Source organism: Ammodytes marinus (genome assembly GCF_949987685.1).
Source record: "Ammodytes marinus genome assembly, chromosome: 24".
NCBI classification, from domain to species: Eukaryota; Metazoa; Chordata; class Actinopteri; order Uranoscopiformes; family Ammodytidae; genus Ammodytes; species Ammodytes marinus.
The window spans coordinates 1,066,238-1,124,011 of NC_137228.1; the positions used below are offsets into that span (position 1 = coordinate 1,066,238).

Here is a 57,774-nt window from a genome sequence, read left to right on the forward strand (position 1 = left end):
ATTATAAATCATCTTTGAATTGGCTGTACAGCATATCACATGCTATTCATTCAGGGGTGCGATGGCCACCCCACTCTAGCTCTGTGGCCCACCTTGGCCACCCCACTCTAGCTCTATGGCCCACCTTGGCCACCCCACTCTAGCTCTGTGGCCCACCTTGGCCACCCCACTCTAGCTCTGTGGCCCACCTTGGCCACCCCCAGTCAAAATTTCCTGGAATCGCCACTGAGACACACACAACTCCGCGTTCAGGCTGCACAGCACATTAATCGCAGGTAGCATTTTGAGCTAAAGCTGGCCACTTTCCAAATATTAAAGACAACCTTCTTCCCAAAACGGACAAAAATGAAAGTGTAAGGGCTGGGAAGATTTCTTATCTGAAACTATAGGCTATATTTCCCAACTATTTCAGACTCAAGAGTTTGATGGTAAAAAAAAAAAATCTGTGAGAGGACAGTGCTTAATGTGTTCTCAATGTTAAATGTAAATGGTCCCTTTTTTAAAGTTAATATCTTGATTGACTCAATAGTTGAAACATTCTCTGAACTGGGTTGTCAGACAGCAGTGTTTCCCATTAATCATAGACTTTGTTTTGTGAAGCTTTTTCATAACAGGTATACCTATTGTAGAATTTTTTCTGTGTATTTTCTATTTAGGCTACTATTTTCTTCTCTTCTAAGGAGATTTAAAAAAAAAACATTTCCTCAGTGTCTCATTGATACGATCTCATAATTAGCTTTTAAAGTGCACCAGAATGATGCATTTAACGTTAAAATATAAGAAATTTCCGGACCCCAACCCTAAACCCAATGTTCAACTCAAAGGTGCGCCACTGGCCTAGCCCTTGTGATAATAACAATAATAGATTATCTATCTATCTATCTATCTATCTATCTATCTATCTATCTATCTATCTATCTATCCATCTATCTATCTATCTATCTATCTATCTATCTATCTATCTATCTATCTATCTATCTATCTATCTATCTATCTGTGTAGGGTGGTGTGTGTGTGTGTGTGTGTGGGGGGGGGGGTGTTGTCAGGGGCGGTGGGGGGGCCCAACTGCAGAAGGTTGAGAACCCCTGACTTAGACCATATAAAATTGACAGCAAAGTGCATAATATGTGAGCTTTAAAAACAGTGTACTGTTCAGACCTGTGTGCCCAAATCTCAGTCTTGATAGAACCGACTCCTCTCTTCTGCTCTTACCTCCACATCTCATTTCTCCCACTTTCCTTTGCACTCTGTAGAACCATCTTCCTTTCCTCTCTTCCTCCCACTGCTTTTGCCATCTCCTATTCAGTATTTGCTTAATAATGCCTTTATTTTCAGTTTTACCTATATTTATACTTATATCAATAATGCTGTTTTTGGTAACATCTTTTGCAAGCTTATCTGCCATTTCATTTCCTCTTATCCCAATATATAAAGCCTATAAGCCCCATCATTTGAATACGGTAAATAAATATTTGGTCTGCTTTCGGAACGGTTGTACTGGCGAACACACCACACTGACCCCCTGCGGTGGTTTTCCGCGTGAACGCAAGTTGCTCGCCGCTTGATCATATTGGGCCATATATTCCTGACACCGACACCGTTTCTGAGATCAGACCCGACACACTTACGGTGCAACAACAACAACAACATGGTCCAGCTGTGCCAAAAAATACAGATGTATGTACACTGTGTAACCAGCGGCAGTCATGTCACAAATAGCATTAAAACAGCATGAAGACGCACCCCGATCGCGAATACACACACATACTAAACACAATAACAACAGCAGTGTGTGCTCAGCGGCAAAAATAAAGGCAGACATCAGCCTACCTGAAATGAAAGTGTGCCGGGTCTGGCGGAGGACAACACCGGTGCTTCGCTGTACTATATTGGAATTCCACACGGACACTGCCGTCAAGTTTGGGTTCATATTATCCTCCGGAACAGCACACAGCTGGGTGAGTTTCACTATGCTAACCGGCGCTACCTTGGCTAAAGTACAACCAACAGCTAAACAGATGCAAAATACACATATTTGCAGAATGTATTGGAAGCACAATGTCCTCACTCCACACGCCCACCTCGTCTTGCAGACCACTGGGCAATCTCAACGCTGATTGGCTATCGTGGCGCGGCGACGGCATATGTTGGCCGCGCCGCAAATGGTAGCGCCTTCGATTCACGAGCTTCGATGAGGAGCGGCCACGCGCCGCAGAAACGCCCGCCTATTCTTGGGTGGACGCGGGGCCACGCGCTAGTACATTGACTTTCTATGTAATCTCGCCGCGCGGCCAGTGCGGTGTGTTCGCAGCTTTAGCGATCAGTTGATGGTTCTTCCTGTGTCCAAAGAAAGAAAAAACAGAAAAAGCTTCAACTCCAAGTCCTAACAAAACATGTCAAATAAAACATGTCTTTCTGTTATATTTTCTACATTCCAGGAAAACATGCTTCACTGTTTCAGCAATCCCACACTGACATAAACCCGACACATGTTTTCCAATAATAAATCAAAAGTGATTTAGCCCACAGTGACCCAGCCTTAATCTACACAGTTTTACTGAGTCCCTACGGGACTGAAATGTGCAGGTACATATTTTCCTAACTTGAGGTTGTAAAGAGAAATAGTGTCTACCCCTGTTTTCTTTTTCCCACCCACTCTGCCATTCCTTCATTACTTCCTCTTTAATTCTCTCTCTCAACTCCACTCTCCCCTTTGATATATAAACATCTACTTCTCTACTCAAACTCTGTTTCGCAATCTGATCCACCTGCTCATTCCCCCAACCCCAGCATGTCCAGGAACCCAGCAAAAGGTGATGTTAGATCTAAACCTAATTCTAAAAAACACGGTTAAAATGTCACTAATAATAATATCAGGTCGAGCCTTAGATTTCCCCCCTCTTAAGGCTTCCAGAGCAGCTGCAGAGTCAGAACAGATGATAACCTCTCTAGGTCTGGTTTCCTCAATCCACCATAGAGCCCATAGGATTGTCATTAACTCAGATGTGAAAACAGAGCTCCCATCAGAGATGCGGCTGCCAATCTTCACCCCAAGCTGCTCCACATACATCCCAAACCCAGCTCTCCCACTAACAAGATCTCTAGACCCATCTGTAAAAATAATTCAAAGTTTTGTCACTAATTGAATTAAGATGTTCTGCTATTTTCGGAATTACCAGCTTCTTAACTTTTTCCTGAAGAAAACCAAGATCAATACTCAGCAGCACCCGATATGGAATAGATAGACAGCTTGTATGTTCCGCTACACTTACCTGTTCCATACCCAGCCTCCCAGCCCACTGATTTATATTTACAAAAAAAATATATACTTATTGCCTTAGTCAGACTCTTGCAACAGGCTCCTTGCTGGAAAAGTTTCATGACACCCCTTTAGTTTTACCCAGTACTGAAGCCCTGACTTAATGCGCCTTAACCATAAGGGCATTTCTCCCATTTCAATAAACAGGGCAGGGTCTGGGGACGTTCTAAAGGCCCCACAGCAAAGCATCAAAGCCCTGGGCTGCAGCACATCTAGCCTTGCCAGAACAGATTTAGACGCAGAGCCATACACACAACACCCATATTCAAGAGAAAACCTAATCATAGCCTGGGTAATTAGAAGCATTGTCTCCCAGTCAGACCCCCACTCACACCCAGCTAGACTTCTGATAACATTCACAACTTTTTCAAACTTCCACAACATTTTACTGACATGCACAGCCCAAGTCATCCGCTCTTCAAACCAAACGCCCAAACAATTTGAAGCTTTTACCTTCTCCAGTGGAGATACATACATATATACAAACCAATATTAGGCAACTTCCTTTAAAAGCCAAATACCTTTTATAGAGGCAGATATGTTGATGCCCCATGTGTTCCCCCATTCCTCTACTGACACTAATGCTCTTTGAATCTGCTCATGGCTGCCAAGTCTCACTCTTTGGCCGTGAGACACACGCAAATCAACCAGTTCACACTCTCACACGCCACACCTCAAATTTCTCATGCGGAGAAATTAATCCCCAAAATAACATTTGTTTTGCGGGACTTTTATTTTCAATTTCTTATTTTGAAAAGCTAACAGACATGAGTGCCGTGACTTCCTCTTTCTGAACGCGTATTAACCATAGATAGTATAATAAGGTATTAACGTTATGCTTTGATGTGCACTGTGCATTCGAAGCGGGAGGCGAGCCAAACTTTTTGTGAAACTTGGCAGCCCTGAATCTGCTTTAAAATAAACTCAGCATTGCGCCCTCTGTTCCAGATAGCCCCATCATCGACACACAAAGACAACCCAAATCCTCTCTCAACTTTGCAGAAAATATCATCAATCATTAATATATGGGCCATTCTACAGAATTGGTGCAAAGTCGCAGTTGGAAACATCTTAAAATAAATGTGTCTTTTCCCCCTAACTTTTCAGGTATGTTAGTTGTATAATATCCAAGGTACACATTTCTAGTAGTTGTACAATTAATTCTCATTTTGTATTTTCAGACAGTTTTGGAACATTTTTCCTCTTCCAAAATTTGTCACTACCGAAACACAATGAAATATCACATAAAATTAAGAGTTTTATTGATTTGTTTATTTTTTTTTTACATCCACCTTGTAAATATATTTTTCTTAAATAGTATTTTTCAAAATTCATAGGTAAATTAAAAAGTATATAATTTTAACAAAGCGTTTAAGCGTGATTTATCAGAATCGATGGATTTTGAATCCAAATTTACTTTGTAAAGTGCACAAAGTTTATCATAATGATTACAAACTTAAGGATTCATTAGTTTTAATACACACTGAACCAAACACCATCACAATATCTAAGTTGATAATTCAATATACTTTATTTTTGACAAAACATTCATGTTTCGGTAGTGACGGCACAGTTGACAAAACATTCATGTTTCGGTAGTGACGGCACAGTTTCGGTAGTGACATGACCTTTACCATGACCAGCTATACCAAAACGTCATCACATGTTTCGGTAGTGACTGTTTCGGTAGTGACAATTTTAGCCTAACTTTGAACCTAGCTTAAAGATGATAATCAGCACATGGTTAGCTAGCACTTTTCTGAACTATTGCACACACATAAAAACTATTTTTTCTGCAATAAAACCAAAAAAAGTTTGTTTAAGTGCAGAAAATAGGTGTTCGGTAGTGACGTCTTTTAAAGTTACACACTGATTTTCAGACTTTTGAACAACTTTTCTTCAAAATGATGAGACCTAGCTACTCACCATGCACCCACAACATGAGGGGGACAGAGGAATGCTTACTGATAAAAAAAATTAGAGGTGTGGCTTAAATCAGTCTCAGTCTATGGACTAAAACCTACAAAGTTTTGGTAGTGACAAAAAAATGAGGGACAACATTTTTTACATGCATTTTCATGATTTACAAAAAAAATATAAAATCAATGTACTTTTTTACATTTCACTTTCAAAAAAATCAAAAAGATCTTTATAAAAACACCAAAAGAAAAATTTATAAAAATCATTTCAGTATCATTTTCATGAATTGAAATTTAGAAGTCGGGGTTGGGGACAGCCACCTCCCAATGTTAAGTACCCTATAAATGAGGATTTTAAATATATTTAGAATACTTATTTTTTAAATATTATTTTGGGTTTCAATAGATAATTGCAGGATCTTAGTAAACATTTAAAATTTGCATACTTAAATGCTTTTTAAATTATTATTTTTTTGTTTGGGGACAGCGTTTTGCACCAATTTTGTAGAATGGCCCATATATTGAATAAAACTGGACTAATAACATTGTGCTTCACTGTGGACATCCCCGACTTTTATTTTGAAGGTTTTCGCCCTGTTACCCCGGAACCGGATGTCCCTCTCTTTGCATTCGGGTCGTTACCAAAACAGCACAGTCCCGTTGTTTTGTTGAGAGAGGAGATTTGATACTGATGAAGAGTTTGTGACGGAGTTTGTGGAGACAGAGTCGTTGTGACTGTGGGGAAACATGTCTAAAGTGGATATGGTGAGAGCCTAGGTGAAGCAGCGACTGAATGCGGCCGCTGAAGAGATATTTGGGCTGTTTGAAAGAACCATATCAGAGCACGAGGAGGAGCGTTGTCGTTTAAAGAAGGAGAACGAGCGACAACAAAAACTACTGGACGCTGTTTGGAAGCCTGAAGTCCGGTTTTACTTAGCAGGTATGTTAATCAGGGGAATCACTGGCTAACACATATGAGCCACAGTGAAAAGGCTAACTGATGCTAAACTATGCTAACTAATGCTAAACATGTAGCCCTCCTGTAGTCTATTGGTAAATGGAAAACGGGCCACCGTCGTTTTAGCTACTAGATTTTATTTGATATTATTGGATACTTTTTTTTAACTTTAATATATACTTTAGATAGATTGAGGGATGACCCTCATTTGCAATGACGTCAAGTCAATCAAATGCAAAGCAAAAACAACAATACATACACAAACAATGCAAATACATCAAATACACAACTGATAAAGAGACAAAACAATTTAGACAGTGATGTAGAATGACTGCAATTAAAATGAAATGAGTGAAAGTACAATATAGCCTCATTAAAACAGTTACAGGTAGAGTTTGGCAGATTTAAGATAATATGTCTACATTTGTTAAAGGATATGAAGGTATTTATCTTAAATTGTTGCTGTAAGTTGTTCCCGGGGCCTATTGCATAAAAGTGGAATAAAGACTTCCAGGATGATTGATAAAGCCAGCCTTGACAAAGTCTAGCCTGGGCATTTTGAATTAGTCAGTTGCATAAACGCCAATCCAGGATGTAAAGGGACTGCTTTGTCAAGCCAGGTGTAAGTAATTATGTTAAGTGCCAGCCCACAGCTTTCAGAAGTAGACCCAAAGATCGAACACAGATTTACTGATGGAAAAATGGAAAAGATGGCCCATTTTCCCACAATGCCTTGCTAGTTTAAACCGTAAGTGAGGGGGCAGTTCATTTCATACAGGACATGTATTCTCTGCCAACTGTTCTTGATGTCCCTGCATTGTTTTATGATAAAATAGTTGACAGTGAGCAGTCTGCTGCAGGTGCATCTAAAAAATTGAATATCATGGAAAGTCCATTCAAAAAGTGACACTTTCATAGATTCATTACACAAAGTGAAATATGTCAGGCCTTTTTTTGGATGATTGATTGATCATGGAATAAAAAATGCAGTATCTCAAAATATTAGAATGTTACATACAACCAATCAGAAAAAGGATTTATAATACAGAAATGTCGACCTTCTGAAAAGTATGTTTATTATAGATTAATTTCACTCCATGTGTAATGAATTTCTAGAATATATTTAAGTTTCACTTTTTGAATTCAATTACAGAAAAAAGGAATTTTTCATTGATATTGAATTTTGTTTTAGATGCACCTCGATATAGTGATAAGTACAAAGTGAATTTATTTGACCCACACTTGCAACGTCATCTGCCATCGATAATCAATTGTATAAATATAGCCTGCAATATTGAACATCAATTATTATAATTTATATCATTGCATCTTAATCTAATTATAATTAAGTTAATTATAAATGGTTCAGGTTAAATAAATAAAAAAGAAGAACTATTTAACCAGGGTTCAACATAACTTTTTTTTCCTACTGGCCCGCCGGGCCAGTGGATCCGAGTTTTACTGGCCCCTTGTATATTTTCACTGGCCCTGCACACACTTTTTTTTCTTCATAATTTAGTGTCAATAATTATAATACCTGTATTAGAAAAATAAAGAAAGATAACCAGATCTAAAGGGAATATCTATACTGTAACAGTATATATATTCCCTTTAGATTTGGTAATTTTTCTTATAGTTAATTATATGAAATGTTGATATTGCTCATACACATAATATAAAACCAGGCAAACATATTGAATTTGAAGCCTACAACTGAAAGTATGTTGAAAGAGTCGGCCAGTATTTTAAAGTCCAGTAGTTTGATGGTTGTTTTTATTCTTGAATTTGGGCAGTTTAATGAATAGTTCACCTGCAGAAGTCATGTTCAAACATAAAAAAAAAAATAAGATATGAAGGTCTGATCATTCTTTGTGGTGTGGTAGGCTGTTTTTATTACTTTCTCTATATGAATTAGGGATGTGAATGTGTCGACCGAATGACCGGTTTTCCACTTGCACTCAAGTTGACTTTAAAAATAGAATAGAAATCCGAAAATCAGTGGGTTATGCCGTTTTTTTAAATGGGAGATTTCACCGTGTATGTGAGTTCACGTCTGGTCGTGAGCACGCTGCAGGAGTGTCACTTCTCCATGAAGTGTCAGCTTCACATAAGAGTCCGGTGTGGGACCATTTTTTCAAACTATTGATAAAAAACAATGCAGTGCAAAATATGCAGCATAAGTTAAACGCTCGTCTAAGACTATGACGTTAAATCACCTTAGAAACACACAATGCCTTCGTCCGATCACAGCAGCGTTTCACCGTGTGATCTCGGCAGCGAGTGAGCCGCTGCGCAGATGAACTGTGGTTTGTGGCTAAAATAATAACCGGGGATATTCTCCCCGTTAGCGATTTCAATGGGAAAGACTTCCGCGATCTGATTGAATGTCTCGAGCCTGAAAACACAGTGCCAAACTGCGCGACTATAGGAACTGTACAGTGAGCGGAGTCCCTCCGTTCGTTTCTGTCTACAACCGACACAATCACCGGAGACGCATTCACAGCGTTTAAATAACGCCTCTCATTTGTATTACCATTGGAGCTTGGATGCAAATACTGTAACATTACGGCGGCATATTGGAAAAGCGCAGTTATCATTTTCTGCACACCTCTGCTGTGGGAAGAAAGGGGGCAAAGCAAGTCGACTCGCAGGCGGACGGTAGGCAGCTCTGCCAACGGAGCGAGAGTGCACCCGCTTGTTGCTCTGCCTGTCAAAACGCCCACGCATCGGTTGTCCACTGGCCTTTCATTAAAAAATATATTTTATATTAGGTTTATTATATTGAGTCTTAAATAAACACTGCTTTCATTCCGGCTCTCAACGCGCATTTCAATGAACCATGATGTAGTCTACAAAAAGATACTGAACTGTGATTGGCCAGTCACTGGCCCGGGCGGGACAGTGACTGGCCAATCAACTTGCCCTGCATATGATTTTACTGGCCCCGGGCCATCGGGCTATACGTTATGTCGAACCCTGTTTAACTAAATGACAATGCAGTCTTTTATGTGGTACACTGTAAACAATTGCTGTAAATTTACAGCAGGATTTCAACAGCATTAACTTGTTATTTATAAAAACAGCATTTAACTGTTAATATAAAAGGCAGTCTGTTAAATGACAGTCCTTTGCTGTTATGTTACGGAACGGTAATGTTTTTCAAAAATACTGAACTTTCCTGTTGATTTACCATCAAACTTAGAAGGGACAACTTGACATGAGCTGCCTGCACATGTGAAGCTTATACAATTTTCTTCATTAATCCTCATCCATCCACATCTTAACTAATAAGTGTTGTTTACTTTATATCCTCTGGTTAAGTTTACTTAAAGTTGAGTTATATTTACTTGGAAATGGAAAGTGCAGTTAACGTAATTAAAGCAAGTTAGTCTGAAGTAGGGCTGTACGGTATGGCCTAAAATGTATATCACGGTATAATTTGAAGCATAGACGGTAACGGTATTATATCACGGTATTTTCATTTATCTTTAAATGAATGCTTGTGAAGAGGTAAAATACTTGCTATTACTATAGGCCTATACTCTTGTATTAATAGGACATCTATTGCTTATAAAATAAATACAATTTGTATTAACTAGTAGAGCACAGTAACACAACACAGAATAAATTATCCAAATTGTACAAGATGTTTTTGACTAATCAAAAAACAAGTGTTACACTTGCCCCCGGTCTCCCATACAGAGGGATTTAAACAACATTAATTGTGCAATCTGCAATGTTCTGCTCTGTGGATGGGTATGGGAGGGGGTCAATATGTTTTTATATGTAAAGCACTCTATGCTGACTCTATATAGTAAGTTTGATTTGACTATGACTAACTGGGGATGCTGCTGATGCTCTGGTGGCTGCCTTTTCTTTTACAATCTGTTTATGGTTCTATCATCTCTTAACTTTCATTTCAGTTTAAACTCCTTGTGTGGTGCTTATTTTTTATAAAAACTGACATGAAAACCACGCGCGCACAGAACAGTTTCCGCGAGTGGACAAGCTTCATCGCGAGGACGCATTTCTCACCAGGCTGTGAGTGAGGAGCGCAGCCTGGCCCTCTCTAGGCGCGCGTAAGTGTTGTTCAACATTCGCTTACGTTTGTAGTTTGTCAGACTGGTCGCTCTTTATGTCATGACTGGATGAAGCTTTTCCCCTCGCGGATGCAATTCTTTGTACACCGCGAGGAGCATTTCTCAGCAGGCTGTGAGTGACGAGAACGAGCCCGACCATCTTGAGGCGCGCGTAAACCAGTGTTCAACACGCTCACGGTCGCAGTATGAAAAACTGATCGCTCTTTATAGGTCACAGTGTTTGTTATTTTTGTATAGTGTTTTAAGATGTGAGTTGTTCAGTGCGGATGACATTATAGCTGTCAGTCAGCGGCTGTGACGTTAGTCAGCCGGAGCGTCTGTTAGGTGAAGTTTCCTTTTCCTTGTCCCTCCCTTCTCCCCTCGCGTGCAAGTTGGCGCAGTAAACTATCATTCCACGGTTGAAACGTGCTTCCCCTGAGTTTGTTTTGCATCACCTGTTTGAGTAAGTGCAGCATGGGGTTTCCCGATCGCTGTATAAGTTATAATTTTTGCACGTTATTAAACGGTCGCGATTCGCCGTTCGCAGCAGCTGTTTAATGTCTCATCACGAGCGTATTGCTATAATGTTCTTTTCCCGGGATCTGTATGCTGCTGTGCATGTTAAAGAAGGAAATAAACGGCGGATACATCCTTAAGGTGCGAACACACTAGGCACTTTACACGCGTACAGACGCGTATGAAATCGGCCGTTTTTCCATAGGGAACCATTAGTTTACGCGCGTACATGGCGCGTAAATGCGTCACTCGCGCTAAAGCAAAATTTTTACGCGCGTATATATTACGTGCGTATATATTACGCAGCTACGCGAGGAGTTCAAAAAATTGAACTTTTGTTGCTCCTACGCGAGACGATTAGCTGCGTTGGCCAATCAGCGTTGAGCTTGACCCGACGTCACATACATTGGCAGGGTCGGAGAACAGTGTACTGTACACAGAGGCTGATGAGAGACACCGAGGAGAAAAATGTATTGCGGGCGGCCGGTGCTGTATGAAGCCGCTCGGGGTTAGAAGACGTGGGGAAAGTAAACCAGGAGAATGGACTTCCTGGCTAATTCAGTGAATATGTGCGGCTGTGCTTTAGCCGATAAACAAAGTTAGCGCCGTATAGCATTAGTTAACTCACCCTGTTGTGTGCGGGCGGCTAGCGCCTCATATTATGAACCCAAACATGACGACTGTCCGCGGGACTTTCACGACAAGTAGAGCGAAGCACCGGTGTTGATCTATGCCAGCCACGGTCCCCTGTCACAGCCAGGTAGGGTAATTTTGGCTACTTGCCTTTATGTTGTGCCGCCGTGCACCGATGCTGCTGTAACTGTGTTTGTTATCTGCCGTGAATATGCAATGCTGTTTTAATGCTAGGCTATTTGTGCTGTTCAGTTTGTCTTTTGGCACAGTTGTTGGCCGTGTTGTTGTTGTTTTTGTGCGGACATGCACGCTGTTGTGTCGGGTCTGATCAGCCATGGTTGATAAATACAATATCGGGAGGGAGACTAGGCACGTTACGCGTGTATAACCATTTTTCACACAAAATGATCAAGCAACATTTTAGCTGCGTTACGCACGTAAATCTTACGCGTGTAAAATGCCTAGTGTGTTCGCACCTTTACTCCTCGTTGTTACTAGAATTATTTCATCAAACTACCCAAGTGTTTGAATAATTGAAACTGAGTCAGGCCTTCTTGGAAGCAGGTGAATTTACTTGCAAACAGCATACAAGGGAATCAACAATGTACCTGGCTTGATACATGGTTGAATACATCGAATGAACAGTGTACAGAGATTATATGTAGTGAAATGTGTAGGCGTATACACTCGGTTTGTGTGTCCAGCCCGTTTTGCTGGCGAAAGCAGAAACATTTTAATTAGGCAGATATTCCCAGAAATTCATCTCAGCTGGTGTTATCCTTCATACAATGTCTGATAACAGAATATGGGGAGTGAAACTACTGTGCACATGAATGCGTCATACCTCTGTATGTGCCAAAATCTTATTAGGCAGTTTCTTCTTCAAGGCTAAACAACAACTTGTAGCAAAACACTTTGGAGTTCTTTAAGTTTAGTTCAACAGCCAGAAAGCATGTATTGTGCATTAAAATATTATACAATAAAGCAAATTAAATTCTGTTAACATTCCACCCTTTTTATAATATTTAATGCAACTTTTTGCAACACTTCAAAGCAAAAGGGCAAAGCATATGAGTAAATATATTTCAGTCAAGCAGAATAATATCAAGTACATCAACATCACAGTTGTGAAAATGCAAGTGTGTGTACTGGTGCAACAGTCTATGTACAGTTTCAGAGAGGACAGTCTTTGTAGAAGCCAGGGAACAGGAACCAAGATCGTCTTGATGGTCAACAAGTCCTTTTGTGGCATTCTGACGCAAAGTGTCCTTCATATCACAGTCACTGGGGGAATGGTTAGGTATTACCATAACCTATTCAGATTGTTCCTCAGTGTCCAATTGTCCTTATTGAAGAATGGTCAGCTTCGTCTTCTCCTTGCATCTGAAACAGAATGAATTTGAGCAGTAACATGTTCTCAAAAGAAATGCTCATCATTCTGCCAGGGTTGTTTCTAAAATATCATCCTATCCATTTTGCTTGCTCTAGATGTCACAATTAACGCACAACAACATTTTAGGATAGGTTTGATTTCATTCTTCAGTTCACATTTTTTGTCTGTGTTTGGGCAGCATTCAAGCACACACAGGCAGGCAGGCCCTCCCTTTTCTGAATGGGACTGAATCACACACACACATTTTCCTTCAGATACTCCCATTTTTCACCTCACAGAGACTGCGTCTCCCACACACATTTTTTACATGTGCTCTCTCCTTCTCTCTTTTCAAATATGCATTTCATCTATCACATAACACATTATGATCACATTGTTCAGCACACAAATCCCTTTTAACTTGTAGTTCAAATCAAAAGCATTGAACAATTCTTTTTAGTGAACATTTTCATAAAAAGAACACAAAAGGACGCTTTTTGTAAGTTTATGCTGGGACTTTAAATGATTGACTGTACCTTTAATCTTTAAGGTTCACTATGGGGCTTGGATTGGCAAGATATTCAGCTCTAAACTTTAAAGCGTTTAGCAATTTAGTCAGAACTCTGGTCATCTTTAGGAGACGAGCATTTTATAACCCATCATAACAGCATAACAATTGTATGCACACTTACTAAAACCTTTTATCTCCCTTCCCCTACATACTTTTTCTTTCTTTATAACATCCATAAACAATCAGTTCCAAACAATCTTTTTCCTCTTACACTTTCAACAACATTCTCTTATTCATCTCTTTGGCCACCACCTTTCTCTTTACTGTTCTTTATCTGATTCTCTGGACCTGCCAGCAGAAGAGCAGCTGAGGAGCCGGGGTTTTGGGTCTCAATGGAAAGAGACACAGGAAGGGGTGGAGGAGACTTTTCTTCACCAGTCTCTTTTTTTTTTCTAATGTCTATCTTATCATTATCCATATTATGTAATTACATTTTTAAAATGTAAAATCTAATATCAAATTACCCAGTAATCTATTTAAACAGGGTGAACACCCTTATTCCCTCCAATTGATTAACAAAATTCACCAATTTAAAACTAGAACACCCTATGTGATGTATTCTAAACAAAACTAATAAGTCTACTCTGCAGTTGTAGACTATTGACAAACATAACAAAACAAAACAAAATCAGCTGTTAATATTCACCTGATTTCAAGAAAGCCTCGACTCGCTCAGGCTCTGGATTCCGTCACCCCTCCTCCGTCCAAGTCGAGTCTGCTGACGGCCTCTCCCTGTAGCAACGGGCTGGAGGTCTTCTGTGGAGAGTCCCAGACTCCCCCGTCTTCACGTGCAGGCTCTTCTTGTCCAGAGAAGAAGATGTTGGATCCGGCAACTCGAAGGACCATTGTACAGAGATTATATGTAGTGAAATGTGTAGGCGTATACACTCGGTTTGTGTGTCCAGCCCGTTTTGCTGGCGAAAGCAGAAACATTTTAATTAGGCAGATATTCCCAGAAATTCATCTCAGCTGGTGTTATCCTTCATACAATGTCTGATAACAGAATATGGGGAGTGAAACTACTGTGCACATGAATGCGTCATACCTCTGTATGTGCCAAAATCTTATTAGGCAGTTTCTTCTTCAAGGCTAAACAACAACTTGTAGCAAAACACTTTGGAGTTCTTTAAGTTTAGTTCAACAGCCAGAAAGCATGTATTGTGCATTAAAATATTATACAATAAAGCAAATTAAATTCTGTTAACACTCGTGTCATCGTCTCATGCTTCATATTCTGACATTTTGGGCGGTGTATTGGCTGTGTTTTGGCCGACACTTCTGAAGTAAAACAAGTGATATTAGCCGATCAGCACTGTAACATAGCCTACATCCACCAGTTTCCTCTACTACAATTTATTTTTGTGAATGACACGGGATCTAGCAGCATTGTCATGGATGTATTGTGCACGTGCGACGCAGCGGCCGCCTGCATTCATTGTGTGGCAGCGCTCATCACTGCTTTATAACTGCTATACCGGTGACAAGGTAGCGTCAAAATCCATATCATAGCACAACTTCATACCGGTTTACCTTCTGTACCGTTTATACCGTACACCCCTAGACTGAAGTTATGTTTACTCAGTAGAATGAAGGAAACGGATTGCCTTCGATAAATCAAGTAAGCACAACAAAGTGTATTGTAGAGACGCCCCCTTTCCCACAATGACTTGCACTGGACTAAACGTTTGTTATGTTGCTATTTGCACCCTCAGTAAAGGGGATGTTGCATTCCATTACCTCACTATGCATTTTGTTTAAATAAAGCATTTCTGTGTGAACTAATCGTTATTTTTGGTTATAACAAACGGTTTGTGGAAATCTTAAGCAAGATCCCGAGTTCAACTCAGGAGACAATTTACAATAGAAATTAATCATTCCATTGAACTTGATATATTATGACAAGTGTCTTGAAGTAACAAAGAGAAGCTCCTCTCTGTGTTTAGCATTTGAACAAATAGGGGACATAGTAAACTTACATATGGAATGAAACACATCTGCCCAATGAAATATAACATCCCCTTCGCTCACGGTGCAAACAGCAACATAACAAACATTTAGTCCAGGTTCATCCCTTTTTTCATTAACAGTATAATCTAGGGCTGCAACAACGAATCGATAAAATCGATTAAAATCGATTACTAAAAGCGTTGGCAACGAATTTAGTCATCGATTCGTTGAGTCGCGCGATTAATAAGTCACTTGCAGGCGCGGCACTGTTTACATCCGGACACCGACAGGTTCATGCACGCCCACAGCGAGCCTTCCGCACGTGGAGGCTCGCTTCACGTGCGGGAAAGCTATAGTGTGAGCGGCCACAGCTTGTATTTTGGTCATATCTAACACTGGACTGCAGGCCTATATAAAAGTGTTGTACCTTTGCTTTCTTTTGGGTTAAAAAAAACTCCTTCAACTCAGTATCCGTCTAGTCCAAAAACTCAGTCAGCTGCTGCTGCTGCAGACTGTGTGCAGACGGGCTCGGAGAGTCGGCATTGGCGCATCAACAGTCATTCAAAGCAGCGGCAGTAATCACACAACCGAACGGTTCAGAAAGTCCTGTCAGTTAAAAATAGTAATCCAGATTTTAAATCCATGTTAAAATCGGAAGGATATAGAGCTAGTTAGCTTAAAGAAAGTAGCAAACATGTCAACTGTGATGTGTTCAGGCCGGCTCAGTAATATGATTGATGTGTTCAAATGCAACACAAAAAAAAAAGAAATTTGAGATTTTGGCAAAACTTGTTTTCCCAGCAATATAAAATAGATAGTAAAGATGGAATTATGACCTGTTTAATGTCCTATCTTGAGCTATGATCATATCAGCAATTAAAGCAATAATACAAGTTCTATTTCAACAAAATAATAGAAAATTATCAATTGTGATATCAATAAAGACTTGGATCGTTAAGGAGTCTTGAAAATGGTATCAATATCAATACAAATTAACAATCTCCTGTCATCTGAGAGAAATTAAGATGATTTAATTTTTTTAACTGTTAGTATTTACCGGTTAAAAATATTAGCGGTGGACTGGTTTACCATGGACATCCCTTATATACTGTATAAATGTATATCATACATTGTATGTTTTTTTTTTGTGTTATCCTAGTTAAGTTTATTATTAATTTTTTATCATTTAATATTACTTTTAATAGTTCTGGGGCGTTGGAGCAATAACCTGGTGTTTTGACACTTCAGTCTGCACTGTGAATTTGAAGTAATGTTCAGTTTTTGAATAAAGATGCGGCATTTACAAATGTTTATATTTTTTTATCCGATTCATCGATTAATCGAAAAAATAATCGACCGATTAATCGATTATTGAAATAATCGTTAGTTGCAGCCCTAGTATAATCCTGTCAATTTTAGTGACAGTAAAATAATGTTAATTTAACAGTATTAAAATGGCAACCCTGCTGCCAGTTGATTAATGTTTTTTTCCAGGGAAATTTCTTACAGTGTACCTTAAAACAGCAGGGTTCAACATAACTTTTTTTTCCTACTGGCCCGCCGGGCCAGTGATTCTGAGTTTTACTGGCCCCTTGTATATTTTCACTGGCCCTGCACACACTTTTTTTTTCTTCATAATTTAGTGTCAATAATTATAATACCTGTATTAGAAAGATAACCAGATCTAAAGGGAATATCTATACTGTAACAGTATAGATCTTCCCTTTAGATTTGGTTATTTTTCTTTTAGTTAATTATATGAAATGTTGATATTGCTCATACACATAATATAAAACCAGGCAAACATATTGAATTAGAAGCCTACAACTGAAAGTATGTTGAAAGAGTCGGCCAGTATTTTAAAGTCCAGTAGTTTGATGGTTGTTTTTATTCTTGAATTTGGGCAGTTTAATGAATAGTTCACCTGCAGAAGTCATGTTCAAACATAAAAAAAAAATAAGAGATGAAGGTCTGATCATTCTTTGTGGTGTGGTAGGCTGTTTTTATTACTTTCTCTATATGCATTAGGGATGTGAATGTGTCGACCAAATGACCGGTTTTCCACTTGCGCTCAAGTTGACTTTAAAGATAGAATAGAAATCCGAAAATCAGTGGGTTATGCTGTTTTTTTAGGGAGATTTTGGGAGATTTCACCGTGTATGTGAGTTCACGTCTGGTCGTGAGCGCGCTGCAGGAGTGTCACTTCTCCATGAAGTGTCAGCTTCACATAAGAGTCCGGTGTGGGACCATTTTTTCAAACTATTGATAAAAAACAATGCAGTGCAAAATATGCCGCATAAGTTAAACGCTCGTCTAAGACTATGACGTTAAATCACCTTAGAAACACACAATGCCTTCGTCCGATCACAGCAGCGTTTCACCGTGTGATCTCGCCAGCGAGTGAGCCGCCGCGCAGATGAACTGTGGTTTGTGGCTAAAATAATAACCGGGGATATTCTCCCCGTTAGCGATTTCAATGGGAAAGACTTCCGCGATCTGATTGAATGTCTCGAGCCTGAAAACACAGTGCCAAACTGCGCGACTATAGGAACTGTACAGTGAGCGGAGTCCCTCCGTTCGTTTCTGTCTACAACCGACACAATCACCGGAGACGCATTCACAGCGTTTAAATAACGCCTCTCATTTGTATTACCATTGGGGCTTGGATGCAAATACTGTAACATTACGGCGGCAGATAAAGGAAAAGCGCAGTTATCATTTTCTGCACCTCAACCTCTGCTGTGGGAAGAAAGAAAGGGGGCAAAGTAAGTCGATTGATTTGTCGACTCGCAGGCGGACGGTATGCAGCTCTGCCAACGGAGCGAGAGTGCACCCGCTTGTTGCTCCGCCTGTCAAAACGCCCACGCATCGGTTGTCCACTGGCCTTTCATTAAAAAATATATTTTATATTAGGTTTATTATATTGAGTCTTAAATAAACACTGCTTTCATTACGACTCTCAACGCGCATTTCAATGAACCATGATGTAGTCTACAAAAAGATACTGAACTGTGATTGGCCAGTCACTGGCCCGGAACCTTAGATCCTCAGGCACGGGTCAGCTCTCCATCCCTCACACAAGAATGCGAACTTTTGGGGACAGAGCCTTCAGTGTGACAGCCCCCACACTTTGGAACTCTCTCCCCATAGAGCTCCGCAACGCACCATCTCTGGACACCTTCAAAAGACTCCTCAAAACCCACCTCCTCACCAAGGCCTATGGCCTCTAGCTACTGTTACATTTGTTGTGTTTATTTATGTCTTTGTTAAGCGTCCTTGGGTTTCATGAAAGGCGCTATATAAACAAGCTATTATTATTAGGGGGCCAAGCCCGAGCAGGAGCTGGGACCGCGTTTTGCACAGCAACGCGGTTCCCAAGCCCTGCGGGGCAGGGAACCCTATTGTTTTTGTGGCGATTATTATTATTAGGGGGCCAAGCCCGAGCAGGCTGGGACCGCTGTATGCAAAGCAACGCGGTTCCCAAGCCCTGCGGGGCAGGGAACCCTATTGTTTTTGTAAGGATTTTTTTTATTATTATTATTATTTGTACCTCCCTAAAACTGCGTGCACAGCCCAAACCGTAAAGGGTGCAGACATGCCAATTGCATGACTAGATCCAGGTCCGTCCGGACTACGCATACGACAAAAATTCAGACATGCCGGCCACTAGGTGGCGCTACAACGAAGGAAAACGCGTTTGGGGTCATAACTCCCACACCGAACGTCCCACCGTCAAAAACTTTATATCCACAGATGCACTGGAGTCAGCTGCATCATTTGGCATAGGCCACGCCCATTTGCGATATTATAGATTTTTCGCAAAATCGCGAAAACTGCAAAACTGACTTTTCGTTACTCCTCCCACAATTTCTGGACAATTGACACCAAACTTTGCACAGAACATCTACCGACCCACACGAAAAGAAATCATACGAAAGAATTTTGATCCGACCATGGATAACGAAACGGTAGCGTTTTAAATATTTGTTGATTAGCTACGTTTTACGAAAAAATTCATAAATCCAAAATCATAAGTCGGATCATGTCCAAATTTTAGACATATGTTGGGGCTACCCTTAATTGCGTTCAATAAAAAATTTGGAGAATTTTGCCATAAGGGGGCGCCATAAATTAGGAAATTTTATATCTCCTAATTGGCCAGAGGAATTTTCTTAAAACTCACGGGAAACCATCAAGGGGCATACCCAAGTCTATATGAAAAATATGGCCAAGAAATAGTAATGTTTAAGGGACTTTTTAATAAAATTAGATTTTTTTTTTTCCGTCAAAGAAAAAAGGCGGGAATGTTAGCATGTCCATTGACATTACATTGTGCAATTAGCTCCGGCGGCCATTTTGTCAAGGCTGACAATCTGCTTTTGCTCATAACTCGCCAACCACACATCGCACATTAAAAAACTTGACATCCACTTGTTCTGTGAATTGAGCTGCATCGTTCCACCGTGGCACTTTCGCGAAATTCATCCGTAAACAGCGATACCTATACAACTCCCGCACCGAACATCCCACGGTCAAAAACTTTACTTCCGCAGATTCTGCGGAGTGAGCGGCCGGCGCGGCGGTTGACGACGAGTTGCGTCGGAGGCTTGGCCCCCGGTAAAAACTGCTTGCAGTTCTAGTTATTATTATTATTTTAATTTTTCTCCGAGTAAAAGTGGTGCTGCAGCCCAAACCGTAAAGGGTTGGGACATGCCACTTGCGTGACTAGTTCAGACCCCCGGCCTCCCGACCTACAAAAAAATTCAGACATGCCGGCCACTAGGTGGCGCTACAACGAAGGAAAACGCGTTTGGGGTCATAACTCCCACACCGAACGTCCCACAGTCAAAAACTTTATATCCACAGATGCACTGGAGTCAGCTGCATCATTTGGCATAGGCCACGCCCATTTGCGATATTATAGATTTTTCGCAAAATCGCGAAAACTGAAAAACTTATTTTTCGCTACACCTCCCACAATTTTTGGACAATTGACACCAGACTTTGCACAGAACATCTACCGACCCACACGGAAAGAAATCATTCGAAAGAATTGTGATCCGACCATGGATAACGAAACGGTAGCGTTTTAAATATTTGTTGATTAGCTACGTTTTACGAAAAAATTCATAAATCCAAAATCATAAGTCGGATCAAGTCCAAATTTTAGACATATGTTGGGGCTACCCTTAATTGCGTTCAATAAAAAATTTGGAGAATTTCGCCATAAGGGGGCGCCATAAATTAGGAAATTTTATATCTCCTAATTGGCCTGAGGAATTTTCTTAAAACTCACGGGAAACCATCAAGGGGCATACCCAAGTCTATATGAAAAATATGGCCAAGAAATAGTAATGTTTAAGGGACTTTTTAATAAAATTAGATTTTTTTTTTCCGTCAAAGAAAAAAGGCGGGAATGTTAGCATGTCCATTGACATTACATTGTGCAATTAGCTCCGGCGGCCATTTTGTCAAGGCTGACAATCTGCTTTTGCTCATAACTCGCCAACCACACATCGCACATTAAAAAACTTGACATCCACTTGTTCTGTGAATTGAGCTGCATCGTTCCACCGTGGCACTTTCGCGAAATTCATCCGTAAACAGCGATACCTATACAACTCCCGCACCGAACATCCCACGGTCAAAAACTTTACATCCGCAGATTCTGCGGAGTGAGCGAACGGCGCGGCGGTTGACGACGAGTCGCGTCGGAGGCTTGGCCCCCGGTAAAAACTGCTTGCAGTTCTAGTTAGGGGGCCAAGCCCGAGCAGGAGCTGGGACCGCGTTTTGCACAGCAACGCGGTTCCCAAGCCCTGCGGGGCAGGGAACCCTATTGTTTTTGTAAGGATTATTATTAGGGGGCCAAGCCCGAGCAGGAGCTGGGACCGCGTTTTGCACAGCAACGCGGTTCCCAAGCCCTGCGGGGCAGGGAACCCTATTGTTTTTGTAAGGATTTTTTTTATTAGGGGGCCAAGCCCGAGCAGGAGCTGGGACCGCGTTTTGCACAGCAACGCGGTTCCCAAGCCCTGCGGGGCAGGGAACCCTATTGTTTTTGTGGCGATTATTATTAGGGGGCCAAGCCCGAGCAGGAGCTGGGACCGCGTTTTGCACAGCAACGCGGTTCCCAAGCCCTGCGGGGCAGGGAACCCTATTGTTTTTGTGGCGATTATTATTATTATTATTATTATTATACTTCGTCGCCTAAAACTGTGTCCACAGCCCAAACCGTAAAGGGTGCAGACATGCCAATAGCATCATTAGTTCAGACCCCCGGCCTCTCAGCCTACAAAAAAATTCAGACATGCCGGCCACTAGGTGGCGCTACAACGAAGGAAAATGCGTTTGGGGTCATAACTCCCACACCGAACGTCCCACAGTCAAAAACTTTATATCCACAGATGCACTGGAGTCAGCTGCATCATTTGGCATAGGCCACGCCCATTTGCGATGATATAAATTTTTCGCAAAATCGCGAAAACTGCAAAACATATTTTTCGCTACTCCTCCCATAATTTTTGGACAATCGACACCAAAGTTTGCACAGAACATCTACCGACCCACACGGAAAAAAAAATTGCTAAAGCATTTTGATCCGACCATGGATAACGAAACGGTAGCGTTTTAAATATTTGTTGATTAGCTACGTTTTACGAAAAAATTCATAAATCCAAAATCATAAGTCGGATCAAGTCCAAATTTTAGACATATGTTGGGGCTACCCTTAATTGCGTTCAATAAAAAAATTGGACATTTTCGCCATAAGGGGGCGCCATAAATTAGGAAATTTCATATCTCCTAATTGGCCAGAGGAATTTTCTTAAAACTCACGGTAAACCATCAAGGGGCATACACGAGTCTATATAAAAAATATGGCCAAGAAATAGTAATGTTTAAGGGACTTTTTAATAAAATTTGATATTTTTTTTTCCATCAAAGAAAAAAGGCGGGAATGTTAGCATGTCCATTGACATTACATTGTGCAATTAGCTCCGGCGGCCATTTTGTCAAGGCTGACAATCTGCTTTTGCTCATAACTCGCCAACCACACATCGCACATTAAAAAACTTGACATCCACTTGTTCTGTGAATTGAGCTGCATCGTTCCACCGTGGCACTTTCGCGAAATTCATCCGTAAACAGCGATACCTATACAACTCCCGCACCGAACATCCCACGGTCAAAAACTTTACATCCGCAGATTCTGCGGAGTGAGCGGCCGGCGCGGCGGTTGACGACGAGTTGCGTCGGAGGCTTGGCCCCCGGTAAAAACTGCTTGCAGTTCTAGTTATTATTATTATTATTTGTCGCCGCTAGAACTGCGTGCACAGCCCAAACCGTAAAGGGTGCAGACATGCCAATTGCATGACTAGATCCAGGTCCGTGAAATCTCAGCATACAAAAAAATTCAGACATGCCGGCCACTAGGTGGCGCTACAACGAAGGAAAACGCGTTTGGGGTCATAACTCCCACACCGAATGTCCCACAGTCAAAAACTTTATATCCACAGATGCACTGGAGTCAGCTGCATCATTTGGCATAGGCCACGCCCATTTGCGATATTATAGATTTTTCGCAAAATCGCGAAAACTGCAAAACATATTTTTCGCTACTCCTCCCATAATTTTTGGACAATTGACACCAAAGTTTGCACAGAACATCTACCGACCCACACGGAAAAAAAAATTGCTAAAGCATTTTGATCCGACCATGGATAACGAAACGGTAGCGTTTTAAATATTTCTTGATTAGCTACGTTTTACGAAAAAATTCATAAATCCAAAATCATAAGTCGGATCAAGTCCAAATTTTAGACATATGTTGGGACTACCCTTAATTGCGTTCAATAAAAAAATTGGACATTTTCGCCATAAGGGGGCGCCATAAATTAGGAAATTTCATATCTCCTAATTGGCCAGAGGAAATTTCTGAAAACTGACGGGAAACCATCAAGGGGCATACACGAGTCTATATAAAAAATATGGCCAAGAAATATTAATGTGTAAGGGACTTTTTAATAAAATTAGATATTTTTTTTTTCCATCAAAGAAAAAAGGCGGGAATGTTAGCATGTCCATTGACATTACATTGTGCAATTAGCTCCGGCGGCCATTTTGTCAAGGCTGACAATCTGCTTTTGCTCATAACTCGCCAACCACACATCGCACATTAAAAAACTTGACATCCACTTGTTCTGTGAATTGAGCTGCATCGTTCCACCGTGGCACTTTCGCGAAATTCATCCGTAAACAGCGACACCTATACAACTCCCGCACCGAACATCCCACGGTCAAAAACTTTACATCCGCAGATTCTGCGGAGTGAGCGGCCGGCGCGGCGGTTGACGACGAGTTGCGTCGGAGGCTTGGCCCCCGGTAAAAACTGCTTGCAGTTCTAGTTATTATTATTATTATTATTTGTACCTCCCTAAAACTGCGTGCACAGCCCAAACCGTAAAGGGTGCAGACATGCCAATTGCATGACTAGATCCAGGTCCGTCCGGACTACGCATACGACAAAAATTCAGACATGCCGGCCACTAGGTGGCGCTACAACGAAGGAAAACGCGTTTGGGGTCATAACTCCCACACCGAACGTCCCACAGTCAAAAACTTTATATCCACATATGCACTGGAGTCAGCTGCATCATTTGGCATAGGCCACGCCCATTTGCGATATTATAGATTTTTTGCAAAATCGCGAAAACTGCAAAACATATTTTTCGCTACTCCTCCCACAATTTTTGGACAATTGACACCAAAGTTTGCACAGAACATCTACCGACCCACACGGAAAGAAATCACGTAAAAGAATTTTGATACGACCATCGATAACGAAACGGTAGCGTTTTAAATATTTGTGGATTAGCTACGTTTTACGTAGAAATTCATAAATCCAAAATCATAACTCGGATCAAGTCCAAATTTTAGACATATGTTGGTGCTACCCTTAATTGCGTTCAATAAAAAAATTGGACATTTTCGCCATAAGGGGGCGCCATAAATTAGGAAATTTCATATCTCCTAATTGGCCAGAGGAAATTTCTTAAAACTCACGGGAAACCATCAAGGGGCATACACGAGTCTATAGAAAAAATATGGCCAAGAAATAGTAATGTTTAAGGGACTTTTTAATAAAATTAGATTTTTTTTTTTCCGTCAAAGAAAAAAGGCGGGAATGTTAGCATGTCCATTGACATTACATTGTGCAATTAGCTCCGGCGGCCATTTTGTCAAGGCTGACAATCTACTTTTGCTCATAACTCGCCAACCACACATCGCACATTAAAAAACTTGACATGCACTTGTTCTGTGAATTGAGCTGCATCGTTCCACCGTGGCAGTTTCGCAAAATTCATCCATAAACAGCGATACCTATACAACTCCCGCACCGAACATCCCACGGTCAAAAACTTTACATCCACAGGTTCTGTGGAGTGAGCGGCAGGCACGGCGCTTGACGACGAGTTGCGTCGGAGGCTTGGCCCCCGGTAAAAACTGCTTGCAGTTCTAGTTATTATTATTATTTGTACCTCCCTAAAACTGCGTGCACAGCCCAAACCGTAAAGGGTGCAGACATGCCAATTGCATGACTAGATCCAGGTCCGTCCGGACTACGCATACGACAAAAATTCAGACATGCCGGCCACTAGGTGGCGCTACAACGAAGGAAAACGCGTTTGGGGTCATAACTCCCACACCGAACGTCCCACAGTCAAAAACTTTATATCCACATATGCACTGGGTCCAGCTGCATCATTTGGCATAGGCCACGCCCATTTGCGATATTATAGATTTTTCGCAAAATCGCGAAAACTGAAAAACTGACTTTTCGCTACTCCTCCCACAATTTTTGGACAATTGACACCAGACTTTGCACAGAACATCTACCGACCCACACGGAAAGAAATCATTCGAAAGAATTGTGATCCGACCATCGATAACGAAACGGTAGCGTTTTAAATATTTGTTGATTAGCTACGTTTGACGAAAAAATTCATAAATCCAAAATCATAAGTCGGATCAAGTCCAAATTTTAGACATATGTTGGGGCTACCCTTAATTGCGTTCAATAAAAAAATTGGACATTTTCGCCATAAGGGGGCGCCATAAATTAGGAAATTTCATATCTCCTAATTGGCCAGAGGAAAATTCTTAAAACTCACGGGAAACCATCAAGGGGCATACACGAGTCTATATAAAAAATATGGCCAAGAAATATTAATGTGTAAGGGACTTTTTAATAAAATTAGATATTTTTTTTTTCCATCAAAGAAAAAAGGCGGGAATGTTAGCATGTCCATTGACATTACATTGTGCAATTAGCTCCGGCGGCCATTTTGTCAAGGCTGACAATCTGCTTTTGCTCATAACTCGCCAACCACACATCGCACATTAAAAAACTTGACATCCACTTGTTCTGTGAATTGAGCTGCATCGTTCCACCGTGGCACTTTCGCGAAATTCATCCGTAAACAGCGATACCTATACAACACCCGCACCGAACATCCCACGGTCAAAAACTTTACATCCGCAGATTCTGCGGAGTGAGCGGCCGGCGCGGCGGTTGACGACGAGTTGCGTCGGAGGCTTGGCCCCCGGTAAAAACTGCTTGCAGTTCTAGTTATTATTATTATTATTATTTGTACCTCCCTAAAACTGCGTGCACAGCCCAAACCGTAAAGGGTGCAGACATGCCAATTGCATGACTAGATCCAGGTCCGTCCGGACTACGCATACGACAAAAATTCAGACATGCCGGCCACTAGGTGGCGCTACAACGAAGGAAAACGCGTTTGGGGTCATAACTCCCACACCGAACGTCCCACAGTCAAAAACTTTATATCCACATATGCACTGGAGTCAGCTGCATCATTTGGCATAGGCCACGCCCATTTGCGATATTATAGATTTTTTGTAAAATCGCGAAAACTGCAAAACATATTTTTCGCTACTCCTCCCACAATTTTTAGACAATTGACACCAAAGTTTGCACAGAACATCTACCGACCCACACGGAAAAAAATCACGTAAAAGAATTTTGATCCGACCATCGATAACGAAACGGTAGCGTTTTAAATATTTGTTGATTAGCTACGTTTTACGTAGAAATTCATAAATCCAAAATCATAAGTCGGATCAAGTCCAAATTTTAGACATATGTTGGGGCTACCCTTAATTGCGTTCAATAAAAAAATCGGAAATTTTCGCCATAAGGGGGCGCCATAAATTAGGAAATTTCATATCTCCTAATTGGCCAGAGGAAATTTCTTAAAACTCACGGGAAAGCATCAAGTGGCATACACGACTCTATATAAAAAATATGGCCAACAAATATTAATGTGTAAGGGACTTTTTAATAAAATTAGATATTTTTTTTTTCCGTCAAAGAAAAAAGGCGGGAATGTTAGCATGTCCATTGACATTACATTGTGCAATTAGCTCCGGTGGCCATTTTGTCAAGGCTGACAATCTACTTTTGCTCATAACTCGCCAACCACACATCGCACATTAAAAAACTTGACATCCACTTGTTCTGTGAATTGAGCTGCATCGTTCCACCGTGGCACTTTCGCGAAATTCATCCGTAAACAGCGATACCTATACAACTCCCGCACCGAACATCCCACGGTCAAAAACTTTACATCCGCAGATTCTGCAGAGTGAGCGGCCGGCGCGGCGGTTGACGACGAGTTGCGTCGGAGGCTTGGCCCCCGGTAAAAACTGCTTGCAGTTCTAGTTATTATTATTATTTTAATTTTTCTCCGAGTAAAAGTGGTGCTGCAGCCCAAACCGTAAAGGGTTGGGACATGCCACTTGCGTGACTAGTTCAGACCCCCGGCCTCCCGGCCTACAAAAAAATTCAGACATGCCGGCCACTAGGTGGCGCTACAACGAAGGAAAACGCGTTTGGGGTCATAACTCCCACACCGAACGTCCCACAGTCAAAAACTTTATATCCACAGATGCACTGGAGTCAGCTGCATCATTTGGCATAGGCCACGCCCATTTGCGATATTATAGATTTTTCGCAGAATCGCGAAAACTGCAAAACATATTTTTCGCTACTCCTCCCATATTTTTTGGACAATTGACACCAAACTTTGCACAGAACATCTACCGACCCACACGGAAAAAAATCACATAAAAGAATTTTGATCCGACCATCGATAACGAAACGGTAGCGTTTTAAATATTTGTTGATTAGCTACGTTTTACGAAAAAATTCATAAATCCAAAATCATAAGTCGGATCAAGTCCAAATTTTAGACATATGTTGGGGCTACCCTTAATTGCGTTCAATAAAAAATTTGGAGAATTTTGCCATAAGGGGGCGCCATAAATTAGGAAATTTTATATCTCCTAATTGGCCAGAGGAATTTTCTTAAAACTCACGGGAAACCATCAAGGGGCATACCCAAGTCTATATAAAAAATATGGCCAAGAAATAGTAATGTTTAAGGGACTTTTTAATAAAATTTTAAAAAAAAAATTCCGTCAAAGAAAAAAGGCGGGAATGTTAGCATGTCCATTGACATTACATTGTGCAATTAGCTCCGGCGGCCATTTTGTCAAGGCTGACAATCTACTTTTGCTCATAACTCTCCAACCACACATCGCACATTAAAAAACTTGACATGCACTTGTTCTGTGAATTGAGCTGCATCGTTCCACCGTGGCAGTTTCGCCAAATTCATCCATAAACAGCGATACCTATACAACTCCCGCACCGAACATCCCACGGTCAAAAACTTTACATCCACGGATTCCGCGAAGTGAGCGGCAGGCGCGGCGCTTGACGACGAGTCGCGTCGGAGGCTTGGCCCCCGGTAAAAACTGCTTGCAGTTCTAGTTATTATTATTATTCTGTTGCCTGATTGGCTCAGTCAGCTGTCACTCCGATCTGAAATCAAGGTGTTTAACAGTTATTCCATGATCTTCTGTGTATTGCTTTATTTTCATTAGCCTGTTCAGGGTTCGACATAACGTATAGCCCGATGGCCCGGGGCCAGTAAAATCATATGCAGGGCAAGTTGATTGGCCAGTCACTGTCCCGCCCGGGCCAGTGACTGGCCAATCACAGTTCAGTATCTTTTTGTAGACTACATCATGGTTCATTGAAATGCGCGTTGAGAGTCGTAATGAAAGCAGTGTTTATTTAAGACTCAATATAATAAACCTAATATAAAATATATTTTTTAATGAAAGGCCAGTGGACAACCGATGCGTGGGCGTTTTGACAGGCGGAGCAACAAGCGGGTGCACTCTCGCTCCGTTGGCAGAGCTGCCTACCGTCCGCCTGCGAGTCGACAAATCAATCGACTTACTTTGCCCCCTTTCTTTCTTCCCACAGCAGAGGTTGAGGTGCAGAAAATGATAACTGCGCTTTTCCTTTATCTGCCGCCGTAATGTTACAGTATTTGCATCCAAGCCCCAATGGTAATACAAATGAGAGGCGTTATTTAAACGCTGTGAATGCGTCTCCGGTGATTGTGTCGGTTGTAGACAGAAACGAACGGAGGGACTCCGCTCACTGTACAGTTCCTATAGTCGCGCAGTTTGGCACTGTGTTTTCAGGCTCGAGACATTCAATCAGATCGCGGAAGTCTTTCCCATTGAAATCGCTAACGGGGAGAATATCCCCGGTTATTATTTTAGCCACAAACCACAGTTCATCTGCGCGGCGGCTCACTCGCTGGCGAGATCACACGGTGAAACGCTGCTGTGATCGGACGAAGGCATTGTGTGTTTCTAAGGTGATTTAACGTCATAGTCTTAGACGAGCGTTTAACTTATGCTGCATATTTTGCACTGCATTGTTTTTTTATCAATAGTTTGAAAAAATGGTCCCACACCGGACTCTTATGTGAAGCTGACACTTCATGGAGAAGTGACACTCCTGCAGCGCGCTCACGACCAGACGTGAACTCACATACACGGTGAAATCTCCCATTAAAAAAACGGCATAACCCACTGATTTTCGGATTTCTATTCTATTTTTAAAGTCAACTTGAGCGCAAGTGGAAAACCGGTCATTCGGTCGACACATTCACATCCCTAATGCATATAGAGAAAGTAATAAAAAACAGCCTACCACACCACAAAGAATGATCAGACCTTCATCTCTTATTTTTTTTTTATGTTTGAACATGACTTCTGCAGGTGAACTATTCATTAAACTGCCCAAATTCAAGAATAAAAACAACCATCAAACTACTGGACTTTAAAATACTGGCCGACTCTTTCAACATACTTTCAGTTGTAGGCTTCTAATTCAATATGTTTGCCTGGTTTTATATTATGTGTATGAGCAATATCAACATTTCATATAATTAACTAAAAGAAAAATAACCAAATCTAAAGGGAATATCTATTCTGTTACAGTATAGATATTCCCTTTAGATCTGGTTATCTTTCTTTATTTTTCTAATACAGGTATTATAATTATTGACACTAAATTATGAAGAAAAAAAAAGTGTGTGCAGGGCCAGTGAAAATATACAAGGGGCCAGTAAAACTCGGATCCACTGGCCCGGGGGGCCAGTGGGAAAAAAAAGTTATGTTGAACCCTGGATATACGCTCAGACTTAGGATAATAATAGCGGTGGCGATCCGGTCACAGCCTAGCTTAGCCTAGCCTAGCTTAGCCTAGCTTTCCCATTGTACAACTTCCCCTGGGCAGAAATAGACTCATACACTCTGCAAAATGAAGCGTGGGGGTTTGGATTGAGCAGCGGACCTTATAACCAGCTAGATTATACGCCGTTCCTTTTATTTGGTGATTTTTACTGGACATCAGGCCGCCGTGGTTAATGTTAAACACACGTCCTTCAACTGCTAACATGGTCGCATGTTTAGAACGTAGGCTATGGAACGTCAAACGCCCCCCTGTTCCGCAACAACAAGCTGGCCGCATTTAAACAGAGAGACGGGACTGATTGTGTCGGGAATTTTACTACCCCCCGAGGTATAAAATTCCCGGAACAATCTCTCGCACCTTTCTTCCCTCCTTCCGTAACGGTCGCATTTATACAGCAGGGCGGAGGGCCGAAATTCCAGCATATTCCCGGCTTTCACTGGCTGTGTAAAAGGTGCTAGTGACAGGAAGTTAGCCAAACTGGCCATTCCCTTTAAAGAGATTTCTTAACAATGTAAGGTTAAAGATTGCTCTGAATTATTCATCAAATCAATTTCTGTAGTTAAAGCTTTGTAATAGTGTTTTCAAATATGTGATCTGACTGGGGATAAACACTTTTTGGATGAAATTACAGAATATGGCCACCCTTTTAATTTTTTCTTTTGCTTTAACCAGACAATAATCAAACTACATGTTAAAGGGCACTAGAATACAGGAAATCACATCTAGGCTGGATTCAAACGTGCAGACTTCAGTGGACCTGCGGATTACACAGCTTTTGCGACCGTATCAGGGAAAGTCCACAATTCCTCAGGGTTTGTGTCCAAAACAAGCGTTAATCTAGTTCACTGCGGACTTCCACTTAGTCCACTGTCTTCATCATTTATTTAATCACAATGCATTGCAGTTAGGACGAGATGTATTATCAAATAAACTAAAGCAAAGAAATTACTAAAAGTAGGGTATGAGTATACAGTATCTCACAAAAGTGAGTACACCCCTAACATTTCTTCAAATATTTCATTATATCTTTCCATGCGACAACACTGAATAAATGACACTTTGATACAATGTCAAGTAGTCAGTGTACAGCTTGTATAACAGTGTAAATTTACTGTCCCCTCAAAATAACTCGACACACAGCCATTAATGTCTAAACTGTTGGCAACAAAAGTGAGTACACCCCTAAGAAAAAATGTCCAAATTGGGCCCAAAGTGTCAATATTTTGTTTTGCCATCATTATTTTCTATCACTGCCTTAACCCTCTTGGGCATGTAGTTCACTAGAGCTTCACAGGTTGCAACTGGAACCCTCTTCTACCCATTCATGACGACATCAAGGAGCTGGTGGATATTAGAGTCCTTGCGCTCCTCCATCTCCCGTTTGAGGATGCCCCAAAGATGCTCAATAGGGTTTAAGACTGGAGACATGCTTGGCCAGTCCATAACCTTTACCCTCAGCTTCTTTAGCAAGCCAGTGGTCGTTCGGAGGTGTGTTTGGGGTCGTTATCATGTTGCAGTACTGCCCTGCGGCCCAGTTTATGAAGGGAGGGGATCATGCTCTGCTTCAGTATGTCACAGTACATGTTAGAATTCAATGAACTGTAGATCCCCAGTGCTGGCAGCACTCATGCAGCCCCAGACCATGACACTCCAAACACCATGCAGTGTTTCCCCCAGCGCTTTATAGTTAAGGCGGCCGCCTTAGCAAAACCGGCCCCCCGCCTTGACTACTGACCGACCAAAAAAAAAAAAAAAATTAAATCTTTATTTTTTTTATTTTTAGTGCTGCACAATTAATGTACTAGCAAGCGCGATGTGTGATTTTTCATGGTCAGAAATGCGCGAAAGGCCGTGATTTGCGGTAAATAAATGTGCACATATGTCTCCAAGCGTTTCTCTCTGCTCAGACTATCAGCTGCTCTGTGTCGGGGGCTCTGCGCGCGCGACCGTCCCGCGCTGCGCGCGACTACGGCATGTACGCGGGAAACGAGCAGCAGCAAACCGACATTTAACCTGTGGCGATAATAAACGCAGTGCGGTTCTATGGGGATATTTAGCTGAACAGAAAGAAGTGCTCTGCAAAGCTAGACTAGTTTAAAACTCCACATCACCGTGGCAACACAACTTATCGGCTCATACAGCGCAGAGAAAAGTCTGATACATGCATGAGAGTGATGGCCCAGGCACCTTTCAGTAAGTTTACAGAAGTGCACACTGTAACTGTCTTTGAAATGCCTTTAGTCATTTTAAGGGGAAAACACTTTGTATTATTTCAATAATTGAATTATTTTTCAAACAGCATGCTTGTGTAGCCATACAAGATTTATTTTTCTGAATTTTAAATGCTGCTTTATTTTTATGTTTTAAATTTGGAAATACATGTTCCAAAACAACCAATAACCTCTGTATTTAAAAAGAAATCAAGCAAGTAGGCTAATAATAACCATATATGAATTAATCGCATCACAGTATGCCTATTGTCCACAATAATCTCACAACAGCCCCCCATCCAAAAAGGAACTTTAAAAAGCACTTTGATACACATGTTAAGTGTATGGTCCATTATTTGTATTTAGTGTGTCTGCATGGTATTGCACCAAAACAGTAGAACTTTTCTTTAATTGTATTTTGTACCGTCTGCATGTTTGCACAAAATGTGCACATAGCAAACAAAATTGCACAACTGTAAGGTCAGTGTCATTCAAATAAACAGAACCATTTCTTTAGGGCGCATTGGCATCTTTGAGCAAAATACCCCCAAAATTTTCGCCGCGGCGCTTCGCGCCGCGCCTCCTGTGCGGCTTGACAGTGACCACCTTGACTAAGACATTTCCTGGGGGAAACACTGCCATGCTTGACTCTAGGCAAGACACACTTGTCTTTGTACTCCTCACCTGGTTGCCGCTCCACACTCTTAACACCATCTGAACCAAATAAATGTATTTTGGTCTCATCAGACCACAGGACATGGTTGCAGTAATCCATGTCTGTTAAGTAAGTAAGCCGTAGTCTGTTTGTCTTCAGCAAAACTTTTTGTGGGGTTTCTTGTGCATCATCTTTAGAATAGGCTTCCTTCTGGGATGACAGCCATGCAGACCAGTATGATGCAGAGTGTGGCGTATGGTCTGAGCACTGACAGGTTGACCCCCCACCCCTTCAAGCCCTTCAGCAATGCTGGCAGCACTCATACGTCTATTTTCCAAAGCCAACCTCTGTGTACGACGCTGACCACGTGCACTCAACCTTCGTAAACTGGGCCGCAGGGTGGTATTGCAACATGATAACGACCCCAAACACACCTCCAAGATGACCAGTGGCTTGCTAAAAAAGCTGAGGGTAAAGGTTATGGCCTGGCCAAGCATGTCTCCAGACCTAAACCCTATTGAGCATCTTTGGGGCATCCTCAAACAGAAGGTGGAGGAGCGCAAGGTCTTTAATATCCACCAGCTCTGTGATGCTGTCATAAATGGGTGGAAGAGGGTTCCAGTTGCAACCTGTGAAGCTCTAGTGAACTACATGCCCAAGAGGGTTAAGGCAGTGCTGGAAAATAATGGTGGCCACACAAAATATTTACACTTTGGGCCCGATTTGTAAATTTTTTCTAAGGGGTGTACTCACTTTTGTTGCCAGCAGTTTAGACATTAATGGCTGTGTGTCGAGTTATTTTGAGGGGACAGTAAATTTACACTGTTATACAAGCTGTACACTGACTACTTTACATTGTATCAAAGTGTCATTTCTTCAGTGTTGTCCCATGGAAAGATATAAAGAAAAATGTGAAGAAATGTAAGGGGTGTACTCACTTTTGTGAGATACTGTATATTCTAATGTAAAGGAAAATACAAACAAAGCTATTAGGCTATATCATTATAAATGTACATTGTATAACATAACTATGTAGATCTTAATGCATACTTGTAGTCTAATAAACTTCCAAGATTTAGAATTGTATTTATTAGATTTCAGATCAATCAAATACAATTTGAAATCTGATAAATGAATTTGAGTATTAGATTATATCAACATAAATTAATACGTTTATTATAACCATATCACACCAACATTAAAGGAACACTACAAATTCTCAATCAGTTTTTTATTTGGGACCTTTTGAATTTCCCGAAGGACCCACTCAAATCACCAACCATCCATCCACCCACCAAGCCTAGCTCCCTATCTATTCATTTTACTCTATCTGCTTTTGTCCTCCTCCAAACTACCGTCATTATATCAGCCTTTAAAAGTCAACTATGGCCCACCTCTAATCTCGCACATCTTGTCTACAGCAAATGTTATGGAAATATGAATCTTTTCATTTACCAGCAGACAGATGATGGCACTTTGATGCAAGAAAAAGCAGCTAAAAATCCAGAGTCTCCATGTTAAGTTTGTCTTCAACATAAACTCATGTGGATTTCCTTGTGTTTGACCTTTTACCTGCAGACGTCCAGCAGCTGGTGGTGGTTAAAGAAGAGGTTCCCCCTGAGCAGCAGGAGTGGAGCCCCAGTCTGGACCAGGAGGAGCCACCACCAGAGCCCCCACACATTAAAGAGGAACAGGAGGAAGTGTGGAGCAGTCAGGAGGGAAAGCAGCTTCAAGATATCAAGTTCCCCTTCACTCCTGTAACTGTGAAGAGTGAAGATTGTGAAGAGACTGAAGACAGTGGAGAAAAGCCCTTGAAATACCACTGGATTTCTGGATGTCAGCTCAACAAAACACTTGACGTTGTTGGTCCTTGGTCCTCACAGCTTCATCAAAGACTAACTGAACAGATGGAAACAGCAGCTGATGGAGAGGACAGTGGAGGACCAGAACCAGCCAGGAACTCCCATCCAGATCCACATTCACAACCTGAGACTGAAGACCAGCCTGAAGACTCCTCTAAGTCTGAAGACAGGGGTGATGAGTCTGAGGAGACCAGAGAGCTTCAGTTGGGTTTAAAGAGTGATATAAAAGGTAATACTGGAGAGAAAGTACACAGCTGCCCTGAGTGTAAGAAACAATTAAATATGAAAGGGACATTTGACAGAACACATAGTCATCCGCACTGGAAAAAAAAGTCAAAAGCTGTGATGTTTGTGAGCAAAGATTCACTTGGTAAGATCAACTCAGAAGACACAAGACACAGTGTGTTGGCCTTCAGTACTCTCAGCTTCATAATAACCAAACTGAACATATAGAAACGGCAGCTGATGGAGTGTAGGAAAAGATTTAGTGTACAGTCTACAAAACTTATTTTTACAGTCAAAACAAAACAGCTGGGTAATGTAGCGGTATTAATATAAAGTAATATGCACCTAAAGATGCAACATAAATGGCCCAATTTCCTAAAGAAAACAATACATTAACGAGGAAGGACACACAACAATGCAATACGACAGATTGAGGGGAAACGGGAGGTACAGACATTTAAGAGGGTACAGACAAGGCGATGTGCAGGTCATTTCCACTGGAAACCTGAATAAGAATGACAATGAATACAAACATAACTAAGATAGAACTTACGAATACAAAGTTTATATTAAAGTGCATTTTTAACTCTGTTACACATATGCTTTGAACACAGCTTTTAATGTGTGTGTCTGTTGTTTCTTTGACAGGAGAGCTGCTTGCTGTGGACTCCCTCCTGAGTCAGACTGGAGCCCTGATGATGGACCCTGACACTGAGGAGACAGAGGACATGATGGAGGAAGAAGCTGGTTCCACTCAAGCAGGTCTCCTCCATGAGCCACATTCCTCTGCCTCCTCCCAGCCTGCTGAATCCTCCTCTCAGCCTGCTGCCTCCATACCACCACCAGATGTCTCCTCACCACCACAGACACCTGCTGATGACTCTGGGGTACGTATAAAATGTGTAATAATGCATAAATACAGTAATAAAATAAGTGTCTGTGCTGTCCCCACTTAACTGCTCTTACATGTTGCTGCTCATCTGGGCTCAGCGGAAAACTCGCCGGAATGTTTTCATTATTATCATTATTATTAGTGCTTTAAGAGCGAGGGAGAGAGTAGAGAAGGGACAGTTGTGTGAACAGTTACACAATCAACTGCGCGGATCACGTGACCTACTTTCATCGCAGTGTCCAGCTGTCGTTAAGTCTTTAACATGTTGCCAACTGCCGAGTTTTTCCGCTTTATTTGCAGACTTTCCGCCGTAGCGCTAAGGCTGTTAAAGTCCAGAGAGACACATCTTGCAACTTTAAAAACACATTCAATAGGCCACTGCATATCTATAACAAAGCGAATCTTGTTGTTATATGGCAACAAAGAAAGTTTGTAAAGTGAATTTTTAAATGTGTAAATAGGCCTAGTTAATTTGTAAACTACCTGGTCAGCATTTTCTGTTCATTTTGCCTCTTTCAGAATAGTATATTATGCAAATTAGCTGATTATGTCATCTAGCTACTACTAGTTACTTTTGGGCCAATAACAATTTTCCTTACAGAGGAGTCAGCAGAGATAGAGGAGGAACAATAAGAGGGCTCAGATGTAGAAGAGGTTGTGGTGAAAATGGCCTTTTACTAAAGGAATGTCTGAAGGATTTCACATGGTGATGCCAAATCAAAAACACAATGAACTGTATCATCTGTTGTCAGTGTGGTCCAAAACATGCTGGAAATACAATATCAGTAGGCCTCATATAGTTCAAATTGGGAAAAATGTGAATAGATGCGTTCCAGCTCCATTTAATGTGTCCCCCTAAATGTTCTGCTTGCGCCCCTAAAATGTTGTCTGGAGCCCTGGACTTAATTAACTGATAAATAAAACTTTTGCCGTGGTCGTTCGGCTATGAACCTGGTGCACTTTGAGAGTAAAATGAAGAATTTAAATATGAGGAATTTTGTGTGAACAACTGTTTCCTGTGTAGTATGCCTACTAATTTTTGGAATAATTTGGCAACACTGGGTCAGATGAATAAGAAGCTATTGAAGAAAGACATGGATTTTCCATAAAAATATTAATATAAAATAGAATATTATGAAAATAAACATCCACAAAGTTGTGATCTTTCTATCTTATAAATGTAAAGTAATGTATTCTAAACGTTTTTTAAATACACTCAATATCTCAATAGATTAAATCATAGTTTATTTCTGTCATCAGAATACTGAGGAAAGTTTAAAAGAATGAAAAACATGGTTCAGTATTCCTCCTCTCCTCTGTCTGTATCCTGCTATAGGGAGGAGGGGCTGCTAACACTAGTCTCAGTTAGCAGCGCTATACAAGTATGCATTATTTTATGATTCATGGCAAAGACAGACAGCTTGATTTATTTAGCTAGTTAACTGCTGAGCTAGCGTGCTGTTCTTCTCTGGGCCGACATAAGAGATTAAAATATTGCGTGTTCACGTTTAATGCAGGTTGAACAGGTGTAGCCTACTGATTTGACAATATTGGGCTTACAACTTATGTTTTATTTCACTTACTTGCAGTTACAACGAGCATATTTCATGTCAACTCTGGTCCTCACGTTTTTAGCGTATTTCACCGAAACGCTCGTCCACCGTGAGTGATGCACCGCGAGTGCATGCTTGTTTGTGCACCGCTGACACACACACACACACACACACACACACACAAACACACACACACACACACACACACACACACACACACACACACACACACACACACACACCACAGCGTGGAGCAGGCAGATTATTCAGAGACGCGAGGGTGGGGGTCTTCTTAGATCTTGAACTCCCTCAGTTAAACTGACTTTATTGAACAGTATAAGATGAGAATTCAGTTTAACATTTATGCGACAGAGGCAAATGGAAAGAGAAAGAGTAATGTTTGTTTTTCTTGTGGAGTAGAGGTGCAAGAGTAGCCGGCTGGAAATGCTTTCACGCACGGCCGGCCGGCGGCCTGCGCTAACAGAAAACACTGTGCACCTACTCAGCCTCAGTTCTTCATGTCAGGTCTAGAATATAATCTTTCATCTTGGGAATCTCAGGAATTTGATCGAGTTTGAAGAAAGTAATTGTATTCTGAATCATTTGGAGCTGTATTCTTGCCCAGCTCGCTCAGTTTGTTCTTCATATATAATCTTTCAGTTAGGGCCTTTTTTCGGGGCGAGAGAGAAAACGCTGTGAGCAGCGGAGGAAAAAGCTGTTTGTCATCTTGTCCACTGGCACTGTCAGGCAACACTGGTTTCACTGTTTAGGCAAGGCAAGGCAATTTTATTTATAAAGCACATTTCAGGCATAGGGCCACTCAAGGTGCTTCACAGGGTTGCAATCAAATAAAGAATACAAATACAAAAAAGGAACCAATTTAAAACATGGATAAAAATACAACATTTAAATAAAATAATTAAAAAAAATAAAAAATAAAAAAATTACAGGTTAAAAGGGAAACAAGAACGTTTTGAGACCCGATTTAAAAGAGCTGAGAGTCTCAGCGGACCTCAGACTCTCTGGCAGTCCGTACCAGACATTGGGCGCATAAACGCTGAATGCCGCCTCTCCCTGTTTAGTCCTAGCTCTGGGGACATTTAAAAGACCTGTCCCAGACGACCTAAGGGCTCTGGGCGGCTCATAACCAGGGTTCGTACAGATGCTTGAAAGTCTGGAAAATGCTTGATTTTCAATCGAGCTTTTTCAAGGTTTGAAATGTGCTTGAAATCTGAACACTGTGCTGGAAAATGCTGGATTTTCTCTTTATTGACCAGTGTCGTAATTCATCAAATTCTTTCATTTTTTTATTCTGTAAATTAAAAAAAAAATCTGTCGCAATGTTTTCTTCGCCGCCGTCTTGTATGCACGAGTGCAGTTGCTCCCCGTGTTTTCTTTCCTGGGACACGCGCCACACCTGGCGATCGCTCCAGGAATTATCCAGAACCACGAGTCGCTGCTCATGGACCTATTGCTCCCGATACTTCCATATCAGATATCCGTTTCCATTTGGTTATGACGAGGCCCTAATAACCGACAGGCATAGGCTACTGTACGGTCTGCTTAAAGTACCTCCAGCTGTACACAATGGGGGAATCGGCACTTAGAGTTCCTGCCAAAGGTAAATCAGTTGAGAATTTTTTTTCGTTAAAACGTATCGGACTATGTCACTCTGGTTGACTGTTCAATCATGTTCTTCTTTGCAAGTTACACCAAATCCCGAGTTTGTATGTGTAATTGACTTGTTAAATAAATAGCATGCTAAATTGATGCTCAACACCGTTAGCAATTAGCTGACCAGCTAGTTTTCAATAATGTATTGCTCCAAATTCATGTTGTTAGCTAGATAACGTAAGCTTGGGGGTTACTTCATTGTAACGTGATGTTACACTCATGCGAGGAAATTGAGACCTCCGCGAACGTTTGGAGTAGGGTTGCTGGACGGGTCCCGGGATTTCGGGATTCCCGTGAAATGAGTCAGTCCGGGAGTACCGGAAATTGGCCGCGGGACCCGTCCTCCCGTTTTTTTTTTTTTTTTTCGTTTTTTTTGAGGGGGGATATATTTTTAAATATTATTTAGACAGGCAGGCATACGAAATACCAGCGCCTCTACAATACTGAAAGTGCTGTGTCCGAGGAAGAGTCTGATGATACCCAAGAATATGCGTATCAGCCAGAGCCAAGCGAGCAGACGATGACCCAGAGCCTGACTGCACATCTGCAGCAGGCAGTCATTAGCCTTGTTAGAGATGTCGCCGTCTTGCTCAGACCTGCGCAATTATGACGCTCGGCTTGCTGAGCGCACAGCATTTTTGTTGTGCGCTCAGCAAGACGGGCTTCATAGTTGCGCAGGTCTGAGCAAGACGGCTCCAAGTCGAACGAGGCTAATGACTGCATGCAATGTCCCGAGCCAGACCAGAAGTATGGGAATGACCTCCACAAAATAATTTCAAAAGAGTTTGCGCTCTTCGAGGCAACCAAAGAGCGACCCAAACACCTGCAGCAGCTCTACTCTGCACTTTCCACCATACAGCCGACGTCCGTGGAAGAAAGAGCGTTCTCGGTGTGCGGTCAGTTCGTGACAAAGCTCAGAAACAGGCTGAGCATGTTTCTTGAAGTCACACTTCATGAAAATAAAAGAAAGGAAAGCTGGAAAGTAATCTTGCTTAGCGTGTCAGTTTGAATAGGCTGTTAGTTCTGTCATGTCTTATTTCACACGTTAAGAGCAATCGGTAGTGCATTTTTTGTTATTTGCCTATCCTTTGGAAAATATTCAATTTAAACTGATTTCGTTCATAGAAATAAAAATAGATTGTTTGAAATACATTTGTTCGCCAAACACCGTTTTTTGGCCATGTTTTGATATTGAACCTCTGTGAAACATTTTTTGTATTTTCTTCATAAAAACACCGTTTTCAATAGGCCTATTTAACTTCTGGAAAATATTTTGCCTAATTTGAATGGCTTTTCTTCATGTTATTTAAGTAGAAATAAAACGTGATGTAATATAGCGGTGTTCTGCTGCATTTATTTATCTATTGGCATTGATTTAGTCCCATTAAAGTAGTATTAAAGGGCAATAATGGTTTCAACGGGAAATCCCGGGAAATCCCGTGAGGAGCTCTGAAATCCCGGGATTTGAAAAGGGGCCATTTCGGGAAATTTCAGCAACCCTAGTTTGGAGACAGTTTAGAGACTCCCTCGCGACTGCAGTCTCCAACTTGTCGCAAACAGTCGCAGCCCAGTGAGATACGGGCTTAACAGACATGAGTGCCGTGACTTCCTCTTTCTGAACGCGCATTAACGTTATACTTTGATGTGCACTGTGCATTCGAAGCGTGAGGCGAGCCCCCTCCCTGCACCTTCTCTATGTGTGTTGATAGCGTGCCAAGTTTCCGCTGATAAGAATTGTGTCCCCGCCGGCCGGTGAGCGCGCAATCGCGCATGCATCAAACATATTAACGCTTCAATTTCACTCTAGTAAATTCAGAAGTTCTTTGGATCGTTTTGTACATTGTTTTTGGTACATTTGTTTGAAAATTAGGTTTGCAAAGTTATTAATGGCTCATCCGCCAATAAAAATGCTTTTATTCTTCTGTGTAATTAACTGTATCCTATGTATTGCACATTTATAGCACTTTTCATAACACAAATTAAGGTAGCATAGAGGAGGGAGCCTACTAAAATAAAATATCTGGGTTGGTCCCCAGATGTTTTTATTTTAGTAGGTTGGTTTGCATTGGTGTTGAACTGTTCCCTACTTGTTTTCTTCTTTGAATAAAGCCTAATGCTGCTAGTAAAATACCACCAGCCACTCAACCCTCAATAGTAGACATGATATAGAATAATTACCTTTATTACAGTTTAACCAAATGTTTTAACAATAGGCTACAGGAGATATTTGAAAGCACTACACATGCATTGTAGGCTATTCAATTAAATTTGTGTCAGCGGAACCGTGAATGTTCTCCTTTTTTTCATTAAAATGAATGCAGAAAAGGCACACATTGCTTCATAAAAATTCACCAGAATGCAGGAAATTAAGTGTTTAATGCTCAAAGATTTTTGGGGGGGACCCCCAGACCTCCACTTCTAATGTGTCCACACCCAATGTTTACTTAAAACTTGTCCTACGACTTTGCAATTCATGAATTAGTTTATTTTAATAAGATTTTTGATGTTTTATCACATTTTCCAATTGTCTTTATTTCTGATTTATTATAAACAATATGTAAACTTGCAGGACACTAGCAAAAATAATTGGCTGGGAGAGAGGACACTGCAGCAGCACTGATATAGAGTGACAATATGCTCCATCTCATGTGATATTGCTCAAGTATAGTCATGTTGTTATTAACCTGATAGATGGTCATTTTTGGCATATGAACTAAACTGATAAAGGTCTCCTTAGGGCCATACTGCAATTTGGTGATTGTCCATACACATTATATTATGAACACTCCCATTTTACAGATAAGGCAATGTATGAAATCATAAGCATTTATTTATATACTGTATATATTTAAAGCTTCGGCTTCCTTGAAAAAGTTGACATTGTATCTTGAAAGTGCTGGAAAAGTGCTTGAATTTTACTCTTAAAAAGCTGTACGAACCCTGATAACGTATCAGCAGATCAGTAATGTATTTTGGCCCTAAACCATTTAAGGCTTTGTAGACCATCATCAATATTTTAAAATCAATTATTTGAGTGACAAGAAGCCAGTGTAAAGACCTAAGAACTGGGGTAATGTGATCTACTTTTTTGGTCCTAGTGAGGACTCGAGCAGCAGCGTTCTGAATTAGCTGAAGCTGTCTGATTGATTTTTTAGGAAGGCCTGCAAAGACACTATTACAGTAGTCAAGTCTACTAAAAATAAATGAATGGACAAGTTTTTCTAAGTCCTGCTGAGATATTAGCCCTTTAATTCTCGATATATTTTTAAGGTGGTAGTAGGCTGACTTAGTAATTTGATGTGTTTTTTGAAATTCAAGTCGGAATCTATCACTACTCCAAGATTTCTAGCTTGGTGTGTGCTTTCTAACATAACAGATTTAAGCTGTGCGCTGACTTTTGATTGTTCATCCCTGGCACCAAAGACAATTACTTCAGTTTTGTCGCTGTTTAATTGAAGAAAGTTTTGGCACATCCAGTCATTGATTTGTTCAATGCATTTACTTAGTGCTTGAATCGGACTATAGTCTCCTGGTGATATGGTTATGTAAATTTGTGTGTCGTCTGCATAATTATGGTAGCATAATTTGTTTTTGTTCATAATCTGAGCTAGCGGTAGCATTTATATGTTAAACAGAAGAGGCCCAAGAATGGAACCTTGGGGGACCCCGCATGTAATATTTGTTGGCTCGGTTTAGGCAAAATAAGTTTCTCTTCCATCTTCTGGGTTGCCAAGGAGTCCCGATGATCTACTCTCTGATTGGCCCGTTGATAAAAACGCAGATGACATCCTGACTCTTTTCTGAAAAGTTGAGCCTTTTTCAACTCTAAACGCTTGAAGCGGCAGCACTAAAAGGGTGAAACGCTCGGGAAAAGGACGCTGGGCACTGCAGCTTTTTTCCGAGACGCTCGCCTCTCATTGGGAATCAATGACGCTTGTGCGCGAAAAAGGCGTTAGGTGGACCCCGGCCCTTAAAGTATAAGTTGTGGACATTACATTTACTTTATAAAGGCAGTAAACTACTAGGTAAAGTGTGTTTAACATATTTAAAGGTTCACCTAGACTCAACTAACAAATTAACTGACTCGTGGGGTCTACTCTACAGGCCACTAAATGATATGTGTAACCGGTTAGTAAATCCTAACTCTATAGGAAAAATCAAAAAACGTTTTTCATCTTTTAGGTTTTGAAAATGACTTCAATGTGTTCTGGAAATTGTTGTCTTTTATTATCATGTAATAATTTCCTATGGAGAAAGGAATCAAAATATTGTTTGAGGGGTAATGAAGGAGGGTTAGCTCAATAAGGGTTAAACAGCATCTAAGAATGGTATGTCGATTAGAATACTGGGGATGAGGAATGAGTCACCAGTTTCTAGAACAACAGTCAAATAAAAACACTATAGACCCCTTATCAGTCTACGTCACACAGCGTCACTCCCCGCTCTACTGCGCATGTCAGCCGCAGAAAGAGACAAGAGCGACACGAGCCACAATCATGTCTTGTTGTGCTGTTGGATGCACAAACCGTTTATTTTTTGTTTGAATGGTGATAAAGCTAGTAAATGCCCAAATGCACCGCTGTATAATTACATAAATGAGTTGTGAAATCTTTACAATAAGGACAGTGACCGGAGACGAGGCTATAGCAATGGAAAGCAATGGAGGCTTATTTACAATGACCCAGACGTTATACATCTCCGTCCTCTTGGTTTGACTAAGCAGTAGGGGTTTGCACGTGTACACGTGTACACGGCGGATGCAGCGCGCGCATCCGCCGTGTTGATAAACAAATAAGCCCCTTATAAGGCTCAGGCCTCACATAATTCTATGAATCTTGAATAAAGAAATAACTAGAGGCTAGATAACACTGTACTCTTGGGTTACTTAATAAATAACTCAAACTGAGCTATGCATTCATAATATACAGAAACAAATATCCTAGAGTCACATACAGAATATTCCACTCAGACAAAATAAACAAACTCCTGAGGCCTGTTTCAGGTAGCTGGTTTTGAGGCAACCCAGAGTTTGTTCGCTCTGAGTTAGTGGAAACTCTGGGTTTTTCGTTTCAGGTAGCAGGTTCAGCGCAACCGAGAGTCAGTTACTGCGGCAACATACGCCATGGGTCTAACCTGCTCGCGAGGTGGTTAGACCTACCCTGAGTTTGTTTTAATTTTACGCTGCAGCTCCGACTGAAGAAAGAGTGTCACTGTCACACGCGTCCCTGTACAGTTTGAAGCAAAATCACTCCATAGAAATCTCCATCGGGATGTTTTTATCATTTCCTGATGATTTTACGTTTGACCGTTCATTCATCTGATCAGTAGCCTTGTTCTCAGCCCTCGGTCCGTTCATATAGGCGGCCACCTTACACATCGTGACATGCTCTACATTCAGATTAATAAACCTATTTGTATTGTATGGTTTTTAACGTCTGTGCCACTGAACAGATTTATGTCAGGTGGATTCATGTAACGCTGCGGCTGCACGCGATCGTTACTGTTCACTTGTGCGATCCTAAAGTCACAGACGAGCCTCGTTAAATAGGCTAATATGAATATAATAATGATATGATAATTTAAACTGTTATCACTTGAGGAAAATGGATCTGGTAATAAATCAATCAGGCTCTTCAATGGAAACTGTCACCTAATGTGTCTGTTTACTGCACAGTATTAGGCTATAGCTTGCCAACATATTATACAGCGATAAAACACTGTCAGCAATGCTGTGCCGCGCCAGCTTAATACTTTACTGCTGATATGCGTAACTTTTTAAAATAGACTATGGCTTCTCATACGGAAGCAAAATTATTCTCCTGACAAAAAATGTTTGCTCTGTTTTTTTCTTAAAGCTGCAGTTGAGAGTTTTTTTACTGTAATATTTGGCAAAACTGTCATAATAGCCATTCAGCTATATGTAGTTGAAGTGGTCTGAAAATATTTTCACTTTGCTCCCCCCTGCCTCTGTGTGCTGCCCCCCAAAATTGCCACGGCTCATGTTAATTTTGACCAATCAGAGCGAGATCTCCAGTCAGATTCTCCGTTCTTATTGGCTGTGGGACCTTGGCAACGACGTTGATGCGTCAGTTGCGTGAGCGTTCACGACCCTAGCAGTCTGACACTAGCCTACTGTTTGGTACAAGGCTACTACGGCGGACAGCGAGTAGCAATGTCTTCACAAACGAACCCTCAATTTACCATTCCCAGGATACTAACAACTAACACCGCTAAGACAGCAAAAAAACGAGGAAAGACGAATGTTGAAAAGTTAACTGCTGAAAGGGAGACGGAGAGAGCTTGAAAAAAAGTACACCGGCCATGTCTTCTTGCCCTATCACATCAAGACCTCTCCGACCGCGACCTCGTCCCCTTCCTCTGCCTGCCGCTGGCCCCATATAGCCCTCGTCCTGTGATCAGTGTTGCCAACTCAAAGCGATTTTGTCGCTATATTTAGTGACTTTTCAGCCCCCCTGGCGACTTTTTTTTTTTAAAACAGCGACAAGCGACAAATCTAGCTTTTTTTTCTGGTGTTATTGGTGACTTTTTTCGCCAAAGCAAGTATCATCTCTTCTCATCGAGCAGCGGGAGCACTGACACGCAGCCCGCTCCTCGCGCAGCAGCCCCGAGCTGAGAGGTGTATCTCCTGCTCTGACCACAGCTGGGAGGGGCTGCTGCGCGAGGACCGGGCCGTCTGTCAGTGCTTTGTGACGGGGGACGGGCCAGGAGGCTCCCGCTGCTCGTTGAGAAGCGTTAAAAGTGATATTTGCTCCGGCGAAAAAGTCACCAATTACACCAGAAAAAAAGCTAGATTTGTCGCTTGTCGCTGTTTTGAAAAAAAAGTCGCCAGGGGGGCTGAAAAGTAGCTAAATATAGCGACAAAATCGCTAAGTTGGCAACACTGCCCGAGCAGCCCCTCCCAGCTGCGGTCAGAGCAGGAGCATAGATAGTAGGAGATACACACACACACACCTCTCCGCTCTGTTACAATTAGTTTGCTATCTTGCCTGGCTGTTACAGCTACTTTTGTTAGGCCTACCAGCACACTTACAATGATTTTAAAGCTCCCATATTATACACTTTTCGGTTCTATTATACACCATATTATATGGTCTTAGTGGTCCCTAATACGTTTTTCTTTAATTGTTTGCTGAAAAAAACTTTCAGATAATTTATTGTACTATGCTGATGTTCAGCTAATCTCACAATGGCCTATTTTTTAAAAAAGAGTTGCAGGTCCCCTCGTAAATATACAATCTTTGAGCTCCCCCCGCCCCCTGTCCGGAAGCGAAGCCAGATACGCCTCGCCCTCTGTCTGTCAGGGCCGTGGACCAATAAGAAATAGGGGTGTGGGCTGCACAGTGGAAGCTTCTGGCTTTACGGTTTGTGAGGTCAGAAAAGGGGATAATTCTGACTGGAGTGTTTTTGGGGGGAGGGGTGGGGGTTTCAGAAAAGGGGAGAGTGAGAAAAGGAGAGATTGTTATTTTTTTTGATATTTTGGCAGTCTCTAGGCACACCGTGGACGCATGGATATGTTGGAACACATTTAAAAAGTGCATTTAGCATAATATGGGACCTTTAAGCTAACATACATGGTATGTCTGTGATTAAAATGTATGCTCAATATGTACGTATGTAGTTATCATTACTAATGTGTAATCACCTCGGAATCGGACATGGTGTTTGTCTCCTGTCAATGTAACTGAATTCACATGAACGCGCGTAGCTGTCGTTCAGAGGGAGGAGCTACAGCAGGTAGAGCGTTGGGAAAACAGCCGTTGGGATCCCAACGGCTGAAATTATCAACTGCAGCTTTAATTGCCGAGGAGATTAGATCATGTTATGATTAGATCATGTTATGCGACAATATCCCAATTAATTCTTCTCCATACCATATGCTCATTCGTTAATATTTTTAACTCTAGTGGGAGAAGCGGTGTTTTTTTTTCTTTTTTGAGAAGTGGAAGGATCAATCATTTGTTTCTCCTGTTTCCATGGTGAATCATGTTATCAGCGATCCATTGACGATGGCTTTTACGCACACGCTCCACCCAGAGTGAACACGCTCAGAGTTGATTGACCCAACGCTGATCCACTGTTCTGAGGCCTGTTTCAGGTAGCTGGTTTTACATACTCTGAGTTAAATCCTGCGCTCTGAGTTGGTCAACTCAGAGCGCAGGGTTGACGAGCAACTCTGGGTTTTCGGTTTCAGAACAGTGGATCAGCGTTGGGTTAATCAACTCTGAGCGTGTTCACTCTGGGTTGATCGCGTGCGTAAAAGCCATCGTTAATGGTTCACTGATAACATGATTCACCATGGAAACAGTAGAAACAAATGATTGATCCTCCCACTTCCCCACTTCTCAAAAAAGAAAAGAGAAAAAAAATCTCCGCTCCTCCCACTAGTGTTAGACATATTAACGAATGATCTTATGGTATGGAGAAGAATTAATGGGGATATTGTCTCATAACTCTAATCTAATCTCCTCTGCAATTCAGCAAATTTTTTGTCAAAAGAATCATTTCGCTTCCGTATGGGAAGCCATAGTCTATTTAAAAAAGTTACGCATATCAGCAGTAAAGTATTAAGCTGGCGCCGCACAGCATTGCTGAGAGTGTTTTATATTCGCTGTATAATATGTTGGCAAGCTATAGCCTAATACTGTGCAGTAAACAGACGGTCGCTTCTTTTAAATGGGGAGTGAAAGACATTAACATCAGACACATTAGGTGACAGTTTCCATTGAAGAGCCTGATTGATTTATTACCAGATCCATTTTCCTCAAGTGATCACAGTTTAAATTATTATATAATTTTTATATTCATATTAGGCTATTTAACGAGGCTCGTCTGTGACTTTAGGATCGCACAAGTGAACAGTAAAGATTGCGTGCAGCCGCAGCGTTACATGAATCCACCTGACATAAATCTGTTCAGTGGCACAGACATTAAAAAGCATACAATACAAATAGGTTTATTAATCTGAATGTAGAGCATGTCACGATGTGTAAGGTGGCCGCCTATATGAACGGACCGAGGGCTGAGAACAAGGCTACTGATCAGATGAATGAACGGTCAAACGTAAAATCATCAGGAAATGATAAAAACAGAGCGAACAAACTCTGGGTTGTCTCAAAACCAGCTACCTGAAACAGGCCTCTGAAACCGAAAACCCAGAGTTGCTTGTCAACCCTGCGCTCAACTCAGAGTATGTAAAACCAGCTACCTGAAACAGGCCTCTGGTGACTGTGTATAAGAGCAGATCACACATAAAGGCAAAGCGCAATTGGGCCGCCTGCAGGTCAGAACGGCTACACTGCATGGGAAGGACATTCCCCTTTCACATGGAAAGCTATCAATTAACTACTATAGCAACCTAAACAGCGCTGCTTTAACTTAGATTAGAACCAAGGAAATTCAACATCAAATTGGCACATACAAATGTGTGACAACTCACAATAAAGAAAACAAAGCAGCAGGCACTTAATTTATCAAGAACTTAATACCCGGAGTATTATACACAGTAAACAGACAGATAAAGATGAGCCGCCTGCTGGTGCACACTGACATGAAGCTCTCACTCAGACACACACGGCAGAAACTAAACTTAACTCATATGCTCTATGAAACATCAGCAACGGCTCTTAAAGCGACAGGCATCCATAAAAAGTCAAAGCCTGTTATACAACATTGATACTACTCTGTTATTGATATGAATCTATATTTATAGGTAACATTGTCTCTTCCTTTCAAGTGTCCCTTCTGTGTGATTACTGGTCGCACCCTAATGTGTGTGACCTGTGTCTCCAATGTATTTTATTATTAAAGTCCTTGTCTTCTTTTCATTTGTTGTAAAATCCTAACTATTCCCATCCCTACTGCTGACCCTGACTGCACATCTCTGCCTCACTCATACTCTGTCTTTGTATTTCTGTCTGTTTGTCACAACAGAAACAAAAAGGAACAAAGAAACCGAAACCTCACTGCTGTCAACAGTGTAAGAAAGAGTTCATATCGAGGTCGGCCTTAATGATTCATCAGAGAATCCACACTGGAGAGAAGCCGTACAGCTGTGACCAATGTGGGACAACCTTCACTACATCAGGACACCTCAAACTCCACCAACGTATTCACACCGGAGAGAAGCCGTTCAGCTGTGACCAATGTGGCGAAATATTCACTCGAGCAGAATCCCTCAAAGTCCACCAACGTATTCACACTGGAGAGAAGCCGTACAGTTGTGACCAGTGTGAGAAAAACTTCAACTCCTCAGGAGACCTCAAACGCCACCAACGTATTCACACTGGAGAGAAGCCGTATAGCTGTGAGGACTGTGGCCAGAGTTTCAACCACAGTAGTTCTTACAATAATCACAAAAACATCCACAGAAAGGAAAAAATCTACCCTTGTCAGCATTGTGGGAAAGTCTTCAGTTCCTACAGCTCATGCTGGCACCATGAGCGTATCCACACTGGAGTCAAACCACACCAATGTCAACACTGTGACAAACGGTTCTACTCAGCGTCTGACCTCTACCGGCATGAGCGAATCCACAAAGGACACAAACCGTACTGTTGTGACAAATGTATGAAAAGCTTCACTACAAACTCCTACCTGAAGAAACACAAGTGTGTTTAAACCTGGACCGATTAGACCATGATGTGTGAACTCCTCTGTGCATTTCATTTGATTTAAGAACTCACTGAAGGAACACAGAATCACATCTGATTCATGAATTTCTGACATTTTGTGAATTTTAACTGTATTTTGTTCAGAATCATGGCAGTCCAAAATCACGGCCTACATTTAGGGGTTATACACTAATATAAACATACCTGTGAATATTATATTCCATTTCTACCAAGTCTGTCCTGAAAATGACAATACATTCTACACACTGCTCCTTGAAAAGGCGAAACAAAAGATTGGAAAAAGATCCCCATTTGAAAAAAATAACCAAACCAATTGAAATATTCCAAATGCAATGAACAATATATGTATTTGTTTCCATAAATGTCTGATGCATTTAATGTAAAAGCTAAGATATGTATGATGTAAACTTTTTGTTTTGGTTAAATATGAATAATTTTCTGCCTTTTATTACATGTGTTGTGGTTTAAAGGTTTTAATCTTGTGTTCACATAGAGGTGAGAATTTAACAGATTCAAAATGACTTGCAACAACACTAATTGAAAACTCAAATTAAACTGTAGCATCAATTCTTTCAATAATTTACAAATGTCGCTCGTAGGTCACAGAGATCAGCGTGGTTTGATATGATTTAAATTACACTTTTATTATTCTTGTCATAGTTTTTTTTATTTTGAATAATCTGAAATTAAATATTTACAAAAAAATACTTTTGAAGTAGATGTTCTAGCTTTTTCTCATGGACCCAAAGTAACTGATGTTTTGGTGTTTGAAAAATTATTCTTTAATCACATTTAGAATGACCCTGAAGCAAACTCTGTATTCTTATATAATCATCTTTCTCTACTTTTTCTTTTTTTTTACTTTTTAATGTTTGCCTTTTAATATATCGTAAAAGTTATATCTAATGTTCAAAACCATTTATTTGATTTGTCATTATTTTTAATCAATTTGAAGTTTTGATGTTGTATTTAATAATTTGTTTGTTCATTCTCATTAGAAAGTGGTTTATTTTGATATTTTTATAATCACTCTCACTCTCTTGTTAACCAACAGGTTACACATTGTTGCTTCATCTTTATCGGAGGGATGTTTTGAATGTTTGAATTTAACATTATTTCATCTTATTTCCAAATCCTCTCACTGCTGAAAGTTTTGATCTGTTTTGGCATTTTATTAAAGATTTGACTGAATAAATAAAATAAATTTCAGCTTTGTTTCTGTAGAACAGATAAAACACACAGACATGTGTATTTCACATGCATTTTATTAGTAAGGCATCAGCAAACAATAATGTACTTTTTCTGTTTGTCATGTACTAAAAAAATGAAGGGGATAGAATAACCCTAACCCTTTCAATGTATAGGGATAAACCATCTGAGAAATATATGGAGAGTAACCCCATTTTAAGAGTTAATCTGATCCCATCAGATAACTATGGAGAAACTGGGGCGTTGGGATGGTTAGGAGTTTGAATACAAATCTAATGAGGCGGCAGTGGCGAAGTGGGTAGGGAGATCGCCTCTGGAGTGCAGGGTCGGAGGTTCGATCCCCCGTCTCCCCGCCACATGTTGAAGTGTCCCTGAGCAAGACACTGAACCCCAAATTGCTCCCGATGGTTCAGAGAGCGCCTTGCATGGCAGCTACTTCGGTGTATGAGTGTGTGTATGAATGGGTGAATGTGGTAAGATATGTAAAGCTTTGGGGCTGAGAAAATCAGCTAGAAGGCGCTATATACTTCAAGTCCATTTACCATTTACCATCTAATCTCTAAGAGGATAAATACAGTAGATGGGCAGCAGACACAGTCATGTACAGTATGTATAAGTGTGCAAAATCTTGCCCATGGATAACAATGAGAGGGTTCAAGGCAAAAGAGGGTAAACTGGAAGACCCCCATAGTATATTTGTGGATTTATTTTGTTTAATGTATTTCTGTTTGCCTATTAATTTTCTCTACTTGCTTTCTATGTTGAAGGAAACAGAAGAAATAAATAAAAATATCAGTGGCGTTTATTTCATATTTCAGAAAATGCTGCAATAAATTCAACGTAGTTTGTTAGATATTAAGCTGCCACCACGTTTATTAACCCGGTCTGGTCTGGTATCAGAGGCAAGAGAAATTCACAGCACAACTTAAGGTGAGGATACTGATAATATAAACTTTATTGACACAATTCATTAATTAAAACTATGGATAGAAACCTTGGAATAAAAAGGCCAAGCTGAGTTAAACACGACAACACTACAACCCTCAGAACACAGCAAGTGAATAGGATCAAAATGAACAGACATTTTAAACACTGCAATCAAAGCACAGCACAATCATGGAACACAGTGACTGTATAAACGTGTATCAATTAGTACCACCTCACACTGTAGGTGGGTCAAAACCACTTCAAACACTAGGGGGTGGCAGAGGGCTGCCCTAGACACAGAGTCACTTTCTGATAATGAGGCACAGAAAACCTGTGTAGCCCTGGTTAAAATGAATGAAGATATCAAGCTATTTAATAGTTAAATAGTTAGAAATGAATTACATATGAATAATATATATAGAATAAATATGGTTAAAATATAAATATGTAGTACGTATAAAATATTTAGAAATACAAAAGGAATATTATTTACTGTTTAAAAGCTGGTAGGTTGGAGTTCATGTAAATGGATATGAGTGATAGGCTGTGTTGCCCTACAGACTGCAGTACATGAGCCAGCACGAGTAGGCCATAATAGACCTTGCTGGGAAAGTGGGAAATCAAAGGGAATGTTTTGCTTGGACAGCAGGTAAAATGGCTGAAGAGATGGGATTAAATGTAAGGAAATACAGTGTGGCAGTACCCTTCCCAGTATCACCAGTATGGATGTTTCCCCTTTGTCCTTAGATTTATACAGTATAATGAAAAGTGTTGCTGTTACAAATGCAAAATGACTTCTGAATCTCTCCTGTTACTATATAATATGTACAATGCAAAAAATAAAGACTTTGAAAATGAGTCATGCTCATAAAGGTTTGTAAGAGATATTCAAAACTAAGGGGAACACATTGATCTCTGACGGTTATTACAGAAGGATTTGTTCAGATGTTAATTGTCTGATTTATTTCTATGTGTATCTTTATGTTCTTCTTAAACACATGATACACTGCATTTTAAAGACGTGTTGGCTACATAGTATTTTATGATTTATAAAGAGATGTGAAAGTACACACAATGAGTTAGATATTGGCATACTTATTCAAACATTTCTGGAAAAACACAAATAGCCATTTGCCTCAGTGGGCCCATTTGACACCCTCTGCCACTATAGTCTCTAAAAGCTGCAAATAAAACCTTCACTGGGGGGAAACATGATGTTTAGATTATAATGCTGAGTTTGGCTCCTCCCACCGCAGGTCCGTCTTTCTATCACGTCCGTAGAGAAGCTTTACTGAGTCAGGCAGCTCTCAACTCATTCTTCTCTTTGGAGCTGAAACCAGTGATAGCAAAAATGTCAGGACGGGGCAAGGGAGGCAAAGGACTCGGTAAAGGAGGCGCTAAGCGTCACCGTAAAGTTCTCCGTGATAACATCCAGGGAATCACCAAACCCGCCATCCGCCGTCTGGCTTGCCGTGGCGGAGTGAAGCGAATCTCCGGTCTGATCTATGAGGAGACCCGCTGTGTGCTCAAGGTTTTCCTGGAGAACGTCATCCGTGACGCCGTCACCTACACCGAGCACGCCAAGAGGAAGACAGTCACCGCCATGGACGTTGTGTACGCTCTGAAGAGGCAGGGCCGCACGCTCTACGGCTTCGGAGGATAAACAGGACCGATCATAACAACAACCCAACGGCTCTTTTAAGAGCCACGCACTATGTAGAAAGAGATTATTCCTAGAAATCTTCAACCGAAATCATGATTCCAAAATGCTTATGCAGTACTATTTTCATGTCGGCCTTAACTAAATTATCTATTTCTTAATTTCTGCAATACAAGCAAACATTCTGTATAGGTTTTGCACTAACAGTATAAGTATTACATTGAAAATGGGCAATGTGAACATAATGTACACTATTTTATTTTGAATGTGGCTATTTCTGCCTTCCCTCCAAGTTTAAAAAGACATGATCATATTCAATATGAATGCTTACCCATCAATTTACACTATTATATTAAGGGTTACACTTTTTGGTAAATATTCAGTGTACACTGTCTGCTCTAAATATACTGTGTATATGTATGTATGTATGTATGTATGTATGTATGTATGTATGTATGTATGTATGTATGTATGTATGTATGTATGTATGTATGTATGTATGTATGTATATATATATTTATTTATTTATTTTATTTTATTTTATTTTTTAAGGTATATTCTCATTCTCAACTGAATAAACCCTGAATAATCCCTGGAACACTGTTTGAAGTTAGAAAGTTTCTTGAAATGTTACTGTTTCACAGTTTGGTTTACAAACATATTCTAGTCTTACGTTTGGTTCCATGTTCCACAAAATAAATTAGTTTTGATTTTTAATGATAAACTAACAGGCTCTGCAAATGTGAACACATCCCCCTCCTCTGAAACTGCATAGTGCACCTTTAAAGGGGACATATTATGCAAAAACCCGGGTTTAAATGTGTATTTCCGAGGTCTACTAGAAAAGGTTTTAATGGTCTATTGTACAAAAAGCCCATTAGTTTTCTACCAATGCCCATTTCTTCATTGCCTTTTCAGGCCTTTTTTGGCCTCTCCCTAAAAAATTAGGTTTTGACATCTACCCCCCTCCTTGTCTGCTCTGACTGGTCAGATCTACATGGGCGTGCATGCACCGCCCTGCTCATTTACTCTATACCTACCTATATGGGCATGGCACACGCCCAGCTGTCAGTTTTGTTTACTTTTGGCCAATGCAGCATGGAGATCGATGTTACCATGTTTAGCTTCATTTCTACAGCAAATGTCAGCACACTTACCACTTCTAAACCAAAAGCTTTACAACTGAACCTGGTCAGGCAGGAGTCTGAGCTGAAAACTGTGAAAATTGCATCAAGATTTCTGGTTTCCCTGACATTATCCTCAGGTAAATACAGTTTAAATATGTCACTGTCAATAACAGAATATGAGATAAGTATTTATGCAAAAACCTCCTAACTTGTAACATACAATGTTTTATGTATGTCTCTACAGGTTAAACTGGGGAATGATCTACAACCCAGTGGAGTGAAAAAGCTTTGGTTGTGAAGCCATGCTGAGGTAACATGTAAACATGTACAGTAACGAGGCAGGAAAGGAATGTATCAGGCCAAGATTCACTGGAAAGGCATCTTTTGTAAAAAAAAAAAATTGAAATAATTAGTCATGACTGCGAATTATCACAATTATCTGACACCCTTTCAATATAATTTGTATTGTGATCACTGATTTATAATAAAGTTTGACTGTTAAAACATGTACTGTATTGTGTTGCTAACTGTCACTGTTTGCTTTGTGTAGTAAAGGATTACTTGAAACTCACATTTTCATAGTCAGGATGTTGGACTAGTTTTCTGACCAATCTACATGCATTGACTTATAAGTTTTTTTTTTATTCAACCCTTTATCTCTCTGAAGATTTCTTATAAAACAGTATCATTCATTACATTTTAAAAAGACCAAAACCATACTTAAAAATAAAGCAGTTTATTCATAGCCAGTGAAATGGAAATATAAAGTTTACATATCAAACAGAAGCAAAGTCATAACTTGTATGTAACTGTCCAGTTGTTGCTGGTGGGCCCCGAAGAAGACCACCTGTCCCACCCAGTGAACACATCCTCCTCTGAAGGAACGAATAGTGTGGTCCGTCAGGTCACTCACATCTGTAAAACATGACACATTCAATGTTATATCATGTAGACTAGCTGAAATATACATCATACATCTGTAGTTATGGCAAAGCTACAAACTAATGAAAATATATTTTTTCTTCCATTATTAAATAAGATTGGCTACTAATAAGTTCAGTATAGCCCTTGCTTAAGAAGCAACGAGTTCTGAGTGATAGGCTACTGTGTGCTTTTTGAAATATAATGGACAGGAAACAAACATCAGCAATTTACAGTATTCCTGTCTATTATATTGTACATTATACTGGAGATGTAATAGGCCTACTGCTGCATGTACTACGACTGCTTGCATAACTACACACTGTCAACAACAAATAAATACTATTCAGTTTCCAACACACCATAGTTTCACAGTCTGTTTTTCACACAGGGGCTGTCATGGACAGACTCACAGATCTAAATGTTAGCATAAAGCTAACGGTTAAGCTAGCGGACGCTAACGCTAACTCTAGCTATATACTACTGTAACCAAGCGTTTTGGCCATCCCTATACTTCAGTATTATAAGAATAAGGACACGGAAAACTCCATTCACGGAACGGAACGAGACACTTTATTGAAGCGCTCCCAACATAAGTCAAAACAACCACATTACAACAACACTTCCGTGTTCCACCTTTTCACGATAAGAGCCTACACAAGAAATAGCGACATTATTATCTCGTTTGGCGTTGGTTATTTTAGGAGGGATAAATTAAAGCACATTACACACATTGAACTCATAAACGGACAGATTTGTTTTTAAATAGGACTAGGCTACTTACATTTCCAGAGGAGAGATGGTGTCTCTCAGTCTTCCAGGCACAATCTCCTTCACACTCCAGTACTATAATGGCAGATCACACTAGATTGCCAACCTTTGCTGGGCATAGCCTAACAACAAATGAAGTAAATCCATTCAGCCCCGGGCTGCTTCGAGGCTGGGGTGTGATGGTTCTATATGTGTGTGTGGGCGCATGTGTGGGTGTGTTTACGAAGCTTGGGTGGCAGGTGGCGGGGAGAAATGTGTGAGAGGTGCAGTGAGACCAATACAAGGGCCGATGGCAGAGATGTTGAAGTCAGAATACTTCAGAGACGCTCCCAACAGAAACAAATCAGTGAGGATGACGACGATGATGAGAGAGATGTAGGCCTAAATAGCGGGAAGAAACTGGGCGTGCACATTCAATGAGTCATCGGGCGGCGGCGGACACAAATGAGCCAAAATGATCACGCGGCGCGGAACCTGTGATTCGCGCGGCCAACCGCCGTGCCGCGGAGTGCAGTGTGTTGGCACCCTAAAGCTGCGAACACACCGCAATGGCCGCGCGGCGAGATTACATACAAAGTCAATGTACTAGCGCGTGGCCGCGCGTCCACCCAATAATCGGCGTCCAGCGGCCGGCGCTTGCGCGGCGCGTGGCCGCGCCTCATGAGGCGCGTGAATCGGGAGCGCGGCCATTTGCGGCGTGTAGAAATTGCGTCATCGAAGGAGCGTGAATCGAAGGCTTGTGCGGCGAACACGGCGCCGCAGAAAAAGATGAAAATTTTCATCTTTTTCTGCAGCGCCGCCGGGCGCCGCGCCTCCACGGCCAATCAGCGTTGAGATTGCAGACCTGGTGGTCTGCAAGACGAGGTGGGCGTGTGGAGTGAGGACATTGGGCTTCCAATACATTCTGCAAATATGTGTATTTTGCATCTGTTTAGCTGTTGGTTGTACTTTAGCCAAGGCAGCTGAGCACACACTGCTGTTGTTATTGTGTTTAGTATGTTGCTGAATTACTATGAATATGTGTGTATTTTTGATCGGGGTACGTCTTCATGCTGTTTTAATGATATTTGTGACATGACCGCCACGTACACAGTGTAGGCTACCTACATCTGTATTTTTTGGCACAGCTGGACCATGTTGTTGTTGTTGTTGCACCGTAAAGCTGGGAACACACCGCACTGGCCGCGCGGCGAGATTACATACAAAGTCAATGTACTAGCGCGTGGCCACGCGTCCACCCAATAATCGGCGGCGGGCGCTTGCACGGCACGCAGCGGCGCCGCAGAAAAAGATGAAAATGTTCATCTTTTTCTGTGGCGCCGTGTTCGCCGCACAAGCCTTCGATTCACGCTCCTTCGATGACGCAATTTCTACGCGCCGTAGGCTCCCGATTCACGTGCCTCTCATGAGGCGCGGCCACGCGCCGCGCAAGCGCCCGCCGCTGGCCGCTGATTATTGGGTGGAAGTGCGGGCACGCGCTA

General features: G+C 41.1%; 2 protein-coding genes across 2 annotated transcripts; both read left to right on the top strand.

The window, feature by feature from the left end:
• Positions 1-3,029: 3,029 nt before the first annotated feature.
• On the top strand, positions 3,030-36,835 carry LOC307269618 (uncharacterized protein; the record flags this gene model as incomplete). Its single annotated transcript, XM_080052616.1, has 5 exons — positions 3,030-3,113; positions 6,016-6,178; positions 34,399-34,911; positions 35,556-35,794; positions 36,824-36,835. The coding sequence occupies 5 exons, from the start codon at positions 3,030-3,032 to the stop codon at positions 36,833-36,835; spliced, it is 1,011 nt and encodes a 336-aa protein (XP_079908742.1).
• A 16,330-nt stretch (positions 36,836-53,165) lies between these two features.
• Positions 53,166-53,477, top strand: LOC307269808 (uncharacterized protein; the record flags this gene model as incomplete). The annotated part of the gene is made up of 1 exon (XM_080052858.1): positions 53,166-53,477. The coding sequence occupies one exon, from the start codon at positions 53,166-53,168 to the stop codon at positions 53,475-53,477; it is 312 nt and encodes a 103-aa protein (XP_079908984.1).
• Positions 53,478-57,774: the final 4,297 nt, after the last annotated feature.